Raw genomic sequence first — 72,089 nt, forward strand, 5'->3', positions numbered from 1 at the left:
ACCCCCGTTTGGGCCCAATGTTAAGGAAACCCTAGTTTTAGGGTTTCCTTAACACGTTTTCGTCTGCCCCTTCCAACGACGATACGCGTGTTCCCCCGTTTTCGTGAATCCGGTTTCGTCGTCCCCTCAATCCGTGTTCCATTTCCTCCTTCAAACCGATTTCAATCTTCTCCTCAACCCTTCTTCATTGAAATTTTTTTCGTTTTTCTCTTCTTTCTGTCATCTCCCTCAACGAATCGATGTTTCGTTTCGTCTTCTCCCTCAACGAATGGATGTTTCGTTTTGTCTTCTCCCTCAACGAACCTAGGGTTTGTGTTGGTTCTGTGTTGTCCGGTCGATTTGGTTTTTTTCGTCTTCATCCTTTAATCCATTCCTTCCTTTTGTATCTTTTTGTCCATTTGTTTCATCTCCCTCAACGAATCGAGAGATAGTTGTTTTCTTTCGTCTTCTCCCTCAACGAATCTAGGGTTTCATCTTCATCCTTTAATCCATTCTGCCGTTGCGTTTTCGCGATGAAACCGGATTTCGTTACGCCGAATCTCTCTCTACATCTCTCTCATCCGTCTCTCTCACTCCCGAAAGGACTTCTGTGTTCGTTGAAGCCGACGATTTCGTTGGCTCCAAACACGATTTCCTTTTTGGAATTGTGGGTTTTGGCTCCTTCAAACCTCCTTGTCGCTCGTGGTTCGATTATGCTATCCGGTCTTTCGCTTGGCAATAAGACAGATACTTCACTTTGCCATTGGAGCTTGGTAGGGAGGTATTGGAGTTTTCAATCCACTTTTTTTTTAAAAGCCGATGATGAGTTCGAATTTGTGTAATACTGAATTCTTTTGTAATGTATGTAGTTGTGTTATGTATTATTCCGGTCATGTCGTTGCTTTACCTATGTGTTCTGTATTCTTGCACCTATGTGTTCGTGTTATTGGTTAAATTTATCCGGCCATGTGTTCTGTATTCTTCCACCTATGTGTTCTGTGTTATTGGTTAAATATATCCGGCCATGTGTTCTGTATTCTTGCACCTATGTGTTCTGTGTTATTGGTTCAATTTCTCCGGCCATGTTACAATTCTGTTAGAATTGTGTTATGTCTTCTCTGTATTCTTACCAATTTTGTTACAATTGTTGTATTTTTTTACAATTCTTCTATTCTTAGCTCTCTGTACAATTGTTGTATGTCTTCTCTGTATTCTTTTGTTACATATTATTTCCTTCAAAAATTTGTTACATTTTTTTACAATTCTTCTATTCTTCTCTGTATTCTTTTGTTACATATTATCTCTCTGTATTGTTGTCATGTCTTTATTGCTTTAACCTTCCAGTGTTGTCTCTTCCATGTCTTTTTAGTGTATGGTTTTGACTTCACATTTGCTTACAAAATTTATTACAATCCTTCTATTCTGTATTCTTACATTGTTCATTTACTTTCATTTACAAAATTTATCTCTCTGTATTGTTACATTATTCATTTACTTTCAACTGGTCTTGGTTTCTGTCCAGTGTTGTCTCTTCTTCCTTTCTGTCCAGTGTTGTCTCTTCCATGTCTTTTTAGTGTATGGTTTTAGTATAGGTTTCAGTATATAGTCTTTGACTCTTTGGACTTTGCTATGCTTTATGTCAGTTGTAGCAGAGAGATAGGGCCTGTCTTTTATTGATAGATATGTTGCAGTTGGCTGTACTTTGGTCTTTATATTTTGGTTTACCTCCCTCCAAGTCCTCTCAACTTGCCCCATCTTTCCCCTATATATTACCACGTTTCCTCTTTTGATTCACTGCATTCTTGTCCCTCTTTGTATCCTCTCTGTGGTTTTAACTTATCTTTTGTAAGTCCTCTTCTTCTTTACTGTTACCATGTATCTTTTGTATCCTCTCTGTGGTTGTAACTTATCTTTTGTATTCATTACTGTTACCATATATGTTGTCTCTTCCATGTCTTTTTAGTGTATGGTTTTTGTGATATGTTTTGTATACCTTTCTGTCCTTTATTTTTTTTCTATAACTATGATGGAATTCCATTCATTATTTTGAATGGAATCAAAACTCTGAGGCTACTAAATTAAAAATAAACTTATTCTTTCGATTTCCCGATTCAATCTTCATTTGGAGTAACATTTTTCGTCATAAAAGGTATGTATATGTATTTCTTTTCATACGTTTTATATTGTGTGTTATCTACAAATAATAATCATCTTGTCTTATGTAGGACGTTGCGACGAACGAGTTGGAAAATATTTGAAGAGGTACTCTTGTGATAGCCGTTTGTAGGCTTTCGATAATGTATTTTATTTTTATTTATTTTTTTTCGGTTTTGTATAATTTTATAATTAACATTTTGTTTCGGTTTATAATATGTATATAGAACATTCGGTTTAATTTTGTTACATATTGTATCCTATTAATTTTCTGTTTTTTAACAATTTTTTTTCTATATAGTAATAATTTTTTTTTCTATTGGGTTTAATTTTTTTCTATGTAGTAATAACAATTTTTTTTCTATTAGGTTTAATTTTTTTCAACACACAATCAAAATACAAATTATATTTTAACCAAAAACTTATTAAGATGTTTTAGCCAACCATAGATAACAATAATTTTTTAAAAAAAGTTTCTTAAAGAAAAATGTATATCGGAAGAGAAAGAGGATTGATATTAATTTTCTGTTTTTTAACAATTTTTTTCTATATAGTAATAACAATTTTTTTTCTATTGGGTTTAATTTTTTTCTATTAGGTTTAATTTTTTTCAACACACAATCCAAATACAAATTATATTTTACCCAAAAACTTATTAAGATGTTTTAGCCAACCATAGATAACAATAATTTTTTAAAAAAAGTGAATTAAAAAAAATTAATTGCGGAAGAGAAAGAGGATTGATAATTAATTAGTTGCATATATTTCTTTGAACTCCACTCAATTATATATTATTAAATGAAAATGATATCAATTTATCAAAAAGAAGGAAAAAAAATAAATTTCTTTCCATGATAAATTTTCTTCGGTTTTTTTAAAAAAGAAACTTCTTCAAACTTCTTCTATAAATACTTGTTCAAACTTATTCAAAGTTCTTCATAAACTTCTTCATAAACTTTATTTTCTTTTTTTCTTATATTTTTCTTTTCTTTTAACCTTTTTTATGTTTAGTTTAAATTCTTTTGTTTTTATTTTCAACCAATTTTATTTCTATTTTTAAAATACTTATTTTAGAACTAAAATACATTATAAAATTTGTTGAAAATAAAATAAAATTATAAGTCATAATTCCAAATTACAAATTCCAAACTATTGTTCGGTTTTCAAAAAAAATAGTCTTAAAAATTAGGGGTGTTTTAAGAAAAACAAAACACAAAGGAAAATTAGTTAAAAGGAATTGAGTTGAAAAATATTAGGAAAATAGTATAAACTTCCATTTGTAACTTAATTAAATTTATGTATAATTTTCAATGTTCTCGTCACTCGTAATCTATTTTTTTTGTTCTATGTTTATGGTTTTACTAAATACGGATATTACTAAGTTTACATATCTTTTCATAATATATCGATATTGTACTAATTTAATTAGTACATGTTTTTTAAGGAACTTTACATACATTGTAATGGATGAACAAACACTTATTGGAGTCCTAACTGCATTCACGTTGGAGTCAGATTTTACTAACGTTGGAGCTACTAATGAACAACAATAAGCGTCTCCCACATACACCGCCCGATACACGCCATAGAATTAGGGAGCTTGCTTACTTTCGCATGATACACGAGTCAGATCTTGTGTGTCGGCAAAGCAAGCGGATGGATAGGCGAACATTCGCAATTCTATGCCATTTACTTAGAAATGTGGCTGGTCTTTCTTCAACTGAAATTGTCGATGTTGAGGAAATGGTAGCAATGTTCTTGCACGTCCTCGCTCATGACGTGAAGAACCGCGTCATACAACGAGAATTTGTACGGTCCGGTGAGACAGTATCTCGACATTTCAACATCGTATTGTTGGCTGTTCTTCGACTGTACGAGGAGTTGATAAAGAGACCTGTTCCGGTAACAAGTAACTGCAATGATCAACGTTGGAAGTGTTTCGAAGTGGGCATCATAGAAGTTGACTATAATTGACCTTTACGTACATCGCACTTAATTCAACATGTTTCTTTCAACCTGCAGAACTGCCTTGGCGCGTTAGATGGGACGTACACAAAGGTCAACGTCCCCGCAGGAGATCGACCTACTTTTTCAGAACGCGTAAGGGGAAAATTGCCACAAACGTTCTGGGGGTCTGTGACACGAAAGGGGATTTCGTTTATGTCCTCGCCGATTGGGAAGGATCCGCAGCAGACTCGCGGATCCTACGTGATGCGATTTCACGAGAAAATGGACTACAAGTGCCAAAGGGTATATCTTATTTATAATAAAACACCGTCGCTTCCTACTTACCTATTTAAAGTTCATAAACAAACCATTTAATAACAGGATATTATTATCTGTACGATGCGGGATATCCAAACGCGGAGGGGTTTCTCGCCCCGTACAGAGGCCAGCGGTACCATTTGCAAGAGTGGCGTGGTGCTGCAAATGCGCCAACAAATGCAAAGGAGTACTTCAACATGAAGCACTCCTCCGCAAGCAATGTTATTGAGCGCGCGTTCGGTGTTCTAAAGGGTCGTTGGACCATTCTTCGTGGAAAGTCGTACTATCCCCTGCAAGTCCAGTGTCGCACCATTCTAGCATGTACCTTGCTTCACAATTTGATCAACAGGGAAATGACATATTGCGACGACGTTGAGGACGAGGACGAGGGGGACTCCACGTATGCGACGACCACCGCTTCAGAAGACATTCAGTACATTGAGACAACAAACGAGTGGTCTCAGTGGCGCGACGACCTAGCTGAATCGATGTTCACCGAATGGCAGTTGCGTAACGCTTAGCTAAGACAAATTTAGATAACAAGTTTTCGATGACTTCGTCGCAATTCTATCGTGTCTAACATGTACTGTAAAAACTAATATGGGCAGCATATGAATTGTACGCGTGCCATAATTTGTATCATGCCTATTTTATTTTAGAGTTTAATGGTGAAATTACTTACGTACTCCATGTATTTTTTCTAATTTCTCATTCTCAGTATGTCAACCTCAAATCGTGCCTCGAGACATGTTTGGATGAAGGAGAAGGAGGGGACTCTTGTGGAATGTTTAATGGAGCTAGTGTCAATGGGGGGATGGAAATCAGATAATGGTACGTTCCGCCCAGAATACCTTGCGCAGTTGGTACGCATGATGGCAGAGAAACTACCTGGATGTCAGGTACGAGCAACAACTGTAATTGATTGTAGGATCAAGACACTGAAGTGAACGTTCCAGGCCATTGCCGATATGCGGGGCCCAGCGTGCAGTGGCTTTGGGTGGAACGATGAAGAGAAATGTATCGTTGCGGAGAAGGAATTATTTAATAATTGGGTTAGGGTATGGAATATAATTTAAACGTGACACAACGTTGACAATGTACATTTAGTTAACAATTTTTCAATTAGTACTCATACGTGATTTTTTTTTGTGCCCGCAGTCACATCCTGCAGCGAAGGGACTCCTGAACAAACCATTCCCGTATTACGACGAACTTACATATGTATTTGGTCGCGATAGGGCGATCGGTCGGTTCGCTGAGACATTCGCGGACGTGGGGTCTAACGAGCCTGGTGGTGGATATGACAGATTTGATATGGGGGATGGAAACGAGGACTTCCCGCCCGTGTACAGCCAGGGAGTTGACATCTCGCAGGACGATGTACGTGCATCCCGACCTTCTCGCGCTTCAGAGGGTAGGACCGGATCAAGTGGATCGAAGAGGAAGAGGGGAAGTCAGCGAGACTTCGAGCTTGAAGCGATACATCTGGCGCTCGACCAAACAAACGAGCAACTCAGGCAGATTGCGGAGTGGCCAACACGCAACCTTGCAAATGACAACCACGTGCGCACGAAATTTTTCCGCATATTGCGTTAGATGCCAGAACTTACGAGTTTGGATAGGGCGTTATTGCAAAGGCATCTTTTGTCTCGTATGGACGACCTTCGGGGTTTCGTACTCATGCCTGAGGATGAGAGGGAGGGATTCTGTAGAGTCCTCCTACGAAACATAGAGCGATAGTTTATGTTTCTACTGACCTGGGTTGCTTATTATTTCCTTACGTTTTTTTCTGTATGATGTTGACTATTTATGCATTTTCTATTGCCAAGAACTTCTTTTCCTCATTGGTAATGTTTATTTTAAATGAAGGAAAATAGTCACAATTTTCCAAATGCGTTATAACGACTATTTATATAGGTTTAAAATTGGATGACTTAGCTATCGTCGATTAGAAATATTGAATAATTTTTTTATCTTTATAAAAAATTAATTGTAATAAATTTATCACAATATGTTCACAAATTTATTTTAATTTGGACAACTGTATGTATTAATTTAATAACATTACACATACAACAAATAAAATAGGAGAATAAGACGGATTCGAAGGTTTCGTAAAAAAATATGCAATAATTTTTTTATGATATTTACAATTTAATTTAAAAATATTATACGACATAAAAAATTAATTAACCCAACCCATTTAACAATTTCCCCAAATAAAATTTATCACAAAATCCACATAAACCTACCCACCTAACCCTTCCCCCAAACACATTTTATCATAAAATCCCCATTAAACTACCCACCTAACCCTTCCCCCAAACACATCTTATCATAAAATCCCCATTAACTCTTCCCACCTAACCCTTCCCCCAAACACATATTATCATAAAACTACCTTTTTAAACCCTTCCCCCAAACAAGGGTTATGATAAAACTAGGTTTAACTTAACACTAGTTTTATCTTAACACTAACTCTTCCCTAAATCAACCCTTCCCCCAAGCGCACTGTTAGGGTTTTTATCAACATGGTTTCCTAATCACAAGAACAATAACACTGAACTTGGTTTTCTTAACACTTAGTAATTCATATTCTTATGAATACTAAACTTTACGGTTTATGGTAAGAGGTTTTTTGGGCTTAGTAGCACGCACTACTGCATGGCCAACCTACAACTAGGTGGTGTGGGATCCGTGCCTAAGCCATGCAGTAAGCTATGTGCACATAAGGTGTTTGGTTACACAGGCAATGGAGAGGCGCATCGCATGTCATGTGCCATGAAGTGCGCGACATGCCTAGTGTGTAAGGCAAAAATCGCAACTAGGCACCTTGAAGGCTTGTGCGTGAGCGCGTGTGCTGCCTACTGCCCATGCCTAGTGGGGAGCTGTGTCATGACACCATTTTTGGGTTGTTTTGATGTTTTGAGACTTTTGAGTTAAATTTGATGTTTCTTTTGCTTTTAGAGGATTGGAATGAGTTTAATGTCTCCAATTTCAGGGCAAGAGAAGATCGGACAAATTTATAGACCAAAGAGCTAGCTACCACCTGTGTTTGATAAGAAGTTGAGAAAGGCTAAGAGTTTTTCCCAAGATCTTAAGACAGAGTGTTTAGACTCGATCCTGTTCGACCAAGAGAAAAGGTAGAGAAAAGACAAAAGTAAGAATTTCGGGCCAAGCTTGCATAATCTCGAGCGAGATGGAAAACAGAGAGCAAATCCCAATACTATGGTAGGAGCATCCTGGTGGTTGACAATTGAGTTGAAAAATAGAAAGGTTTTAAAGATGGGTTTTAGGTTATCTTGGGGTCGTGTTTGGTCGAGATTGGAAGTAGAAAAGGAAATTATTAGGTTCTCGAGCATGATTTCGGGCATGTTTGGCTGAGAAGGGTGAAGATCTTAGAGGATCTTGGGTCGTTCTCGATCGAGATCATTTAAAAACGCGTGATTGACAGATCTCTAATAATTTCTATTGCGCGAGGTTAGCATTTTTCGGACACAAGGAGACATTTTAAATATAAAAATTCCCTATTTCTCTCATTTCTCACAATTTTCACTTCAAGAGAAAAGTATAGAGAAGAAGTATAGAGAGGTTGAGTTTCCAAGAGGGTCGTTCGATGCCAAGTTTCAGTTGGATGTCAGTCAATAAACATTCGAGAAGGCAAGGGTGTTAGCGAGTTTGAGCTATAAGGAAAAGTAAAGCCTAAGGTCAGATCTGAGTAAGTTCAAGTTTCGTCTTCCTTTTTTAAGAAGCTTAAGAGCAAGTTTACTAAGTTAAGGGTTTTTGTGTTAGGCTTTAACTCTATTAGGAGCTCATGTTAAGCTAGGGCAAACTTGAAGAACCAGTTTTGAGCAAGTTAAGACCACCCAAAGAGTTCAAAGAAATCGAGATTAGTAAGAAAGAGTTCTCTTAAGTAGAAAATGAAAAAGGTAAAAAGCTGAAGAAGCTTCCTTTAGTTAGAACCCAAGATTTACTTGGATTTTATTGTTAGTTTTAGGGCAAGAGGAAATACAGAAAATCTATAAACCAAGAATCTAACCATGAGTTGTGAATGACTAAAATGAATTTAAAATGAATTTCTAAGCTTGATTTAATAATTTATGTTTTAAATCATGCTTTGAGTTTAAGCATTTGAATATGTTAGATTTATGAAATTATTTACAAATCATGAGTTTGAAGTTTAGAGATGAGTTATGAGAAAGCATGATTAAGTTAATATTCTGAAACATTCAATTTGAGAAATGTTTCTTAAATATGAGATTTATGAGAATGTGTTTGAATGTTAAATTTCTGCAAAATATTTGAGCAAAGGGATTATTTAAAGAAATGCTAGATTTGAGATTTGCTTAAATACAAAAGTTTTTCATAAGCATGCTAACTTAAGTAAGTTAAAGTTTTAGCATGTGATTTCTGAATATGCTTAAGTCTATATCGAGATGTCATGATCCAATAGCAACCCTACGGGAGAGATTATCCTGTGCGTAGAGGTTGTGTGATGAGGGTATCCGGTAGATGCCTAGAGTTTCCATCACATAACTAGGTAAGAGATGAGGGCCTCTACGGGCGCCTAGATTTTTCATCTCATGATAGTTATAGTGAGATAGGGTGCTACTGGCGCCTAGAGCTTCGTCTCGCAGGTACTGTATCAAGGGATAGGGCTTCCATGCTTAGAGTTTCATCCCATAGATACAAGGAGGTCAAGGATAGCAAGAAATAAAAGAGAAAGTTAAAAGCTAGGTTTGAAAAGAAAATTTGCTTTGCTAAGTTTATGTATATTTTGCTTAAAGTTTTCATTACATGCTTTATTTTAAATTTGTCACTCACGAGGCTTTATAGCTCATATTTTCAATGTTTATTTTCCTTACAGGTAGAGATTGACTAGATTTTTATATTGCTCATTCCATGCATGCATGAGAATTTGTAATTAAGCTAATAGAAGACTTAGTTGTTGTTGTCTAGAATAACCTAGTATATGGGTTTGAATTTGTTGAGTTCTGTTTTAGTGTTGCGATGGTTGGAACTCCAAACTTAGTTTTGTCTACATAAGACCATGAATAGATTGTCCAATGGTTGGATAAACCTGAAGGTGTTCTGGAAAGATTTTAGTTAATCAATTTCAAGTTAGACTTTTTTTTCTGCATTTATTTCTAAGTTTAAAGAAGAGAGGTAGACAATAGCTACATGTTAAGTAGAGTTGACAAATGTCGTTAGAAGAAGAACGATATCGACCGGCTTGACTCTACATCTCGAGTAGTGAGGAGGTGCTCCGGGATGGGGAGTGACACATGCTTTGTGCAAAAATATTTGAGTTATACTTGATTTATTGATTTCCAAATCATGAGGTTGAAGATTAGAAATTGTTGAAAAGTTTAAGCATATTGATGAGATTTATTTGAAGCATGTTATGCTAGTTTTTAGAGTAGTTTAGTTGAGAATGTTTAAGCAAATCTTTGCAAAACTTTATTTACAAAGATATAAAGATTTGCTTATTCAAAGAGTTATTTAAACATGTTAAGTTTGAGACAATGTTTTAAAACTTATTATTTACAAAGCATGTTTTATTCTATACCCTATGAGGGAGGATATTATCCACAAAGGATTATTGGAACCACGTCTCAGAGGATGGGCTAGGATTGATTGTATAATGCTATTAGGATATTATGCATTGATTATATTATGCTATTAGGATTGAGGTTTAGGGTTCTAGTATTGATTTAACTCTACCATTCCCAAGGATGAGTTTAGGGTATAGATAGGAAAAGGAAGATTTTTATAAATTGCTTTATTGCTTTGCCAAATGTTCATTAATGCTAAAGTTTGCTATTACTCATCATCTATAGAGATTTAGTTTGTCTGATAGAAGAAGTATTAAGTTTGGTATAATTCATTTATTTTTAATTATCTATTTTATGTATTTAAGTGAACATATCTTCCTTGCAATTATTTTTGGGACAATAACTCTATGATCCTTCCTAATAAACAGCAACTCCCTCGTATGTTAGATTTTGAAAGCTTCCTGTATATTGATCAATATAATTTGCTAATAAGTTAGTTAAACGATTTTGTCACTTTCTTTTATTGTGAATGAGATAATTTTTGTGTTTGTTGAGAATTCTGTTGTATACAATAGAAGAGATATTTTTAACTAGCTAGCGTATAAAATGATGATGCGACAGGGTGATGCCCTGTTGTCCAAAGGAAATGACGATGCAAGGAGCTTCGTAGTGTAGTGGTGGTGTGACGTTCTTCAGTAAAAGTAGCATGACGTGCTTCGATAGATATACGGTGGTGGTTTAGTAGGATGGTGAAAAAGTGAGTAAGTGAGAAAAGAGGGTTTGGGGAGAGTAAGGGTTTAGAGAGTGACGAAATTTTGAAGAAGAAAAGGGAGAAAAATGATCTTACAAAAATAAAAAAATAAAGATTTAGCTTTAATGTCAGTTTTAAACTGACATAAATCCTTCATCTTTGATGTCAATTTAAAACCGGAATTAAAGATCCACATTTTAAAAACCAACATCAAACATCCGTGTTTATTTTTTCCAACCGACATCATAAGGCATATTTCTTTTAGTGGCCTTCGAATATGGAGTGAAGGTTAAGAGGTGTTTTTGAGATAGTAGAAAGTGGTATGCAGAATTTAGAGAATATGGAGAGAAATAAATGGAAGCTTAGGAAATGTTTTTCACAATGAATCCTCTAGCCCTAAAAGGGATATAAAGATGTATACACTAGATGAAATTCATTTTTCAGTAACAAAGTTTTAGTTGCGCAACTAATTTTTGTCAGTAAAAGTTCGTTTGTAGCAAAAAAAAAAAAAAAAACAAAAGTGTCACAAAAGATTGTTATTAGTGATGTAACAACTCAACTTTTCAAACTAAGCTGAGGTCATTACTTTACTACTAAGACACTTCATCAAAACATAAAAATTCATAAAACCTATTTAAAATTAGTAAACATCCAAAAATAAGGAAAACTGTCTTCGGGCTCTATTTTAAACAATTTCAAAAGTTCACAACATTGTTTATGAAATCATAAAAAATAATAAAAAAAATAAAAAAAATAGATGTCCTAGACATCACTCATTTTCAATCCTCAAAACAAAAAGAAGTAAAAACATTAAGCAGAAGCATTTAAAAGAAAGACGTTCCCATGTGGCGTTCACGACTCCTTCTTGCCCCTTACTGGTCTACCTCTCGCATTACCTTTGCTTGAAAAAGTTAAACATAAAAAGTTGAGTATAAGATATACTAAGTAAGAGACCCACTACTTGTCTCGTTATGAGCAAGAAGACGATTAGCTTCCTATTAGGGGATACCTTGCAACATAACAGTCTAGTCATCCCGTAGGATGCACTGTATTAGTCTAGTGATCCCGTTAGATACACATATCAATCTAGTGATCCATCAGACACACATATTAGTCTAGTGATCCCATAAGATACACATCTCAGTTTAGTGATTTCGGAGGATGCACAAGGTGTGCTGATCTCGTAGGACACAATGCCTACAATCAGTGTTTTTAAAGGCTCAAGGCGCACTGAGGCGCAATGGTCCTCTGGGGCCTAGGCGCAAGGCGCACAAAAAGGCGCGGGCTTTTTTTCATGAGGCGCACTATATAAATATATATATATATATATATATATATATATATATATATATACATACAAAATTGAAAGGAACAACAATGTATAAAATATAAGTAAATAACCAATATAGAAATGAGATTTAACTCTAATGTATAAAATATTATAATATTAGTTTTCTACCCAAAAAACAAAACACAATAGAAGTTCATTCCTAAAGATCAAACTCATCATCACTAAATTGATCCTCATCTTCATTCACTCCTTCGTTGGACTTATAGCCATCGGTATCTTCTTCTTCCTGATCAGAGTCATCCAAATTTATTTGTTTGGGTGTGGGTTGTGTGGTAGACGAGGATGAACATGAAACATTAGTCGCTCCTGAGGCCCTAGCTCTAGAATAGAAGGTTGGTTCTTTTGCTCCGGCAGCTCTTGAAACATCACCCCACGTTAAAATATCATCGTCAAATACCAGCTCATCCTCCTCCTCAGAATCATCATCCAATCTTCCAATCAACCATTTGTTACTATCATCAATATCTCTTAAAGAGATGGGATCGACGATATCTCGAAGGTTGTATCAACGTTTTAATGCTCTACTGTATTTGATGAACACTAAATCATTCAAACGACTTTGAGCAAGCCTATTTCGTTTCTTGCTATGAAGCTACAAAATTAGAAAAGTCATTGTCACTGCCAGTGAATCAACAAAATTACATTCGCATGTAAAGGAGAGGAAAGCTAACCTGCTCAAACACACTCCAATTACGTTCGCATCCAGAAGCACTACAAGTAAGACCTAAAATGCGAATAGCAAACTTTTGCAAGTTTGGAGTTGATTGTCCAAAATTATCCCACCATTCCACTATAGGCAAAAAATATATATTAATAAAAAGAAGAAGAAGAAGATGGATTTTTTTTAATGGCAGCAGTCAGCACCAAAGGAAAAAGAAAAAGAAGAAGAAGAAGAATGGATTTTTTTTAATGACAGCAGTCAGCACCAAAGGAAAAAGAAAAAGAAGAAAACAGAGCAGCACACCTTAGGATTTTTTTTATTAAGATTTTTAATGGCAGTCGATCTTTAAGAAGAAGAAGAAGAAAACAAAGCAGCAGTCGATCGTTTCGTTGTCTTCATCTTCAAGTCGAGCCGAGCCGTCGTTTCGTTTCTTCACAGCCACGTTACACGTACTAGGTAAATATATTAGGTAAATATATTAAGTAAAAGTTAAATAGGTTTAAAATAGGTAAATATTTGTTTTTTTTTAATTAAGCCCAGCCCACGTTATAAAGCCCGCGCCTGTGGGCTTTTTGCGCCTACGGCGCCTTGAGGAAGGCGCGCGCCTCAACCGCGCCTTTCCATCGGCGCCTCGCCTACCCACAGAGAAGCGCTGGGGGTGCGCCTTGCGCCTAGGCGCGCCTAGGTGCGCGCCTAGGTGCGCGCCTAGGTGCGCGCCTAGGTGCGCGCCTAGGTGCGCGCCTCAGCGTGCCTTTCAAAACACTGCCTACAATGTACACTACCTCATAAATAAAGCTAACAATTACCCCTCAATCCATTTTAAACAGTCCATGAAAATCACATCAAAACACATTTAAAACTATAAATTTAATCTTTACGCGTAATCAGTCGAACAAATCTAAGTTCAGTCAACATTATCGTCCATCAATATATATCTAAGCTAAACATCACAGTCAAACCATCTAAATACAGTCAATAGTACAGTCCATCATTATCTAAACTACATACATGACAATCAAATCATCTGAACCCAACCAATAATACAGTCCATCAATATCTAAACTACACATGACAGTCAAATCATCTGAACTCAGTCAACAATGTAAACCATCTCTACGTTCCAACTACCCATAACAATTGAACTCCAAAGCAACGTTCCAACTACCCATCTTTACGTTACATCTCTACCCATCTCTACGTTCCAACTACCCATAACAATTGAACTAACTCAGTCAATATATGTACCAACTTCCTTCTCAGTCAACACATTCCAATTTCAATATGAGTCCAGTAGTAGAAATCTCTTACCTTACGCTTAGCTAAGATCCTTGATAAAAAAGAAGTCCAATGAAGCAACCTATCATAAACCTAAGGTTTCAAACAGAAAATCAAATATTTTCCTAAACCAATCATTTCATCTAAAACACTTCAAAGTGACGTTCACGAGCTTACCCAAGTAAATGGAGAATTGAACTCCAACACAAGCTTGTTGGAAATTCAAGAACTCAATTCTAATACCTTCAAGGAGCAACAATTTAATCCAACAATTATACTTAAAATGGTCATGGAAACAACTACAAAATTCAAAAAATTAACCTTACCACAAAACCCATAGCAAGGTAGAAGCGACTGCAAACACAAGGAAACTCAAAACGGTTGAAAAGGAAAACTCGTGCGTACGACTCAACTTTGAGGGTAACGCTCGAATAGGGAATGGATCGACGTAGAACTTGGAGTTGCAACTGACCATTCGATTTAGATTTAGTAAATGGACGAGGAGGCTACAGGCTTTGGGCTTTGTCGGACGGCACACGAAGGAAGAACGCAACAGCGGGCGGTTGGGTTTCGACAACGGGGAGACGCGACAGATGAAAGACAGAGATGGAGCGATGACGAGCGATTGGCTTCAACGACGGGGAGACGCGATTGGGATTGATGGCGGCTGGCATTTAGTTAAAGACAAAGATGACCAACGACGACTGGACAAAGAAGAGAGGTTGGCCAGACGAAGAAAATAAAGAAGAAAAGGTGAGGGCGGCGCTGAATACACGTGAAGAAGAAGGAGAAGAATGAAATGGAAAAGATGAGGCACACACTGTTAGACCTAAATTTTTTATTAATAATAATAATAATAATAATAATAATAATAATAATATATAATTATATTATATTATATCATATTATTATTATTTATATTATAATTTTCCTTTTCTTTTCCTTTTTTATGCAATCCAAGAATTCTTTCCCTTTTTCATCAAACTCCACCACAATTAACACCAAACAATTTGGAACTTAAACAAATTACAAGTTAGGTTGGAGAAAAGTACCTGAAAATTTTTGTGGCGTTACAAGTGACACATTTTTAATTTGCGTCACTAAAAAAATTGGTAATACAACAATAATGTCACTAAAAATTAAATAGTTTTAGCAACAAACATAAATGTTGCTAAAACTTTACCAAAATTTTTACCATGTTTTAATTTTCCTCCAACTTTTTCATTAAATAATATATTAATTATATTTTTTTATCTCCCCTTTCCCTCTACTAGCATTCCACGAAATCCCAAAGAAACCTCTAACCACCTCTCCATCTCTACCTCCATCAGTCGACCAAACTTCTCATCGACGGCGAACCACGGAGCCTTGAAACAAAGCACGACCCGACCACCTACTCAAACGCTTCTCATCGATGGCAACCCATCTTAGGCAAGATGATATAATACTCATCTAGGTTGGAAAAGATCTTCCCGTCAGCTTTTTTTTTAGGTGATGGTCCATTTACTGTCCATTTGCTGTGGGAAGCAAGAATTGTTGGACCTGAATATAGTTGTATGTATCCAATTGAAAGGTATGTGAATTTTTTGTTTCTATTACTTTTATGATATAGGGTTCCAACACATTTAATTTGGTTCATGTTTTCTAAGGAGTTTGCGGTATTTAAAGCAATATGTTAAAAACAAAACATATGTCATAAATGAATTCTTGAACTTTTGTTTTATATATTTATGTGGCATTGAACAAGGTTTAATAGAGGGGATCAAAATAACGATAAAATTGATGATGAGGAGATCAATATTGCGGTCTATCAATTTTTCTCTCAACACATAAGGTGGTTAGGTGGTGTCGTATTTCGACAACTAGACCCTGATTAGTTAGAGAAATCACATTGGTATATTCTAAACAACTATGATGAAATGGAACCTTATCTGCAGTATGTATCGCTTTGCTTATATTCATTTTTAATATTAAATATGACTAAAACATTACATGAACTTGCAAAACATAGGAAGCATATGAGAATCCTTGAGTTGAGTAATGGTCATGGTGATTTCAATAAGAGACAACAATAGAATTCCCTACTTGGTTCAAAGCAAAGATATGCCTTTCTTTATGATTGTACCTTGCGTTATACAAATTTTTATTACATTTAAGCATGCCTTTGTGATTAGGCCCAAAAGTTGCATTGTGATAGATCCATATTCAATGATTTGTATGCCATTGCCTATGGTACGAATGACTATGCTCGCTCTTATAGTGGGTGTATAGCAAATGGAGTTTGATTTCATACTAAAAATCGTGATAGTCATCAGACCACTCAAAATAAGTGGAGTAATGGTGTCAGGTGATGATGAAACATGACAAATCTTTTTCTATGGCAAACTACATGTAATTATAAGGCTACAATACATTTGCATGAAGGTAGTTGCGCTTTTTAGGTGTGAATGGTATGATACTAGTTCGAGGAAAAATAGAATTAACATAGTTGATGATTTTATATCAATAAACACTCGTAAGCGATGATACAAAGATGAGCCTTTCATCCTTGTAAGTCAAGCAACATAAAGCTTTTACTTAGATGATTACAAACTTGGTCAAGATTGGAAAATAGTTCAATAAACTCAACTGAGACATGTGTGGGATATTCCATTAGTAGAAAGTAATGAAATAGAAGTAGCATCAGATGAAACCATATTCACATGTTATCCTAGAGTTGAACATAACCTAGATTCACAAACTTTTAATAGAGAAGATGTTGAACCTTCGATAATTAGAGACCAAGGAGACTTTACTATACAAAGTAATGAAGAAGCATCATCTGTTGAAGCATTGATTGATGAAGAAGATTTTGATTCACATAATTCTAGTGATGAGTCAACGAGTGATGAAGATTGTGATAGCTAATGACTTTTAATCATACTACCAAGGTTATACATAACTAACTATGATTTTATTTATGCATATATTTGAATTCTACATAATTTGTTCATTTACTTTTATGATTATAGTTATATTTATGCATAAAAACATTTTGTAGGATGTCGTCAAGAAATCTTGGACGGGAAAATTGTAATAGGTCATCTTTAAATGTGAACCAAACAAACAATTCTAATCAAAATAGTATTAGTGAGCAAGAAGTGGTGTCCATAGATTAAGACATTCAAAGTATGTATTCATCTTTATGTTAAATCTTCTAGTTCTCATGAAACATTAGATGAATTAATATTAACATTTCTTATGTAGGTTCTAGTACAAAAAAAAAAAAAAAAGGTTGAAGAGCGACTAGAAGGGTTGGACTTGAGAAATATGTCCAAGCAAATGGTCTCATTCTAATTAGAATTGACTTTGAAGATGGAAAACTGATTTGTAAGGACTCCTCCAAGTTAAACTCTCAAATTGAAAAAGAGGTATGAGCGATAGTATCACATGAATGTGAACATTTGTCAGATGTATTCAAAGAGGTGAAAAGGGAGATAGTAGATTGACTTTTGGTAAGTTATTTAAGTTTAGTATTAACTAACTTGTTTTATTTCTTAATGCTAGAGTTACTTCATTCTAGACATAAATGAACCTTTGGTACAAGATTATCTTGATCATGAGATGAGTATATTGTATAGAGATTTTCGTTGTTCACTGCACAAAAGCTACAAAAAATATGACTCTCCAGTTGAAGCACGAAAAAACCTTGACAAATGAGTGGCACGGGATCTAGATTGAGCTAGTTTATGTGATCGAGTAGAATGAGAAGACTTTAAGAGTAGATCTGAAGCAAATATTAAAGCACGATCTAAACTTCCATTCATTCATCTAGGTGGAACTGCAACATTTTTACGCCATAAGCAGAAAATGGTATGACACTTATTTTTGTATTGTGCTTATAAATACTTTTCATACATATAATTTTGGTTGTAATGTGTAGAAAGAAGAGGGTAAGAAAGGAAGTGAGATTGAATTATTCCAGCTCACGCATTCTAATGAGAAGAAGGGGTGAGTGAATGAGGCTAAAGCGAAATATGTAAGTAAAGTTGTATGTTCATTGTTGAAAATTTTCTTAACCTAGAACAAATTGATACTATTTGTAATTATGGTGTAGGATGAAATGATGGAATTAAAAGCCACTTCATCACAAGAAGGGAGTGAACTTCTTCTAGAAAGGGAAATATGTGAAAGGGTATTGAGTAAGCGGACGGGGCATGTGAAAGGACAAGGTTGGGGACCAAGACCTAAAAATGCTAGAAATGAAGCAATTCAATAAAGCATATATTGCACACTTGCAAAGTATAGTTGAATCACAACAAGCTACAATTTAAGCAATTTTAAGAGGGTTAACATGTCAAGAAGCTCTAACATGGAACGAAGTTCAAAACAATCAAATGACAGTCAACAGGTAGTTTTTTGAACTTAATTAGTTTGATATAAAGTGTCAGATTAGAGTAGTATATACAAATATGATATATTATGAATTGATATGACTATCCTACAGTTATGGTAGTCATAGATTGGTTATTGTGATGTTTGGTGCTTGTGATTAGAATGTTATGGAGTGTCATTATCATTTTGATGCTTGATGTAGACATGCCCCTCCTCCTTATTGTTTTAGAATGTTTGAGTTTCATCCATTTGAGTGGTATTCTTATGCTTTGAAGTCGTTTATTGAGTTCAATTATATTGAATTTGTTGCTTTTGTAGACATGCCCTCTTTCCTCATTATGGAGTTTGTTGCTTTCGCTTTAGACATGTCCCCCCCACCCCACCCTTTTTCATTCTTTTAGAATGTTTGAGTTTTATCCATTTGAGTATGTCATATTTAAAATGTCTAAGTTTCGTTTTTTGCTTACATGTTTTACTTATTTATTATGTTATGTTGCATTTCAAATTTGACCCACATATAATCTTCTATAAAAGATTTTGATGTTGACTTCGGATGAATATGAATAGAGTTTTTGGTTCGTATGATATGATTTTATTAGGAAAGATAATTTCATGACTCCAATAGAAATTTGTTGTTATGCACAATACTTCTTGTCCAATGTAACTTCTTGATGTAACTTGATGGTTATAACTTGAAACTAACTTTGGACATCCATTTACTTGATGTAACTTCATACTTATAGTACTTGATGTAACTTCATACTTATAACTTAGGTTGACATTACTTTAACTATTTATGAAATTATTGAAGTTTCTTGACATATATTATTTCTTGTGATAAAGTTGGTGTTATTGCATGTTGCTTAGTGATAGTTCTTAAACTTATTATATTTGACATTTGATAACAGGTTTTATATAATCAATTGGATATTATTTTTTTTATGTGATAAAATATTTTTACTCGCGCTCTCAATAACGTCGCAAAAGCATTGATTTTTTTTTTAAAAAAAAAAACTATAGGAATTTTTAATGGCATACTTCAATATGTTGCAAAAGATGTTTGTAATGGTCACATATTAACCTTTAACAACAATATTATTTGTCACTAAAACATTACCTTTAGTAGCGAGTTCAATATGTCACTATAATAAATAAATAGTGACAGAACATATGTTACTAAAAGTAAGCATTTAGTAACGCACAAACGTCATTAAAAGTATATCTTTTACGGCGTGTATTTGTTGTGTTGCTGAAACTTTAACCTATCCGGAAACAGCGACAATCCGAACAACGAATGGTTCTTTGTCGCAAATTTTTTTAGCGACTTTTTTGTGTGTATTTTAGTGACGTTTTTTGTGTGCCACTGAAAATGCAATTTCTGATAGAGATATAAGGATGACTCCTCTCCCAACAACCCTAAACATCATTCATTCCAAATCCTCCCGATTCATTAATTAACATTTAATTAATCAATCATTGTATATTAAGTCATATTTTATATAAAAATTAAATGATACATATAAATATCCTATATCCATATGTGCAAATATCTCTATACTATAAATGTATATAAATCTAATTCATATGAACTTAATACTCAAATCTCATTCAAATTTATGTTTCTATATTTCCATTTTACCTTTACTTTTTTTGTTTTTTTTTAATTAACCCTTCTATGTAATTGAAGTTGTGGTGAAAAATGACAAATGATCATGAGGAAGTTGGAAAATTCAAGTATAGCAAAGGAGAACACTTGAATCTTATTTTGTGTATGTCAAATTTACTCTTTTTTCGAGGACACGTCTTCCCTGTTTTTTTATGTATTTCTTCCTGATTTTTCTCCACATTAGAAAAGTTTCAATGTCACTGTTTAAAGGGAGTGAGAGAAGTTGATGTTTTATTTCTCTCTCTTTTTATTTTTTTATTTTTTAAAGTGGGTTTACTTCTTTGCTATTCTTTTATTATTGTTGTTATTATTTTAAGTTTAACTCTACCTCTTTTAACTTATGTTTAATAAAGGAACACAATCACATGATTGACAAAAACATTCAGAAAAATAGGCTCATGCCCCAAACATAGTAAAACTGATCGTCCAACTCAATTTAAAAAAGGAATTGAAAACTGAAATATCGAAAATACCTTTATTGATTCACGAATTTATACATGAAAGTTAAATGTTATGTGATTACTATTCGATTGCTTTTTTTTTTTATTTTAATTTTATTTTAATTATAGTCGGTCTTCTCATAGTCATTTGATGATTACATTTTTTTTAATAGTGGATTGGTATTCGATATTGATTGTTCTTAAGTTGTTATCATATATTTATTTGTTACTTGTTGTTTGCTTGTTATTTGATATAGATTGTTCTCTAACCGTTAATGATTGTAATCATTATCTTATTATTATCCAATATGGGATTCATGATAAAAATGAAATGTTATTTGATATTTAGTGTCGTTTCATCTAATTTTAAAATGAGATCCTTTTCTCTTCTTTTTTAGAAAATTTGTAGATTTTGATGTTTGATATTATATTTTAAATACACAAATATGTTATTTTATTGTTAATTTATTGAACAATGTAGCCACAAATTTTATAATAGATTCATCTAATGAAAATTACACATGACAATAAAATATCAATCATATGATAATCTCACGACAAGAAAATAGAAATCAAAGAGAAATCAAATACCAATATAGAGTCACTCAATTCTTTATGCTTAAACAATTCACTTATGCTTCTTTAATTTTCACATCTTGTATATATATAACATATTAGATATGTTAATATCTAATGAAAATCACATGGAAATTAGAATAGAAATCATATTGTAATCAAATATCAATTGTTAGATAGCAATTATATAACAATCAAACAGAAATCAAGGATGAATAATGTGATAGATAGATATTTTGAGTTGTAGATTTGTACAATTTCTTGAAAGATTACAAATAACTTAACTAGTAAACATACTTCTGTTAGCACAGGGGTCCCTGGGCCAGAACTTAAACCAGTGAATGTGAGTGTTCATTCAACCAATGTTATCCTAAACCTATCTTATTTTTCATATATTTTCGATAACAATTATGCCAAGAAGAAGGGAATATGCTTGTAGAAGAGTTAAATGGGAGTAATGGTATCCCATATAAGAAGTTTGATAAATATAATCGGTGCTTGCTTGTGATTGCACTTTGCAATGGACAGAATTTATATATATCCCATTCAACGTACATCTTCTTTATTCAAAATTATGTGATATATCATTTAACAATCACTCATAAATATATCAAATGGAAGATCATAATACAATCCATGAAATTAAAAGGTACAAATTTTTCCAATGAAACAATCAAATCGAAAATTAGGCAGTAATTACATGACAATCAAACACAAATAAACCTCAAATATTTTATCGCTAATACGAACTTACTTTTCTCTCTGAACAATCAATGACTTCCATTACAATCCTCACACATAATGAATCTATAACCACCATAGGTCACATAAATATTTGAATTCGTCTTCGGAAACTTTTTAAACAACTTTGAAAAAAAGTATACATGAATAGTCACACACTCACGGATGTCACACAGATAACTCAGACAATAATTGTGATGATGAATCACCAACAAACAAAAAGTCAAGAGTAGAATCACATAAATTGGTAACCCAATTTAGTGAAATACAACCTACGTCTTAAGGGTACTGTGACTAGGAAAAATAATCTATTAATATCAAAAGTTAACCAAATTAGAAAGTAATACTTATCTATAATAACCACTACAGTGACTGCCATAGAGCTTAACTAAATTAGCACTTAGACTCTCTCTAGATGTGAGCATCTCTTTCAATTAGTAAACTCAAATTCCCCCTAAGTATGACAATATTATTGTCTTCATCTCGGCTCTCTTTTGGTTAATGTGAGACTTCCTCTCACATAGATATATTTCCTTGTGATTCAACAAACTCCCTCTTTTGAAAGATCTTAGGCTTCCCGGCCCTAAGATAGAGAATCCCTTCTCGTGTCGAAGTCTTAAGCTTTTCCTAAGATGAAAAATCTCTTCTTGATGGCAAAGAACAATGGTACGAAGAACTTTGCAGTGGAACAAGGTAAGCAATAAGAAAATGCAATGAAGAAAATAGTGACCATATGAAAAACTCTTGTTCAAAACAAATTGTGGCTTGCATGAGGAACATGGTTTAGTTTGCACAAAAGTCACGTTCGACTTCTTCAATAAAAAGCTTGGCAACCTTAAAAGGGTTTCATAATTTTATTTAAATAAACCGATTGATTAAAGGAAATAACTTCCAATAGAAAAAGATCAGTCATCGTCATAAATTAGGAAAGAATTCAGATAAAGGAAGACATCAGTATAATTCCAAATAAGGAAGTATTCACAAAAATATCTTAGAATGTTTAGACTTTATTGCACAAGACAACAGAGCAACTAACTACTTGATAAAAACTATAATGCCAACCAACATAAATCTCCAACATACTTCTTCAGCTCACCAGTGGGTTCAGGTTTAGATGGCAATGATGGTGATTTCATCACTGGCAGCAGATAAAAACAAAGGTGACGATGGCAATGAGCACCAACGATGACTCTACTTTGTCTTCCTTGTTTTTCATCTTCCTCATTCATTTTCTCTAAACAAAACCACCTCATTTTTCTCACACTTGTCTTATCTTTGCAAAATACATCTTACCACATCAATGACGATTTAAATCTCTTTATTTTCGCTCTTCTCCCTTTTTTCTTTCAATTTCCATCAACCGCAATCCTTTAGTTTCAATTAAGGCTAAGAGAACTATCAAGTTTGTTTTACAATTTTCCTTAACTATCACAATCCCTCCTGGAGCCCTTTCTTTAATTCTTAACCTGACCCCAAAAGTGGGTGTGAGATTGACAAGCATTGTCATACTTTGACAATACTCACCAACCATCTAAATCTATCTAACTCAACTAGCAATCACAACACAAATGCATACTTTAACGAAACAAACAAAACAAGTTAAATATTTTGCTAACAACTTGGACTTGTAGTTGCAATTTTAATGGTACATCAGCGGGAACATAAACTTGATTACAACTTACAATCTAGGCCCATAACTTGAACTCATACTAAATCAAAGACATGTTGGCTATGGAAATATAATGACCTTAACTCATAAATAGCGACTAGAAGCTGTAGGACAGGCTCGACACGATGATCACTGCCTGGAAAGTAAATTTTTTTTTTGAAAGAATAAGTCGAAAGACTTAGTGAGTGATGGTTTTATAAAACCATGCTTTTCTAGATAGCTTTCCATAAAATTTGGCTTTAGAAACATTTAAGTAGTTGAATGCCATTTCATAAACATGTTATAAACTTACAAAAACATTAATATTTAAACATGTTCACAACATAAAACATGGGTATTGGTAAACCATAATGTTAATGACATACTTCTCTTAACATAGGCACAACACTATAACCTTCTTCATATAGGCACAACAAATTGCACCTTCACTGATGTACAAGAAATATAGGCTTGTCAGCCTTCACATCAATAATGAAAAACCACTATGTGCATATAACGTCATAAAGAGTAACATAAAACATACAAATATAGATTCATGAACACATACTTGAAATCTTAGCTTTGAATACATGTTTTACTTGAAATCTCATGTTCCTTTAGGATTAAGGATGAGCTATAGTAGGAATTTCCAAAGACAAAATAAGAACCAAGGGAGAGGAAATGTTTCAGTTCTTATAGACGAAGCCTCGCAAAGACAACAAATAGCTAGACCAAATTTAAACCCTAGAGGAAGGCCAAATTTTCCAAAGTCTGTTTCAATTTTGGTCAATCAGGACATTTTATTAAGCATTACCCTAGTTTGGGAGCTCAAACTACCCAAGGAATTGTATCATAATTTGTAAAACAATCTTATTGTCCAAGTGGAGTTGAAGAAGGGCCCAGTGGAGTTAAGGACCTGAAAGACCCAAGTCTCAAGGAAAAGTTTATCGCTATGGCTTAGAGTAAGGCCAAAGCTAGTCCTCATGTAATTAAAGGTTCGTTAATGATTTGTAACTCTTCTATATTTGTGTTAATTGATTATGAAGCCACCCATTCGTTTATTTCTGTATCACATGCTAAGTCTTTGAATCATAAGATAGAATCTCTAGAGGGTGGAATGTTGATTTGTACGCCTTCAGATGAAGTGTTTGTAGTGGAATCAGTATGTAAGAATTGCGAGCTAAGGGTTGAGAATGCCATAATGCGGGTAGATATGATTTGATTAGATTTGAACTTGATGAATTAGACGTGATTTTGGGAATGGATTTCCTTACCTCATAACGTGTAATGCTGGATTGTTTTAATAAGGAGGTAATGTTGAAAGACCCTGAGGAATTTGAAGTTAAATTTATAGGTGATAATAAGGTAGAATTAGCAACCATAATTTCAGTATTTAAAGCAAGGACATTGATGAGAAAAGGGCACATTGCCTACCTTGTCACATAATGGATACCCGATAACTTGTAGAAATACAAGTTATTGTAGCCTTTTAAGAAATGTGTCAAAATGTGTAGCTTATGTTGTAGATTCATAAATATTTAGAAATACACTTTACATAAGCTGCCATGCCTGTTTGACCCTATTTTTAGTGTCTAAATGCAGGATTAAGAACAAAAGAAGGAGCTAGCGAATTACAGAGGAACTCGCGTGAAGACTAAGCGAGAAGGCCATATTAGTAGGCGAGAAGAGGTTCTTTAGAAGACAAAAGTGGTAGATAGAGTTGATGTGACTTAACATAGAACAACTTTCGGCACTAACATGCTCAGAAGACTAGGATTTCTGCCTAAATCAGCTTATATAAAGGACTCCATCACCATCAAGAAAGGAAGTCCGTATAGGCCAAAGCCAGCCTAAATGGGGTGAACCCTAGAGAGTGGTGGGAAGGAGAAGCATTTCCACCTTCTATAAAGTCTTTCTTCATATTCTCCGGTTAGTCAACGAGTGAGAGCTTGAGGTTGAGTGAAGAAGATTCCATTTCCACTTTCCCTTAACTTGTAATGTCATTTCTATTCTTTCCATTTTTGTATTTCTTTACATTGTATAGTGGCCGAAGGCCTATATTCTTTTAATACAATGTATATTTGTACCTCTTCAATCCATTCACTTCTTTACTGTTCATTCATCTTTGTGTTATTTGTAGTTTAAGTCTTATGATAAGTTCTTGATAAGAAGGTTAACTTATAATTCTTATTGCGTTAGCTAAGCTATTTTCATCACTTGGTCAATGTATGTCGCCAACTACCCGAGAGGGCAAGTAGAAAGAATATGGCTAACATCCGTCAGGAGGAGTTTGGAGATAAACTCCGCCTTGATGAGATAACTTCCATCATTTGTATCTTGAAAGAAGAACAAGTATGGGTATTAGGCGCTGAGAGATTGTCACCCTTAAACGTGAAGCTCTATAAGTCTAAGTGAAGCGTTCTAGATATAACTTACTTAACGCAGCTTGATCATTTAGATCCTGAAAGGTGACCATGTATGGCGTTTAACGACTTTGAGAGGAGCGCGTCTTAATCACAAGCACATTAACTAAGTTATATCGCATCAAGGGTCTTTGGTTGCTTAATCGTCTGGTAATGCATAGACTTTCCTTCAATTTTTTCTTTATGCAAGTTAGTTCATAATTCCATCTCTCGCATCCATTCTACTTCCCATTTACAAATTCTCTAGTGTAGATAAGTAGATATAGTTTAAACATACACTTATTACACTGTATAGTTATTCTTTTATACTGTCTGAATGCCTAGTGAGTCATAGAACTAAGCATCGATATCAATTCCCTGTGATCGACTCTAGATCATCCAGACAAACATATTGTTTCGCTTACACTTGGGCAAGCAATAAGAAAACTTGTACACGACAAGGACTTAGAAGTATGTGATGGATAGAGGCCTAGCATGTTGAAATGTTTTGTGACTTGAATTTCTATTGTACTTATTTAAATCACATGGTATTGTGGAAATAACTTGCAACGCGTCATGGCAAAAATTTATTTATCAATTGTGTTGGTAAAAAAATCTCACTCATAGACACTTTTGTCTAATTTTTCAAATGTTTTGTTTTATTCCCTCTTCCTAGGTAGAGAAAGACATCCAACATTCAACTTTCTGTCTTGATCGCCTTACGTGCCATAAATGAGTCCCATCATCTTTTTAGTAATTATAGTCAACTTGCATGGCATGCGTAAAGTTACGCGAGAAGACCAAATTATTGTTTTGAGTCTTGTATATGTTATGTCGAGAAAACTCTCTCGTACTCCATTTAAAATCTAAACTTTGTTAAATATCATTGAAGTGTTTTGTTATTTTAAAATGAGTTTATTGCATGTTTAGAATAGTTGTTTATTCCACTTACTAGACGCTCTGAGTGCTATCTCGTTGAGAGATATGTGTTGAATGTCTAGGCGGTCATGCTTCCACATGGTTGCACGAAGTGATTGTGGGGCGGGATGTGATGGCAAGCTTCTTCATCTTCCGTTCCCTTTCTTTAGGTGATACCTTAGAATAGAGAGAGAGAAAAAAAATTCCTCTTCTGTTTCCCCTCAGTATAAAAGACAAAAATCAGAGCCAAAGAATATGAGAAATCATATATAAGGTCATTTGTAATTTCTTTATATGTGTTTGTAATGAAAACATCATGGTTGAAAGGCCTAAAGATTAATTTATAAATACAATGCACTTCTACTTTCACTCTCTCATTTTCTTATCTTACCATTTCATTTACGTTTCAATAATTATGAGTAAAAAATGTAAGGCGTAGTTAATGCTAACAAATTTGGACGTCTACGTTGTTTGTCTTGTTTAGTTAAATGCGGCCATTAATGTAACGACCCAACTCCTTATACTAAGCCGAAGTCATTACTAACTTAAAAGATAAATAAAATTTGTAAAATTAAAATAGAAAAAAAATAAAACAAAACCTTGAATTTTTCATTTAAAAGTATAAACAAATGTAATTAGAAATAAGTATAAAAATAAAATCCTAACTCGGGCCCTATCTAATTTTAAAGAAATAAAATAACAAATAAAAAAAAATAAAAATGAAAATACTAAAATCTGGACTATGACATAAAGCGGAAGCAAACGTATCCCTATGACCCGTCACGGTCACTTCTGGTCATTTGCCAACTTGTCTTTGCTCTTACCTCTACCTGTGCTTGAAAAAAATAAAATGGAAAGAGTGAGTATAAAAATACTCAGTAAGGGACCCGCTAGGTGTCTGTTAACTTTCTATTAGAGTCCTGAAGAGTGGTACCCCTGAACTAGCACGTTCCCGAACACGTGCAATCTGTGATCCCGTAGGAACAAGCTGTTCTTTGGTGAACCCAAGGGAACACCTAAGACGATTGGGCTATGAGTGATCCCATCGAATCACTCAAATCATGTCTATGTCAATGTCAATGTCAATGTCAGACTGGTGATCCCGTCGGACTACGCAGTCATAAGTGTGAGCGATTCCGTCGAATCTCTCAAATCCTGTCTGTGTCAATTTCAATGTCAGACTGGTGATCCCGTCGAACTACACAGTCGTCAAAAGAGTGGTGATCCCGAAGGACACTAATGTGGGTACGACTCTAATAGGTAAAGCTAACATACACCCTGTCTATAGCATGCACATAACATATCATATCATCACATGTCATACTACAACAAATCATGCCATAACATATCATACCATAACATATCATATCATGTCATCCTCAACCACAAAACTATGTCATTAGAACGTAGGCGATAGCATCGACATACTATCAGCGTTAACCATAAAATCAACCAGCAGACGCAATTACAATATCAGCCTCTCTCCCAATAACCTCGAGTCATGAACTTAGCTACCATTGATACATAACCATATATTCATACATGTGCTCTCTTGACTGTAACTCGAAGGTCTAGTAGTAGAATCTCTTACATGGAGATTAGCTTAGTTGAAATCTAATAGCAAAATATGCTTTCCAAGCAACGAAGTCCTAAATAGTTAGAAACACCAATTTAATAACCTAACCTTCACAGAATTAAAGTCCACAAAATTCATTCGAAGTAACTTACCCAAGATCAAGGTTGCAACAATTTTCTTTAACTAGAAAGAGTTCCACAGTCCAAACTCCAATTGGTCCAACCGATCCTTTAGAATAAATAATAATTTAATTTAATCCAAAATTAAATCATTTAGGTCCAAAAATTAATCTTGTTTGGACATACCAAAAACCCAATCAAAACTTACAAAAACAGGTAAAAAGGTAAAAAATAGGCTAAGCGGCTAAAATATAGTTGGACGGCTAGGCTGGGTGGCAGAAACGGCTCACGGACAGCTAAGGCAGTCGGCTCTAGGCGCGCGGCTCGGCTAAGGCACGCGCAGCTCACGCAGGCAGCTAGCGCAGGCTCGAGTGAAGGCATGGGTTCAGGTTCGATTTTCGAAGAAGGTGGCGCGGGTCGAGTTCGGTTTGCAGAAAGGGGCACAGGTCGGGTTTGGTTTGCGAAGAAGGGGGCGCGGGTGTAGTTTGTGCAGCTTGCGACTGACGTTTGACAACGACGGTAGCTAGATGATCGTCGGCAGCTGCTTTTCGGAGAGACGATGCGGCGGGGCTCCACGTGAACGACTGATGAGCACGATGTAAAGACGATCAGCTCTGTTACTGATTCAGACGGCCGACGACACTCGGTTTACGCGGACGGCTTGGCTTAGCTCGACGATAGGAGACGGTGAACGCTGACGGAAACTTCGACGGTGCGGGGAAGGATGCGGCGGAGAGAATGGCTGACGCGGCCTGGGCGCGGGTTGCGGCGGCCGACGGCGACGACAAAGTGGCGCGACGGTTAGGGTTTCTGTTTCCAAAAAAAAAATTAGGGTTTCCTTTGCTTTTTCTCAATGAAGAAGATGAATAGTGGCTTACACATCCTAAGGCCTATTTAATAAAAATAATTTTTATTTTTATTTTTCTCTTTTTCTCTTTCCCCAAAATCTTCACACTCTCTCTCTTCATTTAAAACCCACCAAATCTTCCTTTTTATCTTTTACCAAATAATAAAACCAATCCAATCACCTTTATCTCCTCCAAATATCTTTTCATAAATAATTATATTATTTTCATAATACAACTATTAAATTCTTAAATCCAATAATACACCTAAACATAATTAAAAAACCAAAACAAACATAAATTCCAACTTAACAACAATTTGATATTTTTCAAATATCCAATAGAATCAAATCTCCATAAAGTAAAATACTTCAACATTTAAATAACACCTAAAATCTCAAAATTACACTTAAGATAATAAAATAAAATTTCTCAAATTTTGGGGCATTACAATCAATTCCTTGTATTATTCGAAAGAAAAGATAAAGTGTTCATTGTTGTCACTTGACGCGTGATGACCTGGATTTAGCTTGTCGTCACCAATTTTTGTTATAGTGCGGTTGGATACCGAAATAAAGTAAACAATTTTAAAAAAAATCATAAAAAAAGGTCTGCAAAAAAACTAGAGTTGAGTTCGGGAGTCATTTGTGCATGAGGAAGGTGTTGTTTAGAAAATGTGGCCAACTTTCAAAACTTGAATTGAAAATACTATTCTTTAATTATTTTTAAAAATAATGTCTTATTTTACCCTCCATTACTCCAATGATCTCATAAAATAACTGGAGAACTTTCCATCAATTAGACTATATTCAAGAAAATTTTTTCACCTCGAGAAAGTGAGAAATTAGTACAATTTCTCAAAATATATCATAAGAATAGTCTTTTAATAAAGAGATGTTTTTTTTTAAATAAACACTAATTGAAACCAATTTTTCATGGGATCAAATCTTGGACTCCCAAAGATGTGATCCATCACCTCAAGAATTTTAGGGAATCAGACTTCCAAAATTTCTAGATTCCTTTATAAGATTTTGTTTAAGAAAAATGGTATAAATTATTAGAAAAGATTGATAGAAAACCTTATGAAATCATAGATTAAATTTTGAACATTTGAAAAGCATAAAAAAGTTTATATCATTAAAGACAAATTTTCTATATGATTTTTAAAAAAGAGTTTTTTGAAAAATTTTAAAAGTTGGAGAAATTTAAATAGAAGAATTTTAAAACATTCAAAACTTTAATGAGAAAGATTTATAAATTTTAAATAGAAAATCGAATATGTTATTTTATTATGTTATTTAATTGTTATACTTTCCTCGACACCAATCAGTAGACGTTGGGACTCAAGATTCAATTATCAACGTTTTTAGAACCAACGTCAGGGGATAGGAAATAATTAAAGAATATGTTTGCTTTCTCCCGACGTGCCATGCACAATGTCGGGATAGGGTCTAATATATTCCAACGCTATTAGTAATGTGTCGGGATTATTGTTCAACAATACTAACATATTACTAATGGCATCGGGATTGGGAGTCTTTTTACAACGTTTTCATAGTGCATCAGGAGTTTCCTTAGAAAAAGAACTCTTTGAGTTCTATAAATCACAGAAACGAAAGAGAGAAAGATTTTAGAGCGAGAGAGAGGCCGAGAAGAAGAAGTTCGTCCGCCCGCCACTCGTCGTCGTTCACCCTCTTTTCAGCCACTGCTGCTGCTCCTAACTCAGGTAAGTAATTTAGTTTGTATTTTTTTTTAATTTAGGTTTTAGGATTAGATTAGTTCAGTTTAGGTTTAGGTTTTGTTTGAAATTAGTTTTATGATATAGGATTTGAATTTGTTATGTGATTTAGGTTTTGAATTAATTTTGGAATAAGTTTTAGGATTCAATTCAAATTTTATGTGTTTTATAAATTTGAGAATTGAAAATTTAAGGAGGTTGTGTATTGAAAATTAAATTGAGGGGGTTGTATGTTGAAAATTTGAATGGGGGTTTGATTTGAAAACTTGAGAAGGGACGAAGGGGATGTGAAGCCTGTTATTGTTTTATAATTACTGTGTAATTTGTGGTTGAGATTTGTTTTGGCTATCCTGCAGTTATGGTAGTCTTTAGTTCAAACTTAATTAACTCAACATTACTCTAATTCACTCAAAAATGACCTTTAAGGCCTTTCTTCAATGGTTAAAGGTCCTCCTCATGTCCGTTTTGTCTAATAGTCTAACCTCTCGAATTAGACTCATATAGGAAGCGTTTGTAATTGGAATTAGCCAAAACATACGAGTAAATTGCAAGAACTTCCTCCTCAAAGTTCCTTTAAATACTGGCTCTTGCATGACAATCATAAGACACCTCTTACTTGTCGTGTTTCTAAACTTTTACATGCTTAGACACATGGAATCTAGTCCACTGAGCACTTCTAGAACGCCTAAAGCTCAATTGGTCGCATGGCATCCACCATCAAAACACATAGCCTTTAACATAGCATGGGATTCAATGCATCATGTCGCTAAGCCTTGACAGACATGTCACCTTGCCTTGGCCGCATGAGGTAGCTCGCCTAACATACACTCTCCTCGCTAGCCAAACCTTCCAACTTAAATGCCTAGCAAGCCTTGGCCACTCAACTTTGCATCTCACCCATCTATTGAGTTTATATGTTTTTTGCATACATTCTAGGAGTCTTTTTCAAAAAAAAAAAAAAAACCATATTTTGTAAAACTAAAAGCCTGTTTGGTAACCATTTCATTTTTTATTTTATGGATTTCAAAAATCAAGCTTATTTCATTTTATTTTGAGGTCTTTTCAAAAATATAAAAAAGTGGCAAAATATTTATATTGTATAGAACAATTTCAAAAATGAAAAAAACCTAGAGGCCTACAGTGTAAAATACCAAAAATACCCCGTCAACCACGTCGTCAATAACGCGTATGTAATATATTTGCGATCGTTTAGATATGATTCAATATATACATGATCGTTTAGATATAGCTATAAAACGATCGTTTAGATATGGTTATAATTTATCCGCGATCATTTAGATTTGAGTCAATATATACACGATCGTTTATATATGGTTCAATATATAGCAATCGTTTAGATATGGCTACAAGGCGATCGTTTAGATATGATTATAAGTTATACGCGATCGTTTAGATATGACTACAATTTAACTTTTTAATTCCATCGTATAATTTTGTTACACGATCGTTTAGATTTGGGGACCCAAATCTAAATGATTTTTTTAAAAAAAATTGGTACACGATTTTTTTAATTCTTTTGCTACACGATCGTTTAGATTTCTTTACACGATCATTTACTTTTTTTACACGATTGTTTACATTTGGTTACTCCAATCCAAATGATTTTTTTTAGGATTTTTTTCAATAGTTTTTATACACGATCTTTTATTTTTTTTACACGATAGTTTACTTTTTTAAACATTCGTTTACATTTGACTACTTCAATCTAAATGATTTTTTTTCAAGATTCTTTATACACGATCTTTTAGATTTTGCTATTTTGTTGTACATAATCTTATACACAGTCGTTTAGATTTGGTTACCCAAATGTAAAAGCGTAAAAAAAAAACAAGAAGAAAGACAACGGAAAGAAATTGCAACGAATGAAAGAAGAGGAAAAGTAGAAAGACGATGGAAAGAAATCGAAGTGAAAAAAGACGAAGAGGAAAAGAAGAAAAACGATGAAAAGATTAAATGACATAAATAAAGAATTGAAAAATAAAAAAGATGATGGAATGAAATCGTAGAAAAGAAAAAGAGAAAAGAAGAAAGAAGAAATAGTAGGGGAAAAGGAAATAACAGGAGGAAGACGAATCGCAAAGAAGAAAAGAAATATGGAAGGGCAATCCTAGAATATTTAAAAAATGGTTAACCTTATGAGCTTTGTTACATGAGCCATAAATAGTTTACAGTTTTGTTATATTTATGTAAGTTTCCCTTTTATTTTCTACCATAATTTTTATCGATCTTAAGTAAGAGAGTTGCATTCTTAGCTAAATTCCAAAAACAGAAACATGTTCTTAAAAACTATTTTTTTATTTTCAAATTGTGACTTGATTTTTTAAAACATGAGTAAAAAGTAGATATGAACGCAAGAGATTTAGAGACCGTAGATGTGTTTATAAAATTAATTTCCAAATTTTGAGTTGGATTTTGAAAACATGGATAAAAAGTAGATGTTAAAACAAGAGATTCAGAAGTAAAAGATGTATTTATAGGCACTTAGTTTTCAAAAAAAAAAAAAGTAACTTTTTTTAAAGTTAGTTTGAAAAAGATTCTCAACTAAGAATTCAAATGTTTGTATAGAAAACGAAAATGTTATGTAATAAACATTAAGAGAAAACAAACACAAACTTTCAAAAGTAAAAGAGAAAATAGCTAATATCAAATAAGTGGTAAGATCAAAGTAAGTATATTTTTTTTTTCTTGAAAGAACTAAATATAAAAAACGAAATGGTATCAAATTTAATTCAACCTAATCTCAATGGGGTGAAAAGGCTTAAGCGAAAGGCAAAGGTGGAGGAATTGATGCCAAAGGGTTTAGCTTTGGCTGTGTTAAGAGTAAAGTCCCTATGAGAGCATTGGAATACACAACTTTGAAAATCCTTTTAACGTCACAAGTGGTACTACCTTATCTTTGTAACCAAAAGTCGTTTTTTTAATTCTCACCATTCCATATCCTATGAGTAACTTGGTTCTAAAAAAAGTTAACTTTTATATTCTATTCTCTTCTACTCTTTATTCTATTTTGTTTGCCTCAAAAACTTTAGTTTTCAAATGTCCTACTTTTTAGAGTATGCAAAGTCTTTCAAGGATATTCTTCCAAGTCTTAATTTCTTTTGATATATTATTCTGTGCAAATTTGATTGATAGTTAAGAGTGTAAATGGGTTTAATTGGGTTGGGAGACATTCTCAGTCGAACCCATATTTTCAGGTTGGTTGGATTGATAGTTCGAATTAAATTTTCAACCAACCCAACTAGTAAAATATGGGTTGGGTTGGGTTGTCGGGTTGTATTTGTTTTTTTTTTTTTCGTTTCTAAATTTTAATGATCGTAAAGTTCAAAATTCTTCCTTCTAAAAAAATATTCAAAATTGTTGTACATTCAAAGTTTCAAACATCCATAAATTCAAAATTTCAAACATATATAAATTCAAAGTTTCAAACATTCACAAAAGTTTCCAAACATTACCTATAAATGTTCATGAAATACAACTTTAATAATAAATGAATAAGAAAGTTCTTAAACATAAGAGAAGCCAAATATAAACTTCAATCCATTCAAGCATCCCAAGCATTTAAATTTGTTCTGAAAATTCAAAAAACATACCAAGTAGCAAAAATATATAAAATAAATGAAATGACGAAAATACAAATATTCAACTTACCATGAAAATTGGCAACCCGTAGATCATCTAAAACCAAAAAATAAAATTATATAATTATTTATAACTATATAAGAATACAATTTTCAATAAAAATAAAAGTTAACGACAACACTTACCGTTCTCAATTTTTTTACAATTTTTCATGTTTTCAAGCTCTGGACGAAGATTCAATGAGGTTGTTTTGCTACAAACTCAATTTTGTGTACAAATCAAAGCTTTCACTGTTTTAGGTGATAAGGAACTCCTAAAAGAATCCAGAATCCTTCCTCTAGTACTAAATGCAGATTCACAAGCCACAGTAGACATTGCAACGATAGAAACATCTTGAGTAATTGTTGATACAATTTAGTATTTAATGCCGTTTAATTTTCACCAAGTCTAAACATCAAACTGATCATTTAGTTCTTTACAAGGGTCATATAAATACCGATCAACATCATTCCTCAATTCTAAAGTATTTTGTTCTTGTTTTCTTGTCTTCTAACGTGATAATACTCTACAACTCGCATCAGTTTCCACCGTACTTCCCGAACTCAATAGTCTCAAACTAGCACTTGATTCTATTTGTTCAAAAACAACACTTTGACAAGTCAAATCTTTATGAAAGGCAAAGTCATCAACCTGTGATTTGTAACAATTACACAAATGCACCAAATAAGCTTCAATTCCATCAACAAGAACTTTAACCATAGCATCATCATGTATACTTTCAAAGCAAAAGCCTACATAGTCCAATTTATTTGAGGGTCAAGTACCATAGCTAGAAATACAAGCTTGTTAATTTTCTCAATTGAACCATAATATTTGTCATATTTGTCATATTGTGTTCATATGAAATCACTTGCACGACTAGGACTGTTCTTACAAAACCACTCACATGATTAGGGGTGTACCTACGGATCACAGACACAATTAGAGTGTGTACCTATGGATCACTCGCATGACGAGAGGTTTTCCAATGAGATCACTTGCACGATTAGGAGTGTTCCTACGGTACCACTCACTCTGGTGTGCTCCATTGGACACATGACATTATTATTATGTTCGTAACAGGAAGTTAGCAGATCATTTAGCAGAATTAGTAGTGTGTCCTTTACTGAGTATATTTTTATATACTCACCTTTTTTCTATGTTTAATATCTTAGGCAAAGGTAGAGAATATGAAAGTTGGGGAGCGACACGAAGGGCCCGTGACATGCCATGTGGGGACTTATTCTGCTTCCACCTTTTCTTCATTATTTTTTTAGTAATTTGATTTTGAGACTTTTTTTTTATTATTATTTTTACCTTATATTTTTAGCTTTATTTTATTTAAAATTGTTAGAACCACGATTCATGTTTTCACAATATTTTTGCTGTTTTTGTCAAATTTTATGTTTTACAAACATATATTTGATATTACTTTAATAATAATTTAGTTTTCCTCTTTTCAAGAAAGTGTCTTTTGTTATTTATCCTATAAGTAATTACCTCACTTAGTTTAAAATTTTGAGTCATTATAAAGAGGACCAAAGAACTTTATACAATAATGGTATAAAAGAATATACGGTACTATAGATTTCTATTCTTAAAAAAAAAAATTTGAACCGTTGTTTAACTTTAACCTCACCAAACTTCATAATTGTCTAAGTTAAATGATGATTTCCCACCTTTTTATAACTTTATTGGATAATAAGAATATACGAGCTTATTTTTTGGTTATATTATTTAATAACAAAATTATACTAGTATTTTGGTTTGTGTAGTTCATTAAACAAAGGTGGTTTGACTAGAAGTCTAGAATAGTGAGTTTATATATTACATGTAATGTCTTCGCCCTATCTGTTTTCATCTAAACCATCTCCGATCGCAAGCCGTCGGCCACTGCATCTCCTTCATCGTCAACCGTCAAGCCGAGCGCTGTCACCATTCGTAAGTCGTCGTCTCTTTCGTCTGTCGTTTTTCCATCGAGCTTCTTCATCCTTCACAGTTTCATCTCGCTCCCCGATCAACTATCGTCGTCGACGAACGTCAGACTAAGTCGGTTCTTCTTCGTCAGCTGTCGAACCGATTCTTCGTCACGTCTTAGTCGAGCCCAACCCGAGCCGTCCTCAGCGTCCGAGCCACACGCGAGCTGTCCTCAGCGCCCAAGCTGGTTCATCCTTCCAAGACGCACGCGAGCCACCCTTCTCCAGCCGTGAGCCATGCACCTGTCCTTCCGAGCCGTTTCATCTTTGGTTGAGTCGCCAAGCCATTTTCAAGCTACCAAGCTTATTTTTTGTCCTTTTCCCACCTATTTTGGTAAGTTTGAATGGGTTTTGGTTAATACCCATGAGATAGTAATTATTGGACCCTAAATATTTAATTTTGGATTATTTTGGTTAGATTTTAATTGGAAGTTTTGAGCTGTGGAATTTTCCCAACTAAGGATAAATTGGATTCGACCTCAACTTTGGGTAAGTTGAATTAAATAGATTTTTGGATTTTTAAGCAACCATTAAATTTATTGCCTTAGTTATTTTTCCTTGTTGTTTGGGATTTTTTTTGGGAAGCTTGACCTTACTGTTAGGATTATATTTTTTGGATTAAGCTAATTTCCAGGTAAGAGGTTCTTCTACTAAACCTTCGAGCTGAAGTTAGAGTTTGCATGTAATTTTCCATTATACATTGATGTAGCTAATATGAATAATGCATTGATGATGATGATGACTGATAGTTATGATTGAATTTATGTTGATGATCGATGATTGATAATTATGACTAAGTTATGTCATTGACGATGATTGATGATGTTAATATTAATGCATGAAATATTAATCTCACGATTAAGAATGCTATCATTAATATTCATGTCATGCTTATGATGTTATGTTATGTTATGCTACATGCACTACAAGAAAACGGAGCATTCCCAACGCCAAAAAAGACATTGGCATAAAGAACGTTGGGAAAAAGGGTATTTCCGACGCTATGAAGATTGCGTCGGGAGAGGCGTCGAGAAAATACATTTTCCTGACGCATCAAACAGGCATCGACCATGCGGCGTCGAGAAAAGGCCAAATTAATTTAAAAACACATTACTCCTGACGCCGTGCACAGTGCGTTGGGAACGACGTCGGGAATAGGGGGTTTTCTCGACGCACTGTGCGGCGTTGGAAAAATCGTTTAATGAGCATCGAGAATTTCCTTTTTCCCAACGCCGCGACACTGCGTCGAGAAATCCCCTTTTTAATCGTTTCAGTTTTGTATTTTACAGAACTGAAATCGAGAAGGAAAAAGAGAGAAGGAGATCGTCGAAGCCGAGAGGAGAAAAGAGAGGAGATCGAACCGTTTCCGTCGCCGCCGTTCTGCTGCCGTTTCACCGCAGTTCCGCCGTTGTCTGCCACTTTAGGTAAGTGAAAAATTAAAATTTGTTTAGTTTAAAGTTATGTTATATGGTTTATTTTAGGAAAATTGTTTTAGGATTTTCTTTTGGAATAGATTTTTTTTGTTAAATGTATTTTTGTATAGAATGTGTGTAATTTGTGGTTGAATTTAAATTTGAAGGGTTTAAGGTTTATGATTTATAGTTAATTCAAAAATTGAATTGGGAGGGTTAATATAATTAAATTGAAATTTGAATGATTTAGAGTTTAGGGTTATTTATAGTTAAATCGAAAATTGAATTGAGGGGGGAATTTATAGTTAAATTGAAATTTGAATTTGTGGAGGGGGGGGGGGGGGTTAGTTAAATTGAAAATTGAATTGGGAGGGTGGGTTAATAGTTGAATTGAAAATTGAAATTGGAGGGGATGGGGGAGGGGGTTTAATAGTTAAATTGAATTTGGGGGTGGGAGGGATTTATGGTTAAATTGAAAATTGAATTGGGGGGAGGGGGTTTAAGTTAAATTGAAAATTGATTTTTTTCTGGGGGAGTTATGGTTGCATTCAAATTTGTAGGGGGTTATGGTTAAATTCAAATTTGAATGAGGGGGTTCGGTTACATTCAAATTTGAAGGGGGTTTATGTTTTGAATTGAAAATGTAATGTGTGTGTTAAGATTTGTTTTGGCTATCCTGCAGTTATGGTAGCCTGTTTGTGTTGAATATTTTTATTGTTGATTTGAGATGGCTATCCTGCAGTTATGGTAGCCTTTTTTGTTTTGAATTTGCTGGTTTCAAGGGGTGGTAGCTAGTAGGATAGCTTGAAGTATTTTGTTGTTAATAATTAGGTTGTGTTGGCTATCCTGCAGTTATGGTAGCCTCTGTAGTTTGGAGGGGTTTGTAGGATGCGAAGATTTTGAAGTATTTTGTTAATTATCCACTTTCATTATTTATTTTTGCGCGTTACCTAACATAGTTTTTAAATTTATTGCAGAATCAAATGCTCGAACTCCAATCCCAGCCTACCCTAGAGGGTAGTCAGCCACTCTCTGAGGATGAGATATGCGATCAGGTGTTGGGTAGATGACCAGGCTACTCAAAAGGCCTTGGTTGGGGACCCAAGCCGAAGGCCCGCAGAACGGCGAGTACAAGCAGTTTGTCGACATCTTGTTCGCAATCCACAAAAAAAGAGATTGAATTACAAGCTAAACTTCATGAAGCTTTGGAACAGATTGAAGTACAAGATAGAAATCACCAAACATTAGCTTCACAAGTGGAAAGCATAAAAAAGATGATAGAAGAATTAGCTCGTGCACAACAGGGACCACCACATGATCCCTAGCTCTGTGGTACGTATATATGTCTCTATTATTCTTAAGTTTTTGCAATATATGATTATGTACTAAACTTAGTTATTTTTATATCATTTTTAGGACCGAAGGTGTAAAATGACGCGCATACGCACCTTATTGAGAGACTTTTTCTTATGTTTTTGTTTTCTTCTATTATGAGAACTATATTTTTTGTAGTGAACTTATTCATATTATTAATTTTAATTCTCTTTTTTTTAATTTGTGTTTGTATATTTCTTAATTTATTTTAATTTATATTCAATTTGTTTTAATTTAATCCAAAACGTCGGGAAAAATATTTGAGCAATTCGAACATCGTTGTGAATGTTTGAGCAAAATATTTTAAGGAAAAAAATAAAAATGAAATATTAAAAATATATATATATATATATAAAAAGGAATTCCAGACACAATGAAACGTCGAAAAAAAAACGTCGAACAAGAGGTATTCCCGATGCCACCTTTGCCGACGCGTATATTGGCGTCGGGAGAGGCTTTCCTGACACCGTACCAACACGGCAACGTCCCGACGCGTTTCTTTCGACGTTCTTCCTGACGCCGTAATGTATGTTGGCATATCCTTTCCCGACGTATTTTTCATTTTCGCCGACGTTTTTTAGCATCGGGAGTACCCCCGTCTCTTGTAATGATGTTGTACCCACATGGGTGTGCCTCGGGATCACTACCTTTTTATGACTGTGTAGTCTGATCGGATCACCAGTCTAGTATGAGATAATATGTATATGAGTGACTCGACGAGGTCACTGACAATCTGATGGTCCTAGGTGTTCCTTTGTATTCACAGAACACCAGTTTTGTCCTAGGTGTTCCTTTGGGCTCACGGAAGACTAGAGTTGTTCCTACGAGATCATAGATTGTGCGTGTTTAGGAACGTATTAGTTTAAGGATACTACTTTACAAGACTCTAATAGGAAGCAAACAGACACCTAGCAGACTAGTAGTAGGTCTCTTACTGAGGCAAAGGCAGAGGTAGAGGAAAGCTGTCGAATGACAAGAAGTGATTGTGGCGTGCCATAGGAAAACGTTTTGCTTCTGTCGTTATGTTTTTAGTTTTGATTTCAATATTTTCGTACTTTCATTATTACTCTTTTAAAACTAGATAGAGCCCGAGTTAGGATTTTATTTTAGAGATTTATTTCTACATACATTAGTTTATTTATGATTTGAATGAGTACTTGAGGTTTGATTATGAAAATTTGTTTTATTTTCCCTTTGTTTTAAGAAATTTTTTATTTTCTTTTAAGTAGTAATGACCTCGGCTTAGTATAAAGTGTTGGGTCGTTACAGTCTCACTCGCCCAAGTGTGCTCTATTGGACATCACTACAAGAGATGGGGGTACTCCCGACGCACAAATACGTCGGCGAAAATGCAAAGTACGTCGGGAAAGGATATCCCGACATACAAAACAACGTCGGGAAGAACGTCGAGAGAAATGCGTCGCGAGAGGCTTTCCCGACGCCGTACCAACACGGCGTCGGGAAAGGTTTTCCCGACGCCGGGAGATGCGTCGGCATACGGCGTCGGGAATAAGGTATTCCCGACGCCGTATATGCTAACGCATATTCGGACAACTATGCTCAAAGTTATGGTCTTTCAAAGTTTTGACTTGGTTTTACGAAATTTTGAAGGGAATTCAAGGTCAAGATACGCTAATAAAATGCTACGGTTATGATTATAGATGTAAAGATCGTAAAAAAACGCATCAAATCAAGTGGTTATATGTGTAAATTGAGTTAGTATTGATGGAGATATGAAGCTCGAAAGATAACGTTATGCTGTTGAAGATTGCAATGGAATTGAATTTGGGAATGACAATTGGATCAGCTATATTGTTTAGTTTATTAAAAATAAATTTTAACACTAAATATTTATGCACGCCTAATTGGTAATGTTCTCATAGACATTTAAGTCAAGAGTTCGACCCTAAAATCTTTTAGTTTTTTTTTTCCTTTCGTTTACACCCAACGGCAAAACAACGTAGCTTCGCGCGCAAAATTTCATTCTCCCTCGCATCTATCCCTATCCTTCTACTCTATTGACTTCCTCGCATCTTCGAAGTTTGAGTTCGATCGATTGGGTATGCCGTTGGGCTTGAAATTAGATGCGAACTGGATTTATTTACTTCGAAGGACTGCGGAGAAAATCCATTTTTCTCGTAAGGTCGACTTTCATAGGGGTCCGGTCCGAGAGGGGCGAAAAAGAACACAAGCGACTACATCGGCAAACTAGTAAGGTCATGGTTCTTTACTCTTTCTGGGCGTAAAGATCTCTAGATCGAGCGAACATAAGCGTGAACCTCTAGATTTCATTTAACTATAAAATCCCCCCTCAATTCAATTTTCTAAAACAAAAATCCTAAACCATTCAAATTTCAAATTTCAATTTCAATTCAACCACAAATTACACACACTCTATACAAAAAATACATTTAACAAACAAAAATCTATTCCAAAAGAAAATCCTAAACTAATTTTCATAAAAAAAAAACCCTAAAACATAAACTTAAACTAAATAAATTTTCATATTCCACTTACCTAAAGTGGCAGACGGCGGCGAGGGAGGGCGGCGAGGGAGGGCGGCAGAACAACGGCGGAAGGGCGACGAAAATCGCGACGACTTCTTCTCCTTTCTTAATTTCCCCTCTCGGTTTCGGTTCTGTAAATTACAGAACTGAAACGATTTTAAAGGAGATTTCCCGATGCAGTGACGTGGCGTCGGGAAATCCCTCAAAAAGCGTCGGGAAAAGCGGAATTCCCGACGCTCATTAAACGCTTTTCCCGACGTTTCATGCGGCGTCGGGAAAAACCCCTATTCCCGACGCCGCTCCCGACGCACTGTTCACGGCGTCAGGAATAGTTCGTTTTTTAAAATTAATTTACCCTTTTCCCGACATACCCTTGCCGACGCCTTCGTGTTGCGTCGGGAAAGATTGTTTTCCCGACGCGTTGTTGACGGCGTCGGGAAAGCCCTTATTCCCGACGTTCTTTTCGACGTCGGGAATGCTCCATTTTCTTGTAGTGCATATAACATTATTATTACGTTCTTAACAGAAAGTTAACACATCACCTAGTAGGGTCAGTAGTGGGTCCTTCACTGGGTATATTTTATATACTCACTTTTTTTTATGTTTAATATTTTAGGCAAAGTAGGGGATCTGGAAAGCTGGCGAGCGACAAGAAAGGGTCTATGAGATGCTATATGAGAACTCAGTTTTGATTCTGCTTTTCGATATTTTTTTTTAAAAAAATTTATTTAAATTTTTTATTTTTATCATCTCTAAAATTTGTAAAACCAGTTGCAACATGTTTTTCATGGTACTTCACGGATTTCGCTAAATTTTTTTTTATGAACAATTCTTTGAATTTTTTTTAATAAAGATTTAGTTTTCCTCTTTGCAAGAAAGTGTCAAATGTTATTTTCCTTTTGAGTAGTGACCTTACTTAGTTTAAGAGTTTGGACCATTACAATTTCGAAAAGCTGTGAAAGTTAGTCGTGAGTGTTCTGTAATCTGTCATGGGTTCTTCTTGATCATTAGCTATGGGTTGGTTAATGTGGGGGTCTTCGGTCAATGGAGGCGGTTTTCGGCGATTTTGGGTCTTAATTTGGTGTTGTTTCCTACGAGTTGGGTCTCGATTTTTAGAGGCTTCCATAGTGCACGCAGTTCTCTTGGGACAAAAGTGTGTGGTTGACGATATAGTCAAGTTCAGCTTGAATTACAGATTGTTGATTCTTTGTTGAAATTCTGTTATTTGTAACTTGATTATTCTTAATAAAATCTCTTCAAGTTGGTTTTCAAAATAGATGTAAATCACATTGGTTGAACCACTTTGTATATTTGCTGATATTCACTATCGCTTTGTGTATTCGATAGTTATTGCATTATGTTTGGGGTTGTGTTCTTAATTAATTGACTTTTACATTATCAAAGGATAAAGATCATTCTATGACATTCAGTCAAACCATAAAGACCAAATTCTTACTTTTAATACCATAAAAAAAAAAAATTATAAATTTCTCCCTACCAGGTATGTTGAACCAAATTTATAATTGAACTTATATATGAGATGATTATCATTTCTTTCTTTATTTTTTTAATTGGCATGCAAAATGTGTTAGAGACATTAGATATAATAACAATCTATGGTAGTAAAAGACTAATAAACTATTTAAACGGACTTAAACATGTTTTTAAAAAGTAATTTGTTTAAAATAAACATAGAAAATGTTTCAATGAACTCTTTAATTTTCTATTTAAAATTAAAAGCTTATTTTTTTTTATAAAAAAAAAGTTAGCACTTAAAAACTAAAATAAACTCAGTCAAATCGGAAGGACAAAAATGGAAGAAGAGAGTAACATATACATACATACATACATAACATAACATAACATAACATTTGGTCATTATTAAATTCCGGTAATTAGGGATTATAAGGATGAAATGAAATATATGTTTAATTAATTATCAATATTAACATAAAGTAGAGACAAGAGAGACTTTCATCATACCACCAAAGAACACACATCCCCATACTACATCTTTTCTTTTTCTTTTTCTTTTTTCTCCCATTAAAGAAAAAAAAAAAAGAAAAAGAAGAAAAAAGAAAGCAAGATGTAATTAATAGATGTGAAGATAAAACTTGAAGTTGAGTGGGTCCGACATGTCGAATCTTTTGAGCCTCTTTTTCTTTTGTCTTTGTTGTTGTAGCTTCTTTCAGTGAACCAACCTTTTTTTCTTTATACCATTGCACATCACTTCTTTTTATATATATTCTCAAACTTTGTGGTTTTCTTTTAATGCGAGAATAACAATATGAGAAGCTATAAAGGATTTTGTTTTTTCTTTTTTTCTTTTTTTCTTTTACTATAAAGAGAAGAACCCACCACCAAATTAGCCGTGTCCAAATTCAAATGAAGATAGTTGGAGGGAATTTGATTCTAGAATCATCCATCGAAAAATCCATGTCATTTGCCACCTGTTGAGATTCATATATCAATTGAATTTAGATCTACGTTAAACTGTTATTTTATTTCTTATGACTTCGTCATGTTTACAGGAACTAAAATTGTTATTTTCGATGAATTTTTCTAGGAACTAAAAAGTATTTTTGAAAACTATACAAACTAAAATGGTAAAAAATTAAATGAGTTAGATTATAAGTTTAATAATTGAACTTAAAAGAGTTGTGTATAATATGTCTCTAAGCCTTACAATGGTGTTCTTTCTATGACATTTAGTTCTTCTTTTAAAAAAAAATTATACAATTGTCTTATAATGTCCTCAAATTCAAGTACTATGTTTGATATTTGATATGTACTTCAAATTTAAAGAAAGTGTAAACAAAGTCCATGAATTTTTAACTCTCACTTCTAAATCTAATAAATTCCTAACATAATAAATTAGTTAGGTTTCATTTTGTAAATATTTGGTTTAGAAAATCAAGTTAGGAGTAACTTTTCAAAAAAAAATTTACTTTTTGATTTTTTTTTTTTTTTTTTTTGTTGACTATAAGTACCATCCTTATTCTACCTAAAGGTAAAGCATTGTAAAAATGAAAGAGAAAAGTAGATTTAATTTTGAAATTCCAAATTATTTGAATGATAAGAATGATCATTACCACTTCTTATAATGATAAGAATAATTATTAGGATGGAAAGAAGAGTAAGTAATTATTTGATTGCATTTAAATGAAACTTACCTTTTCGTTTGTCACAATAATGGCTTAGGAAAGCGAGGAAAACAACTATGAATGCAATTCCAGCAATGAGTCCAATTATTACTGCCAATGTCTTCTCAATCTCTACGTCGTCGTTTCTACCATCTAAAAAACCAAAAGTTTTACATTTTATCAAATACTAAATCACAGTGGACTCGAAATAACTTTGGGTCTAAAACAGCTTCCCTAAGAAAAGAAGGAAGCTACAAAATTTGTATGGAAATGGGTTTTGACCCCAATTGGAATCAGTTGCCTTGTAAACATTTTTCCATTTTCAAAATATGTATAATTAAAATCATCGGATTCTCTAAGTGGACTCCAAATTTCTAAACAAATCTTTAAAATGGGAAGTTTTCACTTTATACTATAAAACTAAAATGTCTTCCATAACTCTCTACAAACTTTTATTTGAATTTAAATTTCGAGTATGTATTTATACAGACTAATTTTTAAATATAACATATTAAATCAAAATATAATAAAATTTCAAATTCTATTCATAGTTTTAAAGTTGAGAAAATATTATATAAAAATATGGATTAGTTAAATAAGAATATAAATACAACTAGAATTAATTAAAAAAGGTTAATGAATAAAGTCTTTGACCTCTCCCCCACCATGTGTTTGTGCTAAGAGATTAACCACAGTTTTCTTTTCATTTCTGTTTTTATTTTCCTCTCTCACTTTTGGTGTACACAATGCACATAAAACTATTTTTGAAAAGTAAAAAATTTAAATAATGAAAACTAAATGAATGGAAAGATGTGAAAGAAAATTGGTAATCATCACATTGACCCAACCCTCCAATTCACACCTTTATATGCACATGAAAGTATTTTTTTTAAAAATTTTTTATTATTATTTTAATTGAAATAATTTACTTGATTGTAAATTAAAAATTAATTCACTTAATAGTTTTAATTATGAAAACTAAACCATATATATAAAGGTGAGCATTTTTCACTTCTAAATCCTAAAGACTCATCCAAGTAATCACCCACCAACCATTCACAACTTCCTTATTTGGCTTTCTCACATACTATGTTATTGCATTTATATACTTTGAGGCTTTTTTTTTTTTTTTTTTTTTTTAGTATAACAAGTTTTGAATCTATTAAAGAAGTAAAGTCAATTTTCAACCTACCTTCAAAATTCATCTCTTAGTTGGATTTAAATTGACTTTTAGTCTTGAGTACATTTCGTAAAAGTTGGAAATTAAAGTGGCTTTAAAATTTAGGTTAAAATATCATTTTCGACTTCATCTTTTGAAATTTATTTAATTTTAGGTTATACACTCTAAATTATTGAATTTTGGTTAGGATGTAATTGTAAAAGATGTTAAATTTAGTTTGTCAAAGTTAATTTTATCAAAATTGATTAAATAATAGCAATAAAGGATTGGAGATATGAGTCAATAAAAACCCACTTAAAATGTTATTTGAACTTAAAATTAAAAAATATATTTAGCCGGTACAGCTCTACTATATCAAACTATTGGTAGGAACTTTGACTCACCGTTATGTTGGTAAAGTAACCTACCCTACCTCACAATAATTGAACTCAAAGTACTCATTTTTTTTAAAACTATGTCACTAAAATCAATAAGAATAAAAATTAAACTTTAATTATAATCATAATTAAAATTTAGTAATTGTAATTTAATAAATTAATTTAAAAGTTAGAGAAATTGTTCAAAACCACGAAATAGACGTACTATTTATACTTTAAAACACAAAAAACCAAAATTAAAATTTGAAAATTTAGAATTTAACTAAAATCAAAATGTAAAGTAGGAAGATGCATACCATTTGCACTGCCACCACCACCGTCATGAGATCGAACACTACCATGGGAGAACCGAGCATAGCATTTCCCCAAGAACACATCGCCCCAACCTGCCGATGCACAATCCGTCCTAAGTCTCCCGACCGCCGCGGCAACACAATCTTGACACTCCATACCATCCAAATCCCCAACGCATTGTGCCACCCCTTGAACATCCCCAGAACCACCCACTCTAAACGGCCGATACCCACCATTGCCATCCGCCGCGGCCAAATACGCCAACACAGCATCCCTTCTAGCCAACCCACCGGAATCATACCCCATCACAGCCCCACACTTCTTCACCACCACCGTCTTGTCCTCCACACCCAAAAAGCTCACATTGTCGTACTTCACAAAACACCCCTCCAACTGCAACGCGCCACCGCACGCGTCTAGGCACAGCGACCCCAATTGAGCCACTGCGTGCGTCACACATTTTGCACATGCTGTGTTCTCGAGGTCGCCACGGCATTGGTACAGACCGTACACGGTGTCACCATCGCTAGCGCCTGCGACGGTGAAGTTTGTGTAGAGTGTGAAAGAGGCCGAGTTGAGGAGAGAGGTGAGAAGGGAGTTGAGATTCGACTCGATGGTTGAACCGGGAGTGTATTTGGATTGAGAACAGCCGCCATAGACAAAGGACGTCTGGCCGGTGGGGGAGGCCCTGGTTGGCAGCGGGAGGGTGGAAGTGAAGAGGAGGAGGAAGAGTGAGAGGGGAAAAAATAAAGGCATTTTGAGAGAGATGATACGGAAGAGAGGAGAGATGTGGCATTGAAGGTTTTGAAAGGGTATTTTTATATGGGCTTTTGGTGATTGATCCCATGCAAGGAATTTCTTGGGTGCATACAATTATATTAATTTCAGTGATTATTTACTCAAAATTATTGGAATATAATAAACTAATAAAGTTTTGATTTGTTGTTTCAATTTGGATTTGTGTGATTTTAATTAAAAGTTTTAGCTTCATCTCTCTCTATAGTATGGTTGAGGTTTCATGTTTGTTTGGAAACGCATCTTTTTATCCACTCTATCTATATATAAAACCCAACAATTTATTCTTTTGTTTTCTACACTTTTTACTATTGCAAATACACAATTCAATAAGATGGCTACAATATTATTATTTTTAATAATTGGTTTGTTGAATGTGAAATTCATATGCTTCCAAATAAGAAATAACTATTTGATACAATTAATTTTTTTTTTCTTTCATTCTAATGTAATTCAAATGTGCAAAATTGTTAGACCTAATTTGTGATGGTCCCCTTGAATAAATTTTCAAACTGTTTGTGAGTATTTAACTAAATTTTGTGGACATCAACAATAAACATTTTTTTTTTTAAATTATGGCAATAATCAAATTGAAATTAAACTAAAATTATTAAGTTAGAAGTGAAAAGTTTAAGATTATACATCATATTGACGTGACTGTCTAGACACTCAACGCATATCTATCCCTTCACGAGATATTACACTAAACACCTAGTAAGCATATTCAACTCAATAATCATCTTAACACAACTTAACTTCATAACACAAGATAGAACAATCAAACTTGTCTTATTACTTAACAACATGTGTTCCAAATATATAATACAAATTTTCATAGTTATAAAGAATTATAAGTAAAAGGCTCCCGACACCTAGCATAGCTTTTTTAGAATCAACTAATTAGAATGCTTGGTTTGTTCTCCTAAATGCATAACACCTCCTCTTAACCTTTTTTACTTGGCCTCAACGCCTTGATAACCTAGGGAAGGGAAGCTTAACAAATAAGTCAAATACTTAGTGAATGAGGTTTTAGAAAACCTTTTGGAGATACAATATAATCAACAAATTCATTTTCATTAAACAAGCTTACAAGGCCTCATTTCAAAACAGATTAGTTTACACTTATTCTTTTCGCCAAGAACATGAACCACACCCATGCATAGACCTAGGATTTATTTCACCAGCATCCCTTTGGAAATTCCAGATTCATTAATTCTTGTTGCTTAGGCTATTGACTCAAACGCATTTGGCCAACTTCTCAATGCTATGTGATCTGAAGCACCATCATGGTTGCCTTTACTCATTATGTGCACATAATAGCTAGCTCATTAATAGGAATAAAACTAATGGTTTACTCTCGCGTACATACATACAATCATCAAACATGAAACATTTGTTTAGAGACTTTCTTTTCAAATAATCAAGTGTAAACATCAACAACATTACAATACGCGTTAAACATTTGATAACAACATAAGATTAAGAAAGAATGCTTTCAAAACATTATTCTTTCGTTTAGAAAATCACTCAAAAACACTCAGAACGCCTAACTCCAGCTCTCTTCTTGTCGCCTAGTGACTTCCTCAGTAGCTCAACACTTAGTAAATTCAGAACATCAACACTTTCTTCCGATCCTTCAATCCTATTTATACTAATCCTAAGTTGGATTAGTCATCCTTAAGCTTCTCTTAGCTTGCCAGCTCCTACTTAACACTTTACATGTGTCAGATTCCTTAGCTTTTCAGATCATGATTAATCCAAACTTAACACGTAATTGGCTGTTAAATCAAGATTTACATTTCCTCAAAATACTCTCTCAACATTGATTCTCTCATCACGTTATACCAAGACACCTAACTTTTTTCACATTAAAATGCCTACTTCCCCATGTCATTATTGGACGCATACTTTCTTCATCGTGTCGCCTAACTTCAACGCTAAATTCAAGACATCTACTCTACAAAAATGCCTTCTACAAAGATAAAACCCCTTTCTACTTTGGACTCGGGCCTCACAATTAGATTTGTATAGACTATAATGCATGATTTAATTGTCAAAATTAGCTTAGTTAAAAGAGTAATTCAACCGTGATCTCTTAGAGTTGAAGACTTAGTTTTCCCTCTCTAAATTAGTGTATTTAAAATAATTGTAATTTAACCTATAATAAAATAGTGGTTTAAAACCAACTTGGATTTTTTAGGGCTTTAAAGGATTTACCTCCTTACTAAATAAAAGAATTGAATTCTTAGTCAAATTTTGAATATATATATGTATGTATGTATATATACACACACGTAGAGATGGTTGTTTATAAATTTAATTTACAAAAACTAAAACCATAATTGAAGGCTTTGTTTAGCATGTATTTAATTCTTCGTTTTTTATTTTTTAATCATTAAGTCCATAAAAGCTTATTCCAACTATAATCAATTGGATTTTTTATTTTCATTTTTCATTTTTTTTAAAACGAGTGAATTCGTTTAGGTTTCATTTGATAATCATTTTTCTTTTTGTTTTTGTTTTTCAATTAATCCTATAGACACTGCTTCCATCTCAAATTTGTTTCTTTTGTTATCTACTCCTTACCAATAATTTAAAAAACCAAGCAAAATTTTAAACTAAAAAAGTAGCTTTTAATAACTTGTTTTTATTTTTGGAATTTGGATGAGAACAAAACCATTGACTTAGAGAAGAAGTAAACTATTCTAAGAAAGGAGAAAAAAATAGACATAATTTTCAAAAACCTTTAAATGGGAGGTCATTGAGCTAGCACTGTTGAACTATTCTCACCTATGCAGACCTAAGAATAATCTCGAATAAGCATGAGTTCATAGTTAGTTCAGGAATAAGATCAAGTTACCTAGGTCATCAAATTCGAAATAGTCAATTTTAAACAGTAAATAGTGTTATAAGTAAAACCGACTTATGTCATGGTTAAGTGTCATACAATCTCATTGCATAGGATACCCCCACTCGTATATTTCTACATGAACGATCTAGAATCACATTCTTTGTATCAAATACAAAGTGAATGGTATATCCACAGTGTCCCCAGAATAAAGTGCCCAACCTTATTCCTATATAGTACTGTTGACCATTTAGACTATAAAGTCGAACTTAATCCACTTTTATGTTACTACATAAAGTTCAAGTGTTCATGCTATAGTAAAGGAACCTTAGTTTATTTGATTTAGAATTATAAAGTGCAAATCACGTATTCAATAACTTTTAATTGAACAATACCTCAATAGCAACTTTGTTGAATAACAGAAAATGTTTAACATATATAAACTATGGTTTTTAAGACATAAACCCAACATAATTATCAACAAAGAAAAACTTAAATATCTTGGATTTCTTTCTTTCAACATTGTTATTCTTGTGGAAGACTTAATAGTAAAACTCATCAACATAAATCGGTTGTGTAATTAGGGTCTCAATGTTAGTTTCTCAAGAGGTAGATATCTAGTAATTGTTAGTGATAATTTTCTCATCATGGTAGGTACATGATGACTGTAGCATCCCTAAGCACAATGAAGTTGTGCTCTTTCCCCAAACACGTAGAATAGTCAAATGTAAAAATTAATATTTTTCAAGGGATGATGTAGAATGAGCCTAAAATGAGTATGCTCAGAGAACTTTCTTACCTTTTAGGATGTGACGGTAAACAAATGAAAGTTATGGAGGTAGTTCTATCACACCCCCACTCGTTCGCGTCTGAGACTTGGGCAAAGTAACCCTGGCGCCTCTAAGTGAAATGCCAGAATGCTTGAATCTTAAAACTTAAAGTTAACTTGGACTTTAACAACTTAAGAGCAAGCAAGGCATTACACTCCGATAAAACATACAATTGAAGAAGCTTAACAACTTTTATTCAATCCTTAAAGAGAATTCAACACAAATACAAGTTTATACTTAAGCAAATACTAAATCTAAAACTTCACGCTCTTAATGCTTGACACAACTCTTAACGCCTGCTTTAACACCTCATCGTCGGACATCTCGCCTTAACCTCCACAACGCATCCTTAATGCCTCGCTTACCTAGGGAAGCCAAAACTTAAAAGCGAAATGCTTAGTGAGTGACAATTTTACGAAATCATTTGAAGAATACAAGATCATGCATAAACTGATTTTACAAGAACGTTTGACACTATTCGTGCTAAACATTAAGCGCACATTAGCCTCTAATTATTCCTCTTTTCTTGAACATTGAACTTCCTCATCGCGTAATGTGATGACTCATTTCACCATCAGTATCACCACGAACCCTCATTCAACTCCAGTTGCTTAGGCGATAGACTTAAACACAGACCACTCAATGTGTTCAGTTCATCCTTCTGCCATGTGGACCACTCAACGGAAGGCAACATCTACTCTTATGTGCACATAATAGCTAGCTCATGATAGAAATAAAGCTAATGGTTTACTAACATACAAGCATTACAAGAGAAACATACTTTAACTCATAATTAAATTTTCAGCAATCAAGCTTTTCATATTAAACATAAACTAGATCATGAACGCTTGACAGTTTTAAACTATCATGAATGCTTATACTCTTGACGGTTTTAAACTGTCATGAATACTCATACTCTTGACGGTTTTAAACTGTTAACATTCACTATTCTTGACGTATTTATCAACCGTCAAGAATTTCAACTTTCTTGACACTGGCTTCAATAACAATTTTAAAACCGTCAATAATAATAATTCTTAAAGTTTAAAAATGTCAAGAGAGTCTGTTTTTGTAGTAGTGTAAACCCTCTACTGATAATGTTGATTTGCTTGTTCCTGCAAGAATTGTTAGGTTAACTTGTATTGTTCATATTGTTATCCTCATAAATCATGCCATTGGTTGTGCTGAGGTATTTGTTGAGTCTCATGTGATGTATATGATGACTTTGTTGATAATGTTGCATTTGCAAAATCTTTGGGTAAAATCATTGTTGTCATTGTTTGTCTTATTTGAAAATTTTATGAATAGTAAGTCTCTTTATTTTGAAAAGGATACGAATAATGCTTTTGCCCGACAGTGACTGTATTTCTAAAGGTAGTAAACCTATTATTGTTGCTTCAGCTATTTAGTTGGATGATTATTCTCAGAATGTGTTAAATGATGAAATTACTTATTTTGATGTATCTACTAGTGTTACTTTTTAAAATTGATCTTCTGATTTTGGGATGTTTGAAAATTTGATTATTGATAGTGTTCTACTTTACCAAATGATTGTGAGTTATGATGGCCAAGATGATGATGTGGGTGAAGATATTTCATTGTTGAGTGTTTGTGCCAACGTATTAATTGTGGAAAAGGATGACGTTGATTTTGTTATCAATAAAATAGTTTTGGATTTGAGCATGAAAAATGTTGGTTATAAGAGGCTTAAGAAAGTTACTATATCTCATATCCTTACTATTGGTCATTTTGATGTTGAACATGTTGCTAGAAAAGGAATTGTTGCTAAGAAAGCGGTAGTTGATCTAGTTAGAAGGTTGTTTTACATATTGATATTTTCTGGTATTGCATTAGAGGATTCATGTTTTTTATTGTCTTGATTTGGTGTGACTAAAGTTTAATTGTTTTTTACTTTAGCTGTTTTTGTAAGTCAAACAAAAGAGGGAGAATGAATGTGGTTGTTTCTAATGGTTTCTTGTTTGTCTACTAGTTTTTGGGTTGCTCTGATGTGCTTATGTTATCAAAGATATTGGTGTTTTTTACCTTATAAACAACAACATGGGAAGATTGTTACTGTAGTCTGTAATTGGTTTGCTGATTTTTTTATTGAAGGAAAAACTTAAGTAACATGTTAAAGATATATTGTCAAGAATATTGTGACTGCAATTGTGCAAACTATACTTTCCATATATAAAAGGATGATTTTATAGATTTCGTGGATTCCCTTCTGCAAATATTTTCCTTCCTTATTCTTCTACAAACAATATACTTTCCCTTCTGCAATTTTTTCCTTCCTTATTCTTCTACAAATAATATTTATTCTCTTTAATACTATATCTTTCCAAAACTAGCCGTACTTATATTGCACTCTTATTGCTTTTAGGGTTAGCCGTCTCATTAAAAAAGTTTGTACACTAAAAGTTTTGAACTTAGGGGTTGTCTAGGCCTCACCTTCATGTATTGTTATTGAGTATCTTTTTCTGTTAATCATTGAAGTTCATTTTCTAATAGCCATTGTAGATCTCTTGAGTGAGGTTGCTTTTCTGATATAGTATTTAGAGGGAGCCTATAAATATATGGTGAATGTGATGGGAACTCACCTCTTAAGGGAGCCTAAGTAATTTATGTTGAGGGGATCTCTTAAAAAACTTGAAAAACCATTATTGTAGAAGTAATAAGAGCTCAAACTTAAGGGGTGCCTAAGTCGAAATTGAATAGTAAGCAATACATGAGCCACTGAAGAGGGAGTCTAGCTATCAGATAAGTACTTTCGTCGTAATTGTTAAACACTTATGTAATGAAGTTTTGTTGCACCGGAGACATTGTCCTTCAAATGTAGGTGAATTTGTATCGAACTGGGTTATTAATCTCTATGTCTTTGCATTTCTACTTACTTCTATGGCTGCTCATTTGTCGTACATATGATTAACGACGTCGAGCTAATTGACATTGTGTTTTGTATTAGATCCACTTGTTTTTAACTTTGCAAGTGAGTTGCAAGCACTATTTTTAACACATCGACCCTACCCTAGAAGCTATCAGCACTATGCAACATCAAATTATCAGCATTGCAACCACTGTTCATACGTATTCCCAGTAATGTGTTCATGATTCTATATATAGGATGGTGTCAAGACATTACGTCTCTATCTTACATCTTCTTGGTTAGGCATTTTTTTTGTCTTGTCACCTCCTTCCATCAACTATCGATTTCTTGAATAAGCTCTCGAATGTTCTGAAGTATCCTTGAATCGCTCATAAGCCTTGGAAATGCACTTATGCTAATAAAATCCTACAAATATGATCAAATGAAACACATAATCAATCAAAGAGAGCAACATTTTTGAGGAAAAAATAGCTCAGTTAGGGAACTATCAACATATAATCAACGTTAATCGATAAGTAAGAAGCTCAAATTCCTATCCTAAATATTTATGAAGTAAATAAAATAAAATAAAAGGGTTGTTTTCAAATATGGTCAAATTAACTAAAATATCTACAAATAAAGGAAAATATCACTAATAGACACTACTAATATATATCTATCAGTGTCAATGAAGGTCTATTAGTGGTAGGTTATGAAATTTAGCTAAATTCGTAACTATTTCAAACAATTTTATCATTTAAAATATTTATCTAACATAAACGGACAATATGTACTCAAAATAAACAAGTAATAAAATTAGTTTTATTGTAGGGAAATTTTAACAAAACACCAAACTATTTACGGCCCGTGTAACAAAACCCATAAAATTAGTCATTTTTTAAATATTTTAGGTTTGTCATTCCGTCTTTCTTCTCCTCCTTGCTATAATTTCTTTCATCGTCTTTCTCCTCGCTGCAATTTCTTTCGTCGTTTTTCTTCTTTTCCTCTTTTTTTTTTCGCTGCGATTTCTTTCCATCGTCTTTCTTCTTTTCCTCTTCTTTTTTTTCCTCTGGGATTTCTTTCCATCGTTTTTCTTCTTTTCTTTTTTTTTTTTATTTTATACGTCGTTTAAATTTGGGTAACCAAATCTAAAATGTTGTGTACAAAAAATGAAAGAATCTAAAAGATTGCGTATAAAAAATCTTGAAAAAAATCATTTAAATTGGAGTAGTCAAATGTAAACATTCGTGTAAAAAAACAAATCATCCGGTAGATAAATCTAAATGATCGCGTACCAAAATAATTAAAAAAATTGTTTATCCAAATCTAAACGATCGTGTACTAAAGAATCTTGAAAAAATAAATGATCGTGTAGACAAATCTAAACGATCGTGTAAAAAAATAATCTAAATGATCGTGTAAAAAAAGTAAACGATCGGGTACAAAAAAAATTTAAAAATATCATTTAGCCAAATCTAAACGATCGTGTACCAAAAGGAAAACGATTTGCCTACCAAAATCTAAACGATCGTGTAACCTATTTTAAATGATAGAATTAAAAAAATAATTGTTAAACTAAATGACCAAATCTAAACGATCGTGTACCAAACAATATTCAAATCTAAACAATCGTGTACCAAACAATATTCAAATCTAAACAATCGTGTACCAAATATATTACGTGCACGTTGTTGACGGGGCAGTTTTGGTATTTTACACGGTGGACTTGTGGACTTTTTCCGTTTTCGAAATTGTTCTATATAGTGTAAATATTTTACCTATTTGTTCCATTTGTAAAAGGATCCCTTTATTATAGTGTTTATGAATTAATTAAATTAAGTAAAAATCTAAAACAATAAACATAAAATTTAGTAAAATATTCACAGACTATCATCTTCTTAATTACCTAACCAAAAGTTGAGCCATTCGTCATATTCCCAAACCCTATATATGGTTTGAAATAACCTTTCAAATCTTCCATTATTTCACCTTCTCCTCATTGTTAATAAATGTATAGACAATCAGTGTATGTATATAAAGGAAAGTTGTAAAAGTAGACATAAAAAAAGGAAAAAAGGAAAACACACCTACTTGAAAAAGTAATATAATTAAGTTCCAAATATTTTATATAGTTTGAATCTAAATGAAATCTTGTGAGTGAATATTCCTTTCACATAAATAGTATTTGTAGTTCAAAACATAATGAGGGAAAAACTAATGTTCCTTTCTTTGGTAACCTATCTTTGTAACAAATGGTTTAAGTACAATTCAATCACACTATTAATTCCAAATATTGAATCTACAATTCTAGCTCTAATTTCATTTGCACCAAATTTGTGATCCTCTCTCATTTGTTCAAATTTTTTTTTTCTTTTAAATTATGTGTCTTAGATTCAGTATTTGACAATTTTTATAGCCTATGTCTAAGAACAAATAGAACACCTCCTCAAAAGAAGAAGAAAAAGAAAAGAGAGAACAAAACATACTTTTCCAAAGACCAAAAATATTTTCTTACAAAAAATGATTATGTTTGTGGAATTAGTTTGAAAAGTGATTCTAAAAAACTAAGTCAAAGGAACATTAAGTTGTTGCTTGGTGAATTAAAAACATAAAGTACTTGGGAAGGAGAGTTTTTTCCTCCTTTTCTTTTTCTTTTTTCTTTTTTTCATTTCCTTCTAAAGCTCAGTTGATAAAGAAAAAGAAACACTTTACCAACCCCTTTAAAATATAAAGTATTTTTAAATTTCAAGGAAATGAAGGGTAGGCCAATTATATATAAAATGACATGGAGTTGTTGAATAGAAAATTTTGGACCAATCACAAATTGTCACATTATTTATTACATTAATGATAAAAAAATACATATAATTGAATCTAGGACAATTAAAAAAATTGGTCAAAATACATAAATTGGTTAATTCTAATGATGTCACATGTTTTCATTACGACTGTTAGATGAAGTTAATTATTTTACTCTAATTAAATATTTTTAATTGAACCAAAAAAATAAACTTAATTTAGTCCAAATGGTAAATATGACCAAAATATATACTATTAACTTGGAGGTCAAATAATGGTGGATTAATAAGAGTAAAGTTAATTATAAAATTTAATTTTGAAGGTAATATCCAATATAATAAGGTAATAAGTTAAATTTGAAATGTTGACGTTGACATGAACATAGTGATTAATAAGAAGTATTAATGTCAAATATATTTTGGGAGGTAAGTTATTGGGAATGCGATTTAATGGTTATTATACCTTTATTAAAAGTAATGGTCGGTTTGGTTCATTAATTAATTTCTAAAAAGTGTTAAAAAAGTCTAATATTGTTGAGGGAAAATTGGTAATGTTTGACTATTGAAACTTTGAAGGGTCACCTGGATTTTACTTACTCCAATAACTGTACAAATAATGCACCCTTTTCTATGGTTAAAGTTATTGTCTTTTGTTTTTCGTTTAAACTCTTATTTCTTTTTTTTTTTAATTCCTTTGTTGGACTACATCCTCTCTCAAAAACATTACTTTTGTTTATGGTATGTTTTCCTCACACTGAATTTTTGACATACCACTATAGACCTAAAATACTAAAATTAAATCAACATAATATGAGATAATATAAAATAAGATAAGATAGGGTTTCATCTAACTTGTTTCATATCGGAAAAGCCATATCTTTTTTATTTGACACCAGCAACTTTTGCATTCTTTACATTTTTATTAAAAAAACGTCAAGTATTTACCAGTTTTAAAAAAAGCATCAAGTATAGTTTTAAAAAAGCAAAGTTTTCACAAAATTTTTCGAATTATTTTACATTAGCTTTTACTTTGCATTTTTTTTTCATCAAGTACAGTTGAGATTTTACTTAACATTTTTCTCATGTCAAGTATAGTTAACATTTTTATTTGACACTTTGAAAATGTCATGTATAAAAATATAAAAATAAAAGGTATACTCCATCTTCATTGGCTGGTCATACAAAGCCTTGCGGTTTCTCATCGACGAGGACCCAAGGACTCTTCAGCCAACCATAAGTAGGTCACATTTTGGTCGATCACACAGAAGCGACCTTTCGACAGCCCACGTAGATCGGACGTTTCGATCGCCACATAGCGAAGTCACATTTCGGTCGGCCACACAAAAGCTGATAACAACCCACTGCTAACGACGACTCATGGCAAACGGAATCGAATTTCTTGTTCCACGCGAACGAACTTGAACTTTTGGTTCCACCTGAATGCAAAATTCAACTTTTGCAACTCCAATTCACTCCGACGAGGCTAGCAAACAATGTCCATTGCACCCGAACTCGAACTTAACACTACTACAAAATTTATTTTACTTGACACTAGCTACTTTTATATACTTGACATTTTTAGTAAAAAAACGTCAAGTGTTAACTATTTTAAAGAAAAAACGTCAAGTATAGTCTCAAAAAAGTGAAATTTTTAAGAAAATATTTTAACATTTTTACGTTGGTTTTTACTTGACGTTTTTTCCGCGTTAAGTATAAAGGAGAGTTTACTTGACTTTATATCCATGTCAAGTATAGTGTGAAGAAAAATAAAAATGTCGAATTATTTTACGTTAATATTACTTGACATTTTATTTCGCGTCAAGTATAGTAGAGATTGTACTTGAATGTGTGTTAACGTCAAATATAGTGCAGAGTTTGCTTGACGTTATGGTCGCATCAAGTATAGGTAATATTTACTTGACGTGAATAAACGTCAAATATAGTTTACATTTTTATTTAAAATATTTTGGAAATGTTAAATATAAAAAATAAAAAGTATAAAAATACTATTTATTCCATCATGTCATTAAATAATTTTATTAAAATAAATTTAATAATATAAGATTATTAAAATAAACTTATTAAAAATTATTTTAATAAAAAAAATTTTTAAAATAAATTAATTTAATAAAACTTTCCCTCCTAACCCTTTTCATTTTTCCCCTTTCTCTTCCAAATCCATCTCAAGCCTCCATCTCCAATCTCACCGCACTCTCTCACTATAAGACGCCACCGCTCGTGCTGTACGTCGCATCGTTAGACGTCGTCGCTTTGTGCTGTACGCTGGACCACTGGACGCCACCTTCTACACTGCTCTGTGTTGTATGCCGCACATGCACCCTTCTATGACGCACCCGACCTGCTGCAATCCGGCCGCACACGCCAACCGTCGCCACATTGTTGTACGTCGCCACCGCACGCGCCAAATCGCCGCCACCCAAATCTAAAAACGTCGTTGTACCCGCCGCACACGCTAACCCGCCGCCACATTTCGCTGGTAAGTCTCTTCACCCCATGAACTTCGAGTTTGTTACATCGATGGACTGGTTTAGTCATTGTATTAAATACCTAATATCTTAACTTAGGTCTTGGGTAATTTACTGTTTATTTGGCTTATATGGTAGAGATGCTATTGATTTACATTTGAATGTCATGTTTGAATGAAATGTTGATTGATTTTTGTATCTTAATATTACAAATATTAAAGGGATTAGGCCAAAGTGTTAGAATTTATGTCCTAAAACTTGTACTTTGTTGTTTAATTCAATAGAATTTATTATTGAATGCTATAATCTAAACACCAATAAATTTAGATCCCATGGCTATTTTATTGAGTTTGTCAAATACACTTGAACTTTATGTATAGACATAAACATGAATTAAGTTCAGGTTAATAGCCCAAATAGTCTATAGTGTATGAATAAGGTTGGGCGCCTTATTCTGGATAAACACTATGCATGCGGCCCGCTCCGTAGTTAGTACAAACGATGTAATCCTGAATCGTTCATGTAGAGATATGGGAATTGGGGCATCCTATGTAAATGGTTTGCATAAGATTGGAACCACGAAGTAGTCACTTTTAGTTATAACACCGTAAACTATAAACTGACTATTTCAATTATGATGACCTAGGTAACTTGATCTTAATCCTAAGCTAACTATGAACTTCTGTTCATTCGGTAGTATCCTTAGATCTGCATAGGTGAGGGCAGCTTAACATCGCTGGCCCAATAAGCCTCCCATTTCAGGGGTAAGACCGAGTGGATAGCTAGGGACATAGAGTGTAAGATAAAATCCACTCCTACCCACTTCTGGGATAGTAGATAGGTTGTTCCCTTAAGGACTGAATCCAAGTCTTAAACAAGGGGCCCCACCTTCTCATTAGTCCGAGAAGGATTCTGGTTTATAGGTTGGACCTTAAACCAATTGTTCAATAGTGGATCAGTGGGTCTTAAGGAACAAGATGTAATCTCGGAGGTAAAACGGTATTTTGACCCAACCAAGATTATGAACAACATGTGAATGATCAACTTACCCATCATGGTTATATCAAGTGGACAGAAATATATCTGTAGTGAGGGGAGTGCGACTAAGAATCTTTAGCGGAATGACTCTTTAGTTAGCGAATGTTGATTAACTATGGTCTAAAAGAGTTTAGCTAGATAATCTCGGATCGTTGGAGCCCATGATCTATAGGTCCATTAGGTTCCCCTACTAGCTCATATGGATTCAACTAAGAACAAGTATGTTGAAGTAATTCGAATTGTTCGAATAAAGATAAGAGAGAAAAATCGACAAATATATAAGATATAAGTCGGTAGAAATAAACTTTAAGTTTTGTGTTTAAATATAATTTATAAATAAATATGAATATAGATTCATATTTAAAAACTTGAAAAGTTTAGAGAACGATCAAAAAGTCAACATGTTGATTTTGAACTTTGACCGGATTTATATTCAAATATGATTTGAATTTTAGAGAAATGAATACGGATTCATACTCGGGAGGTTAGAATTAGTCAAGACGGGAAAATTAGTAAAAAGTCAAAAAGTTGACTTTCGACTAAGAAAAGTCAAAGTTTGACTTTGACTTAAGTTGGTCAAATGACCAAAATGCCACTTTGGCTAATTACTTTATTAATTGACAGTTAATGGGAAATATGGCAAATTATTATGAATTTGAAGCCACTAATTTCATTAAAGAGTTAATGAATTGATTAGGTGTTGATAAGATAGGAAATAATTTACATGCAAATTTGCATGTAAATTTCATATAAAACTTCTCATTACCGAATGAGAAAAGAATGAGGTTTTCTCTGAAAAACACCTAAACGATTCACTCCCCATCTCTCTATAAAATTCTCCTTACATAACCGAGTCCCACAACTCCATTCTTGGTCCTGAGCATAGTAGGTCAGCTTGGTGGTTGTCTTTGTTCGTGATAATCAGGCAAAGAAGTGTTGGATTAAAGAAGAAGTTCAGAACTACAAAGGTAAGAATATCGTTTACCTTTTGGCTTTTCGTTTAAGTACATCTCTTAGTAGATGCATATTATCTTCTAAATCGTTTAGATGCATATAGAGTAAAGCATGATCCTTTAAATTCCGCTGTTGCATGTCTCTAGTGCTTTGTTATTTTCCAACACAAAGAATGCAAAATTTTTAGGTTGAAGACAAGGAGAAAAGAGCATTCTTCAAAAAAGGAAAAAGAATTATTTGTGGGTTTGAAGATGAGATTCTTTTAAATCTGAAAAATGTTAACTCAATAAATTCTAATTGTTGTTGTGCATTCCCTCTCCTTCAAGCAAGATACTAATGGGTGGTGTATGGCTTTGTTTGATATTAATACATTATATATTCTTTCCTTGTGTAGAGTGATCACTACAAATCCTATTCAATATATTTCATTATTATTTCACTAAGTTTCTAAGGGAAGGAACTTGAAATTAACTTAAGAACACACAAACTAAAATACATAGATTTTGTTATTACTTTATCTGTGCCGTTAAAGTTCAAATTTATTAGAGGTGAATATGAGCATCAACTAGGGTAGAACTTTCTAGTATTACAAAAAGAAAAAAAGGAGTTAGAACTTTATACCTATATTTGATAGTTTATACATTAGAATCATAATCATATTTTAGTTTAGTTCAACTAGTTATGAATATATACTTTCGACCAAGAGAATTGAAAGTAAATCTATTCGTCTCCACCCGTGATAAAAAAAAAAAAAGATATATATTGATTTTCTTTTCCTTTTCAAGTTATTTTTCTAAAAGGAGAAGTTAAAACTTGTGTGAATTTGAAAAAAAAAATGTATATTCTGAAAATTAGGTGAAATTGTGAGCATTAAAGAAAGCTACTACTTTTTAGAAGGGAAAGAGAAATGTAGAGCCGGTGTTCAATAATGCTATATGATTCCCTATTTTTAGTTCTTTTTTTCTTTCTTTCTTTTCTTTTATTTTATTGGATCTCTATTTTCTAAAAGTTAAAAGGATAATTACTTTTGAGATTTTTTATAGATAAATTTTGAAGTGTTTTTAGATCAAACCACGTGTTGGGTATTATGAATAAGGATTTTTTATAAGTTAATTTTGTCTTTTAGTTTAAGATAGTAAAGTTTAAACTTAAGTTCGTTTATGTTTTATGTTTGGATCCTTGATTTGAGACTACTCTAAGGCTTGACGAAGAGTAAATTGCTTGTTAATTCGAGCTTTGATTTCGATGTAAATGATGTTACTACTAGAACACTTAAGCTAGATTGGGATTTTTTTGTTGATAGAATAGTAAGTTGCATGAGTTACCTAGCTAATTTTGAATATTGTAATTCTTTTTTTTTTTTTTTTGTAGATCCAAGATTAGCATATTATAAGTATGGATAAAGGATGCAAAGAGTAGATTATCTAAAGAGTTTGAGTTGGGTGTAGAGAACTTTATCAAATTTGGATTTTTCAATACAACTAATATTTCTATATGTTGCACTTGTTTAAAGTGTGGAAATTGTCAAAAATATAAAGCTGATGATATTAGAGATCATTTATATTTTAATGGCATTGATGAAAGTTATAAGATTTGGTTTTGGTATGGTGAAGAACTTCTTAATTCATCCTTCCATGGAGAATCTTCTAAGTGTATGTATGAAGAGAATGACATTGGAAATATAAAAGAAATGGTTGAAATTGCTCATGAGCAATATTCAAAGGATCCAAGTGGTTTTGAGAAATTTCTTAATAATGCTGAAAAGCCATTATACGAAGGATGCAAAAAATCTACCAAATTGTCTACATTAGTGAAGTTGTATAACTTAAAAGTTAGACATGGATGGAGTAACATTAGTTTCTCAAAACTACTAAAAGCGTTAAAAGACATCTTACCTTCTCCTAATGACCTCTCTACATCAATGTATGAAGCAAAGAAAATGTTAGGTGCACTAGGAATGAAATATGAAAAGATTCATACGTGCCTTAATGATTGTGGCTTGTATCGAAAGAAATATGTCAATGCAATTGTGTGCCCTGAATGTGGTGAGTCTAGGTGGAAATATGGTAAAGATGCAAATAGGAAAAAGAAAATTCCTACTAAAATAATGTGGTACTTTCCACCTATTCCACAATTTCAACGGATGAAGTGTTGAATGTGCTAAAATTTAACATGGCATGCTAATGAAAGAGAAATTGACGATAAATTACGGCACCCTGCTGACTCTCCAGCTTGGAAGTTAGTCGACACCTATGGCTAAATTTTAGTTCTGAACCTAGGAGTCTTCATGTAGCGTTGTCAGTAGATGGAATAAATCTGTATAGTGATATGAGCTCCAAGTACAGTTGTTGGCCAGTTGTGATGGTGACATATAATCTTCCCTCATGGTTGTGTATGAAACGAAAGTTCATGATGTTATCAATTTTGATCTTGGGTCCAAAGCAACCAGGAGATGATATTGGGATATACTTAGAACCATTGATTGATGATTTAAAACTTTTGTGGGAAAGTGGTGTGCAATGTTACGATGCCTATAATGACGAACTATTCAACCTAAGAACTGTTCTATTATAGACAATTAATGATTTTCCAGCATACGGAAATCTTAGTGGATGTAGTGTGAAAGGGTATAAGGCATGTCCTATTTGTGGAGATCACACATCTTCAATACGACTGAAATATGGAAAAAGAATGGCATACCTTGGGTATCAAAAATTTCTACCACATAAACATCCTTTTCGTCGTCAAAAGAAATCGTTTAATATAATGGTCGCGAGAACTTGAAAGTATTCCCGAACCTTTGTCTGGGGAGGTTGTATTTGAAAAAAATTAAAGATCTTAACTTTCCAAGAGGAAAAATAAACAAGAAAAGAAAACACTCTAAAGGAAGCACCAAGAGTTGTTGGAATAGGAGGTTTGCTTTTTTCGAGCTCCCCTATGGGAAGCATCTTTATGTTAGACATTGTTTAGATGTGATGTATATTGAGAAAAACGTTTCCATAAATATTTTAGGCACACTTCTCGATATTCCAGGAAAAGCTAAGGACGGTTTGAATGCTAGACGTGATTTAGCTGATTTGAAGATTCGACCTGAGCTTACTCCTATTAATAAAAAAAATTTCATTCCCCTTGCTTGTTATGCACTTACTAAAAAAGAAAAGCGGTTTCTTTTGAAGACGTTATCAAAAATGAAAGTTCCTCGGGGTTACTCATCCAATGTTAGGAATCTTGTGTCAATAGAAGATTCAAAACTGGATGGTCTAAAATCTCATGATTGTCATGTCCTCTTACAACAATTGCTCCTCGTTGCCATCAGATCTGTGCTTTCAAAACATGTTTGATATGCTATAACTCGTCTGTGTCTTTTTTCAATTCTATATGTAACAAAGTTATAGATGTTACACTAGTACAGAAGCTGCAAGAAGCCATTGTGATTACATTATGTTTACTAGAGAAGTACTTCCCTCCTTCATTCTTCACGATAATCATCCATCTCACCGTACACCTTATTAGAGAAGTAAAACTTTGTGGGTCCATTTATTTGCAATGGATGTATCCATTTGAAAGGTTCATGATGGTTATATATTAAAAGAAGCTGTTGAATTTTGTTAAGAATTTTTATATGGAGTAGATCCCATTGGACTTGGTTGTCAAAAGTTAAGAGACAATTATGATAATTCAGAACTTGGTAGACCGTTGTTAAGTGGAGTTACTACCACAGCAAGTTGCTAATGAAATAGTAATATTTTCAATGATACATTTGCACCAAATCACATGAATATACTTCTAACGTATTACTGGTCATATTTAATCTTTTGTAGAATGAGATTTTGGATAAATCACCTAATGATGAATCACCCAATAATGCATTGTCTCAAGCTTTGGGTACTCCAGAATATGGCGGTCGAGTACGTGGTGTGGGTGGTTTCATTACACCTACTGTTTATTTTCATCAAGCAAAGTCAAGAAAGTCAAACAAAGTGGATACAACCCAACAAATTATTGATGAAAATGAAGCACTTCGTAAACATATTCAAGAGTTGGAACAAAAGGTTCAAAACATCCCAACATCGGAACATGGTAGTTACTCCAAGAGTAAAGTCCAGGAGAAGGTAAAATATTTGTTTCTAAAGTAAAGTTACAATATTAATTGTTTATCAAAGTGAAACTATATCATTTACTTGTGCTTTGAAAATCTTGACGGTTTTAGGAGAAAGTTTTAGAAAACGTGGTAAAAGAGAAGAAAGAGATTGCTACTAGTGTACCACCAATATCTCTTACATCAAAGAAGAAGGTCGTAGAAGAGGAGGAAGTGAAAGAGGAAGAAGTGATTGTTACTAGGCCATCGATATCAAAGAATGAGGTAAATGTGAAGGTGGATTGTAAATAAACAATTTTAGGTATATGAGTTCTTAGATTGTTACTTACTTGTGTTAGGTAAAAGCTTCAAGGCCAATGACAAAGGAGGTGGAAGTTACTAGTGAACCATCCAATCTACCAATACAATTGAAGTATATTCTTAGATATGCTGAAAGGGTAACGGTTGATGGGTCTAGTTTTTCATTTCAACTACCCCTTGAGTTATTTGGTATACCTCAAAAGAGTTACGTTTTGCGAGAAGATGTTATTGATTTTTGCAACATGCAAAAAGTTAAGACTTTATCAATGGTGGCTTATATTGTGTAAGTAAATGTTACTTCTTTATGATATATATATATATTCATGCTTTTTAATCAGTAGTAGGTTGATGTATGCAATTAATTTATTGTAGGTACTTATACTCACTGTAACGCCCCGACAAATTTAATTTCCTTTTTATTACTATTTAAGTGTGGTTATGGAAAAATTTGAATTTATTTGAGGAGCCTTATCTTTTGGTTTGTGATTAATTAAGGTTTGAAGTTTTTATTTTGGTTGGTTTTTAATTGTTTTATTTGGAAATAAATTGATGAAGTTTTGGTTGTTAATTAAATGTTGGTTGGTTAAGGGAATGATGTGAGGACCTAATTGAGGAAAAGAAGGAAAGAAATTTTCAAAAAAAAAGAAGAAGGAGAAGAAAAGGGAATTTTGGTGAGATTTAGGGAAAGAGAGAGAAGATAGAGTAAATGGATTTAAATAAGTGTTGGGACCAGTGTACCAAAAAGGGAGAAAGTTATTTTTGGAAAAGAAAAGAGAGAGCAACTAAAGATTGTTTTGAAACCCTAGCCGCCGACCTCAGCCTCGCTGCGCCGCCGGTTTCAAGCCAAAACATTCGGGAGTCAGCCGTAATCTCAAGCCGAAACCCCATCTGCAAGCCGTCGCCGATCCGCCAAAGCCTAGCCGAATCATCCGCGTCACCCTTCGCGACCCGTAGCCGAACCGTTCGCAGCCGCCTGCCGTCGCATGAAGCTTCATTCCGCCGTGTCGCCGAGCAGCAGCGATCGTCGGTCGTCAGCCGCACGCCTCCAACCGTTAAAGCCCGAACCTGCATTTCGGCCGTCGCCCGAACCCGAAGCCGAACCCCAGTTTTGACCGTCGCTCGAACCTGAAGCCGACCCGCTCCGCGCCCCGCTCGCCCGCACACAGCTCCGCACCCGCGCGCCCGCCCTGAGTCACAAGCCGAGCCCGCGTGCGCCCAACCCACGCCTGTCTGCGTCGCGAGTCGCGCCTGTCTGCGCCGCGAGCCGCACCTGTCTGTACCGCGAGCCGCGCCTGTCTGCGTCGCGAGTCGAGCCGATCCCAGCCTTCAAGTCGAGTCGGTTCCTGCTTGTCTAGCCGAGCTGATCCGCCTGCCCTTGAGCCGCCAGTCTGCTCTGGTTCCTTTCCACCTACTTTGGTGAGTCAAAAGTGTTTCTCACACCTAGCCAAGATTTGAAACTTTAATCTAAATAATTTTATTTGGACTAAATTAAAGTATTCCTTTAAGGAACGTCGTGGACCAATTGACTTGGAGCGTAGGATTTCTTCAGCAAGGGCAAGCACTGCAACCTCGATCGTGGGTAAGTTGCCTCCAGTAAGTCTTGGACCCAATTTTCCCTTGAGGGTAAATTACTAAATTGTGAACTTTTGACCCTTTAAGACTTGTGCCGCTTGGAAAAGCGTGTTGTCACTGTTAGGACTCGTCGAGCAAATCTCCAGGTAAGAGATTTCTACAACTAGCTCTGTGACTAGAACCATGAGACTACTTACACCTCCGGTTACGCATGTTAAGGACTAGACTGCATAACACATGTAATTAATGAGGGCATGATGTGATTGATGATGTGGTTACATGATGGTATGATATTGTGATGATGTGACTTGTTGTAATTGTATGTTGGATATTGTGATGGTTTGTGAGATGGCGATTAGACTGGTTTGATTACATGATGATGCTATGTGCATGTATGTTATGGTTAGGGTACTTGTTAGCTTAACCTATTAGAGTCGTACCTGCATGGGTGTCCTTCGGGATCACCACCTATTTAGGACTGTGTGGTCCGACGGGGCACCATTCTAGCATGGATATAGATATGATTCGAGTGATCCGACGGGATCCTCGCATCCCGATTGTCTTTGTTTTACCCCCGGGTTCACTACAGACCAGTGTGTCCTAGGTGCTCCCTCGGGACACCGAAGACCAGATTTTCGTTCCTACGGGAGCGCATGTTGCACGTGTTCGGGAACGTGCCATAGATTGGGTACTATTTACAGGACTCTAATAGGAAGCTAACAGGCATCTAGTGGGACTAGTAGTGGGTCCCTTACTGAGTATTTTATACTCACTCTCTCCATGTCATGTTTTCAGGTAAAGACCGAGGTAGGGGCAAAGGCAAGCTGGCGAGCGACCAGAAGTGACCGTGGCGAGCCATAGGGATTTCTGCTTCCGCTTACACCTGTTTTTGACGTTTAGTATTTGAGTTTTATTTTCTTCACCGTTTACTATTTCATTTCTTTAAAAGTAGATAGGGCTCGAGTAGGATTTTAATATTTAATTTACATTTTGCATATTACCCTGATTTGATTTTCATAAATAAAATTCTGAAGTTTTATTCGTTTTTACTAAACTTTATGGCTTGAATCATGTGTTTTACATTTAGTAATGACTTCGGCTCAGTATAAAGAGTTGGGTCGTTACACTCACTCATTATTGATTTGAAGAAGGTTTCAACGTACATTTTGTAGATCCATCTCTTATCTCAGCTGGCCATAGTACTCGAGAGATTAGAGCTCGAAACCTTTGTAGTAGATTAATGACTTCCAAACAAGATCAATTGGTTGTTGCTCCTTATAATCCTAGGTAAGTATTCCTGGATAAGTATAATTTTTATCAATCTAAACTTGCATTAGTACCAAAATACTAATTACTTGCATATATATTTCATTTAGGGATCATTGGTCATTAGTAGTCATTAATCCATATGATGATGTGGTGTACCATCTTGACTCATTGAGAACAAGCTCCCGAGATGATATTAAATACATAACGAATATGTAAGCCAACTATGTTTATGTTTATTTTTTTTAATCGCTAAAGAAATTAGTTCATTTTGATTTATACTATACTTGGGAAATGAAGGGCCTTGACGATTTTTCAATCTCAAAAGAATTTGAAAAAGACTAGAAAAACAACATTCTGGAAAGCGGTAAAGGTAAATATATTTATAAAATTATTTACAATTTAATTTAGCACATAACCTAATATGCATTGTTATTTGGTTTTGTGTTATAGTATCCTTTACAAGTAGGTACTGTTGAATGTGGATATTATGTCATGAGATACATGCGCAAAATCATGAGTAAGGACAGAAACATTATTACTGATACGGTATGTTTTTAAACTACTTACATTGTAACGTTATAAATAGTATAATATTTGACTTGTTTTTTTAACAAAATGTCTACTCGACTTTTTATGTTCTACAGATTGATACGAGAAACTTATACTCACAGCTTGAACTGGATGAAAAATGATAGACACCTAGATATGATCTTAATTTTGTAAATGGCTAACATATGAGAATGCTCATAACCTTTTTTGAGTAAATGTTTTGTTCATAGTCATTATACTTATATATATGAGGCAATAGATGCAAGGGGATAGACTTTCGTTATAAGGATAGCTATTATTATTGTTGATTTTGGAATAGGCCTCATATAGGAAATTTTAGTTTGTTATATAAGGATAGCTATTATTGTTGTTGATTTTGGAATAAGCCACATATAGGAAATTTTAGTTGGTTATATTTGGATTGGAATTCTGTAATTATTGATGATATTGTTGAGAAGAATGAAATTTGTTGGTTTACTGGTTTATTTGTCATTTTTTTGTTGTCTAATTACTGGTTGGAAAAGAATGTACCTAATACAGGAAACAAAAAATAGAAAATTTGTATATTTAATATATTAATAAACAATATACATAACGTTAAATACATGACGTTTTTTTAGTGACAACTATACAATTTTACTTGACGTGTAAAAAGTATCAAGTATACGATCTTACTTGAATCAAATATAATATTTTACTTGACGGTTTTTTAGTGTCAACTATACAATTTTACTTGACGTGTAAATAGTGTTAAGTATGCGATCTTACTTGAATCAAATATAATATTTTACTTGATGGTTTTTTAGTGTCAACTATACTATTTTACTTGACGTGTAAATAGTGTCAAGTATATGATCTTGACGGTAGATTTAACGTCAATATAGTATCAAGTAAACGTATACTCAACGTTTTATTAGTGTCAAGTAAAGGAATACTTGATGTATCATCATCAGTCATCATTATCAACATAACTCAGTTATAACTATCAGTTATCATCATATGTCATCAATACATTATGCATTTTAGCTACATCAATACCTAGGGAAATCACATGCAAACTCTTACTTCAGTACCTGGTCTAGTAGGAGAATCTCTTACCTGGAATAAGTCTTAACCAGTAAGGAAAAATACTAAGTTCAATAACTTAATTAACAATTGCTTAAAGACCCAAAAATCCTATTAATTCAACTTATTCAAAGTGAGGTTGTATTCCAACTCAACCTTAATTGGGAAAAAATCAAAGTTCTCAATTCTTCCAATTAGAGCTAACCGAGCCTTCAAAAAAATAACCGACTTTAATCCAAAATTAAATTATTTAGGATCCATATTAATATTTGTTGGGCATTAACAAAAATCCATTGAAACCTACTAAAATAGGTGAAAAAGGACACAAAAAAAAACTTGCGGCTTGGCTAAAAAGGATTGACTCGACTGGGGGCAAAAAACGGCTGGGTAAGGCAACGGCTCGCATGCGGCTCACGGAGAGGTGGCGGCTCACTTGTGGCTCGGACACAGAGAATGGCTCGCGTACGCATTGACTCGAAGGGAGGATCGACTCGGTGCTTTGACTTGACGAGGGCTCTAAAGAAATAGTGGCTCATGTGGCTTGATGAAGACCTAAGCAACGGTCAACGGCTTGACTTGTAATCAATGGTGGGACGCGACAACCGCCAAAGAACCAACTCTAGTTATTGATGGTGACAAAACGAAAAGCGCGTCTAGTAGCTTGCAGTAGATGAGGGGGACTTGATGCGACGAACTTAAATCTCTGTTTTGAGATGCACGACGCCAAGAAAGATCTCGGTTCTGGGACGGTCTTGAAGAGAAATACTGTGAGCGACGCTGGCAGCGGGTGGTCGGAGCAAGGGCAACGGCTAGGGTTAGGGTTTGTGAGGAAGAAGAAGAATAAATAGTAATGCACGTAACCAAGGCCTATTTAAGAAAAATAATAATAATAAATGTATTATTCTTTTCTTTTCTTTTTCCTTATTTTTTTCCCAAAAAAATCTCAAACATTCTCTCTCTTCATCTAAAACAATCAAATTTCCTTTTTAAACTCAAATATCCTCTCTCCTCATTAACTCTTCCTCTCTCAATGGGTTGCTTCTCGTAGCTCAAATTCTCATTAATTTGCAATGGTTCAAAGTCAACTATATGCGTCGGGTCTGCTACATACTTCCTCAACATAGAGACATGGAATACATCATGAACTACAGAAAATGATGGAGGCAACACCAAACGATAAGTTACGGGGCCAATCCGCTCAGTATCTCACATGGCCGTATAAAACGTGGACTTAGCTTTCCCTTTTTCTCAAATCTCAAAACACCATTCTAAGTGCTGCCTTTAGAAAAACCATGTCTCCTACATCAAACTCGAGATACTTATGTCGTTCATCAGCGTAACTTTTATATCTGCTCTATGCTGTCAACATACGAGTTCTAATCTTCTATATGGCTGCATTGGTGGTCTGAACTAGCTCAAGGCCTAACATTCTTTGCTCACCAACCTCACTACAACATACAGGAGATCTACAACACCTACCATACAGCGCTTAAAACGGTGACATGCCAATGGTAGCTTGATAGATGTTACTATAGGCAAACTCCATCAAGTGCAAATGAGAGTCCCAACTCCCTAAAAACTCCAGCACACAAGCTCGCAGCATATCCTCCAAATTTTGGTTCAAACGTTCTGTTTGACCATCGGTCTAAGGGTGAAATACTGTGCTAAAATCTAACCTCGTGCC

At 33.9% G+C, this 72,089-nt stretch overlaps 1 protein-coding gene and 2 long non-coding RNA genes across 3 annotated transcripts; 1 reads left to right on the forward strand and 2 right to left on the reverse strand.

The window, feature by feature from the left end:
• The first annotated feature begins 13,124 nt into the window (after nt 1–13,124).
• LOC127151477 (uncharacterized) lies at nt 13,125–13,807 on the forward strand. Its single transcript, XR_007824466.1, has 2 exons — nt 13,125–13,401; nt 13,450–13,807. It is a non-coding gene; the product is annotated as an uncharacterized LOC127151477 (long non-coding RNA).
• Nucleotides 13,620–14,817, reverse strand: LOC103502528 (uncharacterized). The gene is made up of 3 exons (XR_007824465.1): nt 14,318–14,817; nt 14,169–14,234; nt 13,620–14,084 (listed from the first exon to the last, which is right to left on the reverse strand). It is a non-coding gene; the product is annotated as an uncharacterized LOC103502528 (long non-coding RNA).
• A 29,036-nt stretch (nt 14,818–43,853) lies between these two features.
• On the reverse strand, nt 43,854–47,958 carry LOC103502530 (plasmodesmata-located protein 6-like). The gene is made up of 3 exons (XM_008466488.3): nt 46,939–47,958; nt 45,116–45,238; nt 43,854–44,392 (listed from the first exon to the last, which is right to left on the reverse strand). The coding sequence occupies exons 1-3, from the start codon at nt 47,690–47,692 to the stop codon at nt 44,382–44,384; spliced, it is 888 nt and encodes a 295-aa protein (XP_008464710.1). The 5' UTR covers nt 47,693–47,958; the 3' UTR covers nt 43,854–44,381.
• Between the last annotated feature and the right edge of the window lie 24,131 nt (nt 47,959–72,089).

The sequence above is a fragment of the Cucumis melo genome, chromosome 10 (assembly GCF_025177605.1).
Source record: "Cucumis melo cultivar AY chromosome 10, USDA_Cmelo_AY_1.0, whole genome shotgun sequence".
NCBI classification, from domain to species: Eukaryota; Viridiplantae; Streptophyta; class Magnoliopsida; order Cucurbitales; family Cucurbitaceae; genus Cucumis; species Cucumis melo.

Coding starts and splice junctions, on each gene's coding strand:
- LOC103502530 (XM_008466488.3), bottom strand. CDS start 47,692: ATGCCTTTATTTTTTCCCCTCTCACTCTTCCTCCTCCTCTTCACTTCC. Junction 45,239..46,938: donor TGGTGGTGGCAGTGCAAATG/GTATGCATCTTC, acceptor TTGGTTTTTTAG/ATGGTAGAAACGACGACGTA.